This window comes from Cajanus cajan, chromosome 8 (genome assembly GCF_000230855.2).
Source record: "Cajanus cajan strain Asha chromosome 8, NIPB_CcT2T_4, whole genome shotgun sequence".
NCBI lineage: Eukaryota > Viridiplantae > Streptophyta > Magnoliopsida > Fabales > Fabaceae > Cajanus > Cajanus cajan.
Window position 1 is genome coordinate 13,857,574 of NC_138524.1, and position 72,089 is coordinate 13,929,662.

At 28.8% G+C, this 72,089-nt stretch overlaps 5 protein-coding genes across 6 annotated transcripts; 3 read left to right on the forward strand and 2 right to left on the reverse strand.

The window, feature by feature from the left end:
* The first annotated feature begins 2,495 nt into the window (after positions 1–2,495).
* LOC109805711 (receptor-like protein kinase HSL1) lies at positions 2,496–6,003 on the forward strand. Its single transcript, XM_029272874.2, has 2 exons — positions 2,496–5,190; positions 5,539–6,003. Exons 1-2 carry the CDS (start codon positions 2,622–2,624, stop codon positions 5,913–5,915), a joined length of 2,946 nt encoding a protein of 981 aa, XP_029128707.2. The 5' UTR covers positions 2,496–2,621; the 3' UTR covers positions 5,916–6,003.
* Positions 6,004–20,161: 14,158 nt separating this feature from the next.
* Positions 20,162–24,961, forward strand: LOC109806477 (NAC domain-containing protein 73). Its single transcript, XM_029272805.2, has 3 exons — positions 20,162–20,739; positions 21,033–21,225; positions 23,862–24,961. The coding sequence occupies exons 1-3, from the start codon at positions 20,623–20,625 to the stop codon at positions 24,404–24,406; spliced, it is 855 nt and encodes a 284-aa protein (XP_029128638.1). The 5' UTR covers positions 20,162–20,622; the 3' UTR covers positions 24,407–24,961.
* A 4,081-nt stretch (positions 24,962–29,042) lies between these two features.
* On the reverse strand, positions 29,043–32,574 carry LOC109805710 (GDSL esterase/lipase At1g29670). Its single transcript, XM_020367886.3, has 5 exons — positions 32,255–32,574; positions 31,971–32,095; positions 31,453–31,698; positions 30,023–30,266; positions 29,043–29,455 (listed from the first exon to the last, which is right to left on the reverse strand). The coding sequence occupies exons 1-5, from the start codon at positions 32,496–32,498 to the stop codon at positions 29,238–29,240; spliced, it is 1,077 nt and encodes a 358-aa protein (XP_020223475.1). The 5' UTR covers positions 32,499–32,574; the 3' UTR covers positions 29,043–29,237.
* A 6,589-nt stretch (positions 32,575–39,163) lies between these two features.
* LOC109806439 (zinc finger protein MAGPIE) lies at positions 39,164–42,297 on the reverse strand. The gene is made up of 3 exons (XM_020368847.3): positions 41,808–42,297; positions 41,128–41,524; positions 39,164–40,198 (listed from the first exon to the last, which is right to left on the reverse strand). The coding sequence occupies exons 1-3, from the start codon at positions 41,941–41,943 to the stop codon at positions 39,346–39,348; spliced, it is 1,386 nt and encodes a 461-aa protein (XP_020224436.1). The 5' UTR covers positions 41,944–42,297; the 3' UTR covers positions 39,164–39,345.
* Positions 42,298–63,578: 21,281 nt separating this feature from the next.
* On the forward strand, positions 63,579–68,429 carry LOC109805390 (phosphorelay protein). 2 transcript variants are annotated; one of them, XM_083062272.1, is made up of 4 exons: positions 63,579–64,233; positions 65,224–65,336; positions 66,069–66,173; positions 67,491–68,429. In XM_083062272.1, exons 1-4 carry the CDS (start codon positions 63,843–63,845, stop codon positions 68,187–68,189), a joined length of 1,308 nt encoding a protein of 435 aa, XP_082918398.1. In that variant the 5' UTR covers positions 63,579–63,842; the 3' UTR covers positions 68,190–68,429. The 2 variants fall into 2 exon arrangements, with proteins under 2 accessions (XP_082918398.1, XP_020223035.2); XM_020367446.3 differs by having other exon boundaries at positions 63,580–64,233; positions 67,503–68,429.
* The last annotated feature ends 3,660 nt before the right edge of the window (positions 68,430–72,089 follow it).

The following is a 72,089-nucleotide window of genomic DNA, read 5'->3' on the forward strand; positions in this document are numbered from 1 at the left end:
GAATTTAGAGGATTAATACATGATCATAAACAATCATAATAATATTTATAGAAAAATGTATAAGTGGAATTTTAATTAGATGGCTTACCTCTAAGAAAAATATGAGTTTTTCTTTTAAACCATTCACTATTTTTACTAATTTGTTGGCATTTAAACATATAATTTGGCATAAGTTTTAATAATTAAAAATTATATGGACTAAAAAGGAAAATGAATGAATTTATAGAGACCATAAAGATATTTTTAAAAGTTCATGTTGGAAATTAAATGCTATATTGGAATAGTTTTTGCCACGTTATTATAACACAAACAACATTAATAAAAAAATAAATGGCATGGAATAGAATGGAATAAAAAAAGAGAGTATATATATATAAAACTAAAACGGGTATTTTAAACTATAAATATTAAAAAGAAAAGTAAAATGAAATTTATATTTTAATATCTTTATGTATTTTTGTTATATATATATATATATATATATATATATATATATTAATTTACTAACATAAAAGATAAGTTCATTTCGTGATTCTATCATTGGTGTGAATCAAAAAGTTTTCACACATACTAAAATTAAACATATTTTTATTTATTAAATAGATCATTTTCATAATTTTTATATAAAACCTCTAAACATTATCTCAATGTAATGTTAGCGATGTTGATGCACATATATGTGCTTAAGATTTTAGTTCAATTTGTTGAACGTCCTAGGCTATTTAAAGAGATCCCTTTTTTTTGGATATTTTTACTTAAAAAATCTTTTAACGATAAAGGTAAATTTTTTTTGGTAAATCTTTATTAACCCTCAATTTGACAGCTAAAATTCTGAATTAAATTAGATATTATTAAACTTTGATTAACTTTCAGCATGTTATTAATTCTCTATTCAATAATCATGGAATATCATCCTTTATATACCATTTTTTCCGATAAAAAAAACAACGTTCAAGCTTCTTATAGTCAATTTATACATCACTTTGAAGTGAGTATAAAATTAATATACTCATATATTGACCTTGCGTCAAAACTCTCTGAAACATTTGGACCTTGTGTACTTGAGTTTTGACCAAATGTTGATTACTAACAGTAATATTGTGTCAGTCCAATTCACAACAGTAATATTATTTTATTTCAACAATCCATGCAACAAATATAAATATTAAAAATAAAAAAAATTATCCTTTTATTTTTCTTTTTCTTTCAAAACTTAATTTCTAAACATATTATTGAAGTACTGCACTTCAATTTTGTTGATTTTCAAGATAAATTTTTTAGGCATACCATAAGCTCCAATCCTTGTAGGTTACACTTTTCTTATATATATATATATATATATTTATTTATTTGGTCACTCTTTTAACAATTTTTTATTTAAATTTTTAAAATAATATTGATTACAAGCATTACATTTTAATTACATATTTATCTCCATTTAATATTAAATATTTTTATTTATTATAAATAAAAGAAACTAAGAAGTCATAAATAATTTTAATAAAATAAAGTTTAATTTTCATGTATAGTCTTCAATGAATACAAAATTACACATAACTTTTCCCATATTGAAAAGGTAAAAAACTTACCATTCATGTCAATTTATAATCAAATGAAAATGTAAAAACTCTTTATACTACAAGGTATAGAATATTTTCTCACATAAATAAATATCTTTACCCTATACTATACTATATAATCTTGTTGGTATTTCTAATAGTATAATTTTAAAAAATATTTATTTTTTAAAATTAAACAAATAAACAAAAATGAAGGAATTCTTCAGATAAAAATAACTACTAATTAGTCGTCCTTTAGATAATAATTATAACATCGCTCATTCCCTAGGTGAATGAACTCAAAAACTCCCTAACACCTTTTGTTCCCCCTCAAATAATTGAAGTTCAATTCTACTATAATTGCACTACCATCTTCGTCCTATCTTAATTCCTGGTCCAGTCAAACATACATAAATCAGACACTGCATTATTGAATGCAATTTATTACCAGACACACCCACAAGGCAAATAATTAACTATCCAAATTAACATATGTCAAACTTTAATCAAAAACACCCTACTAATAGTAAAAATTAAAACCAAGTGCATATCACTGATTCAATCAGATCAAAACTAATGTGAATTTAAATACATTGTACTTAAATTATTAATTGTAGTTAGTTTTACGTGTCTTAACCAAAATGTAACTCCATAACATTTTCTATCAACTTCTGCGTAACTCCTGGTAACATGTTCAGTGTTCACACTCCTTTAGTCATTCTTTAACTGAACCTCTTAGTAAAGTTGAACTAAAACCGTGAATCAGACACAGAAAAGAAGGAACAACGCAACAAGAATCGTGAACAGGTACCATTATTTGGAGGAGGGTGATGTTTACTCAAAGCGTTACCGTTATTGATCAGAACCCAAACATGCAGAAGAAAGGTGAAAATTCTCGTGTGCGACACTTTTCGAGTTTCGATCCGATTAAGATTTTCCAAATCCAAGACAGAAAGAGTTGGTGGGACCCACCTTCTTCCAAATATACTAACAGTCACAAATATACAAAGAAGTGAAACAAAACAAACGAACACTCCGAACAGAAGAAACACTATCATTACCATGATATTTGTGTTTGTTCTGTGGCTCTTTCTCTTTCTCTCTCCTCTCTCTCTCTCTCTAACCCAAGACGGCCTTTTCCTCCTTGAAGCCCGGCGCCGCCTCTCCGACCCGGAAAACGCCCTCTCCTCGTGGGACGCCTCCGCCGCCACCCCATGTCGGTGGCGCGGAGTCTCCTGCCACCCTCTCACCGCCGCCGTCGCCGCCGTCAACCTCTCAAACCTCGGCCTCTCCGGCCCCTTCCCCGCCGTGCTCTGCCGCCTCCCCTCCCTCTCCGCCCTCACTCTCTCCTTCAACCTCATCAACTCCACCCTCGCCGACGCCGCCGCATGCAGCCGCCTCCGCCACCTCGACCTCTCCCAAAACAACCTCGTCGGCCCCATTCCGCCGTCCCTCGCCGCCATCACCCCCCTCCGCCACATCGACCTCTCCGGCAACAACCTCACCGGCGACATTCCGGCGAGCCTTGGAGAACTCCCTCACCTCGAATCCCTCTTCATTGTGAGCAACCTTCTCAGCGGAACCATCCCCTCCTCTCTCGGAAACCTCGCTTCGCTTAAACACCTTCAACTCGCTTATAACCCTTTCTCGCCTAGTCGAATACCGAGTCAACTCGGCAACCTCACCGAACTCGAAACGCTCTTTCTCGCTGGCTGCAACCTTGTGGGACCCATTCCTGAGTCTCTCAGTAACCTCGTTGGCTTAACGAACCTCGACTTGTCGCAGAATAGCCTCACCGGTTTCGTTCCACGGTGGCTCACGCGCCTCAAGCGCGTGAACCAAATCGAGCTTTATAAAAACAACCTCTCTGGGGACTTGCCCGAAGGAATGTCGAACATGACGAGTTTGAAATTCTTCGACGCGTCGAGTAACGAGTTGACTGGGACGATTCCCGCCGAGTTGTGCGAGTTGCCACTCGCGTCGTTGAACTTATATGAGAACAAACTCGAAGGCTCTTTGCCGAGGGTTATTGCGCGTTCTCCCAATCTTTATGAACTCAAATTGTTTAGCAACAAACTCGTTGGGACGTTGCCGAGTGATTTGGGGAGTAACTCGCCGTTGAACCACATCGATGTTTCGTTTAACTCGTTTTCCGGGGAGATTCCGGCGAACCTCTGTCGGCGGGGGGAGTTTGAGGAGCTGCTCCTGATATACAATTCGTTTTCCGGGGAAATTCCGGCGAGTCTCGGGGGTTGCAAGAGTTTGAAGAGGGTTCGGTTGAGGAACAATAACCTCTCTGGAAGTGTTCCTGATGGGTTCTGGGGTTTGCCCCATTTGTATTTGCTTGAGCTTTTGGATAATTCTCTTTCTGGGCACATTTCCAAGGCTATTTCTGGTGCTTACAATTTGTCAAATTTGTTGCTTTCGAATAACCGGTTTTCTGGGTCGATTCCTAAGGAAATTGGGTTGTTGGATAGCCTTGTGGAGTTTGCTGCTAGTAATAATAATTTTTCGGGTTGGATTCCGGGGAGTATGAAGAAGTTGAGCCAGTTGGTTAATGTTGATCTTAGTTATAATCAGCTTTCTGGAGAGCTTTTTGGTGGAATTGGTGAATGGAGTAAGGTCACTGACATTAATCTGTCAAATAATAGGTTAAATGGAAGTGTTCCAAGTGAATTAGGAAGCTTGCCTTTGCTTAATTATCTTGATCTTTCTTGGAACAATTTCTCTGGGGAGATTCCGTTGCATTTGCAGAATTTGAAGCTTTCTGAGTTGAATTTGTCTTACAACCAGCTTTCTGGGGATATTCCTCCCCTTTATGCCAATGACAAGTATAAGACGAGTTTTATAGGGAATCCTGGCCTCTGTGGTCATCTTTTTGGGCTTTCTGATTGTTCTGGTAAGAGTAGGAATTGGAGGTATAAGTGGATTTTGGGGTCCATGTTTGTGTTTGCTGGAGTTGTGTTCATTATCGGGGTGGCATGGTTTTACTTTAGGTTCAAGAAGGTGAAGAAACCGAAGAAAAGGTTCAGCACTTCGAGGTGGAAGTCGTTTCACAAGCTTGGGTTTAGTGAGTTTGAGGTTGGTAAATTACTGAGTGAGGACAATGTGATAGGAAGTGGAGCATCTGGGAAGGTGTATAAGGTGGTGTTGAGCAATGGTGAGGTGGTGGCTGTGAAGAAATTGTGTGGAGCACCTAGGAATGTTGATGAAAGAGTTGGTTCGGGGAAAGATGAATTTGATGCAGAAGTTGAGACGCTGGGGAGGATTAGGCACAAGAATATTGTGAGGTTGTGGTGTTGCTGCAACAGTGGGGATCACAGGCTTTTGGTATATGAATACATGCCAAATGGGAGCTTGGCTAATTTGTTAAAGGATAGAAAGAAGAGCTTGTTGGATTGGCCAACCAGGCATAAAATTGCTCTTGATGCTGCTGAGGGGCTTTCTTATTTGCACCATGACTGTGTCCCTCCCATTGTTCATAGAGATGTCAAATCCAACAACATTTTGGTGGATGGGGAGTTTGTGGCAAAAGTTGCAGATTTTGGAGTTGCCAAAATGGTTACTGGACTCAGCCAAGGGACACAAACAATGTCTGGGATTGCAGGATCTTATGGCTACATTGCACCAGGTTTGTGAAATTAAGTTAAGAAGAGCATTCCAATTAAATTCTTAAATTAACAACATGGCACATGAAAGCTTAAACTGTGTGCATTAGTTCATGTTTGTGCTTTGCTTCTATTTGTCTCCATGGTACTATTTCATTGTTTCTGTCTAGATAGAAATGAAATTGACTTAGTTTACAAAGGTAAAACTACATCCAATAATCAAAATTGAAGTTTTACCTTGATAATATATGTATACAGGATTTCATTAAATGTTAATGTGTATTATTGAGGTAAAACTACAACAACTTTTTTCCTACAAACTTCTGCAATATGCATGTTTTTCTTAACATTTGCTACTTCATTGATTGCAGAATACGCTTATACTCTGAGGGTTAATGAGAAGTGTGATATATATAGCTTTGGCGTGGTCATTTTGGAGTTGGTAACTGGAAGACCCCCTATTGACCCAGAAGAGTATGGTGAGAATGATTTGGTGAAATGGGTTTCCTCTGCATTGGAACATGAAGGACTGGATCATGTGATTGATCCTACATTGGACTCCAAATACAGGGAAGAAATCAACAAGGTATTGAGTATAGGGCTTCATTGTACCACTTTCGTTCCAACAGCTCGCCCTACAATGAGAAAAGTGGTTAAAATGCTTCAGGAAGCAACTTCAGTTACCAAATGTAAGGGTGAAATACCATGTTACAATGAAGGCCCGTCTCATAGTATCAGTGAAGTGTAGTTAATAGTTAAATTGAACAATGTGCTCAGAAATGCTCAACTTTTTCTATTGCGTAGTGAGAAGGGTGAAACATTGAAGATATCAACAACTTAGTATCATAATACATAGTATAGGAGACTGACTAGAATCGCTTTTGTTTCGGGGGATAGTACTTAGATTTTGCAGCAATTGTAAGAAATCCTTGGGGGAGCTAAAAGGTTGTGTTATATACATTACATAGAGTAGTAACATGCCAAATTATTGAGTAACTTGTAATGTTTGGTAAGAAATTTTGTAACATGAGAAAGTTATTAATCAAAACGAAATGGTAAGGCGAAAACTTGTGAAATTTTAAATATGTTAAACTAAAAGAGTCGGTCTAAAAATAATTACACAAATTATTTTTGTAATGTTTTACTAATTTTTATCTAATGATTTTCAAGTAAATCTATAATCCATTCAATTCATAGATTAGTCAAAATTTAAAATGACTATCAAATACTAAAAATCATAAACAAAACAAAAAAGAAAAAGAAAAGTAAAATAGTATTAATGTTTAAGACAATCATTAAATTTAAATCGACTGAATTTTATAAAATTGACTCGTAAAATGAATATTATTTCTTATTTATATATTATTGTAATATTATCTTTAGTTAATATACATCTCTCCTTCTAATAAGAAGTGATTTAAAAATAATAAATTAATGTATTTCTATTATTTTTTTATTTTTATTTTTCTGCATACTAATTTGTTTTATTTATAAACTCTCGCTTTTATATATATATATATAGTGAAAAATTGCAATTTTCAGACAAATATATCTTATGAATAGTGATAAAGGATCATATTTTTTTAACTTTTGACTAAAATGTCACATCTTATAACTTTTGGTGAAAAAAGAATTTTTTTTTTAATGAAAGAATACATACTTTCATTTAAGGATATGACATTTTTCACTTACATATTTTCATGAATAAATGTATCTTTTCATGAAAAAACACTTGCTTTTATAAAAAAAAAATAATACAACTTTTCATATCTATACATTTTAATAAAAAGATACATGTATATTCATCTTTTAATACCTATACATTTTAATGGATAGATACATATATTCATGAAAAGAATCATTTTAAAAATCTTTCAGGCAGCTTTCTTGTTTTCACATATACATTTTATTAAGACTATTTCTCACCCCTCCAACTATCTCAAAATTGCCAACTCAAACAGTATACTACTTTCTCATACTCTCTCAATTTTTTTAATTTAATCTCTACTACCTCTTTTTCCTTATTTTTGCAATTTATAAAAATATATAAAGATATAAAACGCCCCTTTTTTCTATAAAATAACATAGGGGTAAGTGAAACGATCACATTGAGTATAATGTAACAAATTTGTTGAACACAAATTAATTGAACTTTACATATATTTGGGACAGAAAATAATAGCAAGTTTTACATAATTCAAAATAAATAGGTCATCGATGCATATATTTTGATAATTAAAAACACATATTCAACATTTTAATAATAGAAGACCAAGTTAGACTAGTTAAAAAAAACAATACAGAGCCAAAAATAATAATTTGGCCTTATAATCATTAACTTTTAATTCTAATTATCTATATGGTACCTATAACAAAATTTTCAAAATTTTCATACAAAATTTGAATGAGGTGTAAACATAAATGGTAAATTGCATTTCCCAAAAACGAAAAAAAAATGGTTTGCATGATTACAACAGCATATGTCGTTGGCATCAAGTTGTTGACTTGTTTCATAAGAAGTCTCAAGTCTAAAAATTCTTATCTATTAGGACTTCCATTCATATATTATTTATAGTTCAAAAATGTTTTTTCCCTTAAATTTAAGAAGAATTTATTTTTATTCTTTAAATTTAAAATAGTTATTTTTAATCTTTATAATTTTAAAAAAATCTTATTTTTGTTTATTAAGTTACTAATAATATATCTGAATATGATATATTGAGATAATTATACAACATTAATTGAATTTAATGTAATATTTTTACCAACTGAAATATCGGTAGATAAATTTTATGTAAAAGTATTTGATTGATTTCCTATTAAAATTTGATTAAAATGATTAAAATAAGATTTTTTGAAATTACAAGAACTAAAATAATAAATTCATATTTAACAAACTAAAAATCTTCAAAGAGAATGGTAATTAATTTTAGTCTTACTTAAAATCTTGCCTTATCCTAACTTAAATTTTATGTAACCAAAACAAATGATAAGAATCGAAAGAACAGTAAAAAATTGCGAAGAATTTAAAATTAGCTTTTTTCTTTTTACGATAACTAAAATGAGACAAAGACATATTTAGATGAATTAAAAAAATATATCTAAGTCTTTCTTTTTTATTTTATACATTATTAGTATTTTTTTTCCAAATGTTTAAATAATATTGTAATTTTTAAGTTTAAGATATAATCTCGATGTTAGTACGATAAGGAGGGAGGTAACATTAATTTGTTAATAACACCAGAGGACAAGCCCAAGGATTAAGATCGGGCTTATCTTTTTTCATATCGGGCTTTTAATTTCTGGGCCTATCTCTCTCTCTCTCTCTCTACAGAGGGGCCTATTTATCTTAAGGTTGGGCTTTTAATTTTTAACGGCGCAAAAATATAATTAACCACAAATATAATTATCAATTTTCTTAATGACAGAAAACAACTATGGTCAAATCTTTAATTAGCTAAACCACACGTGTACCAACCCCTTTTGATATTTAATTCGAATAATAGGAAATAAAATGTGGAGCCCCTAACAGCTATTCTCCTGCGATCTTAGGAGATCAAAAGGATGCATATATGGACTTAATAAGGCTTAAATGTGATTGTGTTATTTAGTATTTAGTATTTACACTAATCCTAATCGTTGAAGTGCTTTTAGGAATTAGAATAATGCATGAGTGCAAAAAGAAGGGAAATATTACGTCAAAATGAAATCCCAAGCGTGTAGTTTAGTGGTAGGAGTTAATTCACACTTAAGTAAGGTCAGAGTTCAAATCCTGTCATGTGTATGCAGCCGCATTAAATCTTGGAGCGAGCTATCCTACCCCTTAAGATGCCTCTAACGTAACGAGGAGATTAGTCACTGCTATCGACAGTGGATATTCCATGACGAAAAAAAGAGAGTCAAAATGCTAATAATTAATTACAATAGTATATACAACATTTATTATTATTATATAACTATCTTTCTATTATTTCATTTATTACATTTGAAACTTCTTTATTTTCTTTATTTCTCTTTTTATTGTAAAATTTGTTATATAAATAAGAGTTTTGAAAGAGAAATTGGGACACAATCGAAAAGGGTTGATGCTCGATAATACTGGCATGGTACTAATTAAATACGTTCACCCGTAGCCTGGAAGTTTATGCTTTTTAATGATTGTAGGGGGTTCTATAATTGGAAATAATAAGGACGTCAAATAATCACCAACTTTAACAATGACTGAAAAATTCAGTATTATTATATGAGTCCCTTATGTTAACTCTTGTTCATGGTACACGTTTGGTTGATACACTATATATAGCACGAAGCTAAAAGCTAATTAAGATAGGTTTAACTATTACTAGTATACATAATTTCTTAGGTATCTTGGTTACATCTCATGTTATAGATTCTAATTGAATAATGTACAACAAACACACATTAAATTAATTACTGATAGTTGAACTTTTAGGTAATTATATATCTACACTAATAAATAATTTTAGTAGTGTAATATATAATCAATTAATTTGAATCATAACATTAGCATGACATATTATTTGTCTAGATACATAATATTTATACTAACAATACTTTAAAATAAAATATATTAATGAAAACAAACTAAACGATTACTAAAGGTGTGTTTGGAAAAAAGTTACATTCAACTTAACTTACTTTTAATCGAATGAAACAAAAGAGTTACTTTTTTTTTTTGTGTATTGGAATGTGTAAAAATCCGATGAATGAATTTCAAATGATAAACCAAACACACACTAACACGGTTAGAAAAGTATCATTTTCCTACGAATTTTCCTGAAAAAAATATTCGCAGAAATTTTTTTACAAATTTTCCTGCAAATTATGGAGAACTTACACAGTGTCTCTCTCTAACTTGTTTTTATTGTTCCGTCTCCTCTCTCCGTCTTTGAAGTTTCTTTGTAAGTAATGAAAGCCTATGGCCCAATCATACTACCTGTTTATTATAACATCTTAGTAAATTCATTACTCTATGAAGCTTTTTTTTTTAGTCATTGAAACAGGACCAATTTTACTGATTTCTATTCCAAGAAACTATCTTTAATAAGTCAGTAATATACCTTCTAAATCTTCCAGATTTAGAAAGAAAGTAGCGCAAATCTTCAAGATTTTAAGACAAAAGAAAAGAAAAGAAAAGAACTATATCTGATCGGGTTTTTCTTGCTTTTGCCAGGCACCTACTAAAAATGTTTACGTGAATACCCTGCCGTCAAGCTTCTTCGAAGTTTTTCCTTTCATATGGAGAAGTATATTGAGCATTCCTCCCCATATTCATTGGATAATGATTGGGTTATGTTTTGCTTTTCTTAAAGTTCAGGCGGATAAATTAATTGCTCAATTCGGTCTTGACATTGGGAAACACTGGATCAACACTGCTGAACTTGGATAAAATATATGATAAATTCATTCTGGAAATTATTGATGCGACTTCGATAATAGTTTACTATACGCTGATTTGGTTGCTAGTCGGTTCACTAGATCCTATATATCAGATTATTGTTTTGCTAAAGTTAATTTTTGGACCATTGTATTACATTCCATCTTTGGCAGCCAAAGCATCCGGGCTTAGTGTGAGCTGTGGCTTCTTCAACCTTCCTCTGATTTGGTTTATAACATTAGCAGTTATGGTCCTATCCCTCGTCATTAATTTCCTTGTAACGTTGCTCATCTATTTTAACAAGTATTGTACGTGTGCGTGTGCAAGTGCAGGGAGACCCAAAATGCCTAAAATGGAAGAAACTTGACCTAAATTGGAGGAACCTCACGATATGGAACTTTTTCCTATTACTGTTAATGTAGAGTTATAGTTTAATTATTGTTTAAGATTATTTTTCGAATTAGTCCAGATTTATATTTAACAAACTTGATTTTAAGTTTGTTAAATTTGGAAGAACTTCAAGATATGGAAATTTTTCCACATTACTGTTACATGCTAATACAAATTCAACTTGTGTCTTAAATATAAATAGAGGTTTTGACTTAAAAATTGTGAAACATGATTTAAAAATACTAAATATTCTCTCAATCATATTTCTTAAAGATACATAATGTAAATAAAAAAAACTTCATTTTCATTTTTATTTTGAGGATTAATAAGTATTTCAATATTAAATTTTATTAAAAATAGATAGTTAAAATTTAATAATTTAAAAATGTTAATAATGGATAATATTTAATAATATAAAAATCATTTTTAAATATTTAATAATTAAAAAATAAATATTGATAAATTATACAACAATGGATAGATAAAAAAATAGGAGAAGAAGAAGAAGAAATAAATGAGAGAAATGAATGAAAAGAAAAAGAAAAAAAAAAGATAAAGAAGAAAGAGAAAGAGAAGTGAGAAAGAGAAAAAAAATGAGACAAAGAAGGAGAAGAGATAAATAAGAGATGAATAAAAAGAAGAAAAAAAAATGAGATAAAGAAGAAAATAAGAGAAAAACAAGAATGACAAGAGAGAAGGAGGGAAAAAAATATGAGAGAAGTAAAAAAGATGCAAGAAAAGTTTTGAAAGAGATTAAAAAAAAATAGAAATAGAAGAGCAAAAAGTCATGCGAAATGTCAAAGATTTTTGTGATATTGTTTGATGTAAATTATACTAACAAGTCTCATAAAATCTAATATTCAAAATAATTCAATGAAATCACTATAAATTTTAATATCAACGGATTTTTTTAAGAAAAAAAACTTAATTGAATACTACCAATTTTGATGGATTTTTAAAAAATTTCTAATTATTTTAATTGAATATCAATAGATTTTTATGGACTCTTAAAAAAATTTTAATTATCTTGATTGAATATCACATTACTTTTTTATATTAAAAAAAGTTTTGATTGAATACCACAAAACTTTTTTATAATAAAAAAGTCTTTTAAAATTCATTGAAATATTAATCCAATACACTCCTTTAAAAGAAATTTAATTGTCCTAATTAAATAGCACATGAATTTTTGATACTATAAAAGGTATTGATTGAATATCACAAGATTTTTTTTATTACAATTTTTTGAAATCTCAATCCAATGTATCTCCTAAGTTGTGATTGATTATCTAAATAAATAATAATTTATAATATATTGAATAATATTAAATTAAAAACAATATGATAGATCTAAGATTATTTAATTCAAAATTTTAATGATAAAAAACAAGACATGAAGTGTGTATTATATTAAAGCCAAGTAAATGAACAATAACTCAAGTTACTTGATTAGTGCTATGATAATTCTTAAATTAATAAATTCAAACCTTTTGAAGCAAAATATGCATAAAATTTACAAACTTTATATACGGACAATAAATATCCTAATAAAATAGATTATGCATATGAGTATAAAAATACTCTATCATGATATTTAACCTATAACCTTAATTAATTTATTTTTCATTGTGAAATAATTCTTTTGTTACATTGGATGGGATAATAATATAATATGACTACTCCCAGACATGTAATTCATATATAAATTCATAAATTAATCATTTATCATAATTTACATTAGAAACACAAACACTCATTATTCATAATATGAGATCGATGTAAATTATGTATAAATCTAAGAACATAAAACTTGTCTATGTTAGAAATCATAGTGATAACTCAAATAATGAATAATATAAGATACAATATTATAGTATGTCTGAGTAAAGTTTAAAAAGAATTGCGTACCCGAAATCATTGAATGATTCATTCTTGTTGGTCTTGAACAACGTGAGAGAAGACTGCTTTCTCCCTGGTAGAAGGTGAAAAGATAAAAGACAGAAAATGTATTTCTCCCTATAAGTAGAGACCAAGGACCTTTCAACGGGCTACCCAATAGTCCAACCCATCATGGACCATTCATCAGAAGCCCAATATACATTACCCATAAATTAATAACAATGTGCAATATAATTGATATTAGTGTTAGAAAAGAATGGCACAATCCAAGAGGGGGGGGTGAATTGGATTCTATGACCCTTTAAAAATTTCAGAGTATTTAGGATCTTTATTTCACTAAAACTTTTCTAAGACTGAATTTTCAATGAAGTTTCTTTAAAGATTTGTTATAGAAGAATGAATTTTATATGCTTTCTTGATTACAAAATAATGAGGTTCAAATGTAATGCTTTAATTCAGTTTAAACCAACAATATTCATGAACACATGCTAATTAAGAATCATCTTCTTTAATGTACAATCAAGATATTATTCAAAGTAAAAGATAAGGGTAGAAGAAGATTGCACAAGTATTTTATCCTGGTTCAACCACTCCACATGTGACCTACATCCAGTCCTTAATCAGAACCTGATCAAGATTTCTTCCACTATCTCAATGAAGAAGGTTTACAAGCATACCACACATGCATATACTTCAAAACTAAAGATAACCACTTTCTTGACCCCAAGAAAGCACTCCTTGTAGAAACCCACTATAAGAATCCTTACCACTTGAGAAACCCTTCTCAAGATTTTACAAGTATTCACAAGAATTAAGGAACGAATTCACCTGGAATTCAGAAGCAAATCTTAATCTTCCCCTTTCAAGAATGTGATGATGATGATGATCCTTTCTCAAAGTTTTTCACAAACGTTTTTTTTCTTGGATTCACAAAGAAAACTCTCCAAGATTGTCACAAAGACTCCACAAAAACGCTTTTCTAAATTTGATTCTCAATTCTAACTCTGTTCTGAAGTTTCAAAAAGTTCAAACTATTTATAAAAGTTTCAGACCCAGATAATCAATTATTTTAAAGAATAATCGATTATTTTGTTCTTCAGATTTTCTAGAAACCAACCAAGAACAATATAATCGATTATTTTGCTGGAAAATCGATTATTCCAGAGAGTTATTTCTGGGATAATCGATTATTTTGCAAATAATCGATTATTGCAGCAAGGCCTCCCATTTTTCCTATTGCTGGAATAATCGATTATATTTAATGATAATCGATTATTTTGAGTTAGTTTTCAAAACTTCGTTTTAAGTCTCAAAATAACTTTTTGGTTAAAACCCTATTTTGGTCCCTTATAATCTTTTTTTTGTTTCAATTTAGTCCCTCATTAATTTTTGGTCTCAATTTGGTCCTAAATTAATTAATTGGTTTCAATTTAGTCCTAAATTAATTAATTGGTTTCAATGTGGGACTTTCCGTCCAAATTGCTTTAACGGTGTTAACTTTTGGCCACGTGGACGCCACGTAGATGCATACGTGGCATCCACGTGGATGAGAATTTTTTTGAAAACACCTGGACGCAGAACGGCCCGTTCTGAAACTGGAACGGGCCGTTCTAGTTACAAAATTAAAACACCACCAATGAAGCAGAACGGGCCGTTCTGAAATCAGAACGGGCCGTTCTGCTTTCAAAACGGGCCGTTCTGGTTTCAGAACGGCCTGTTCCAGAACTGTGAATAAAATATTTTTTACTTAATTGTGTTTTTGATATTATAATTATGCAATTTTGATCTCTAAGGTTTTCATTGAGTAATTTCAGTCCTTAAAAGATTATAATTGTGTAATTTTAGTCTCACAATTGAACAATTTTAATCTCTCAAATATCATAATTGTGGAATTTTAGTCTTTCTCATTAAAAATTTAATAATTTTAAAATTTTAATATATATATATATATATATAATGTTTAAAACTATATAATTGTTTGTTTATTTAAATTAACGTATATTATTTTTTTTAATGTATCAAATGATATATATTTACTATTACTAAATAAATAAAATTTATATATTATTAGTATTTTAATATTACTGATAAATTAATATCAATAATATTTTTACCCTTTTTTATAAATAAACTAATAATTTGATAAATATAACTTAATATATATATATTAATATACTTTTACAAAAATATAAATATATAAGATCAGATATATATTTCTAATTAATATACTTATATTTTTGTAAAAGTATATTAATATATAACAAGTTATATTTATCAAATTATTAGTTTATCTATAAATATATTGATAATATTATTGATATAATATCAAAAATTATAATATACGTTAATTTGAATAGATAAATAATTATTTAATTTTAAAACATTATATATATATATATTAAAATTATTAATTTTTAATAGGAGAAACAAAAATCATACTATTATGATATTTGAGGGACTAAAATTGTTCAATTAAAATTGAAGGACCAAAATCGCGCAATTGCAATTCTTTAAGGACCAAAATTATGCAATTAAAATCTTGGAGATCACAAAACTGCACAATTGTAATACTTGAGGGATAAAAAATGCAATTAAACCAATATTCTTAATTAATTTTATTAAAAAATATAATAATTAATAAGATAAAAGGAATATCACTTTATAATTTTTTGCAACTTATTTAAGATTAAAGGAATAAAATGATAAAAATTAATAAGATAAACATAATAAAATAAAATATAAAAAAATATTAATATATTTATTTTATTGGATATAATAACATAATTAAAATATAATTAATAATATATATTTTATAAAATTATTAATATTTTATATATAAAAAAATAAAATAAAACCGGAACGGCCCGTTCTGAAACTGGAACGGGCCGTTCTGGTGCATTTTGGGTGTGTTAATTTTGCACTTGGAACGGGCCGTTCCGGATGCAAAATTAACACACTAAAAGTGCACCCAGAACGGCCCGTTCCGGTTTCAGAATGGGCTGTTCTGGGTCCAGGTGTTTTCAAAAAAATTCTCATCCACATGGATGCCACGTATGCATCTACGTGGCGTCCACGTGACCAAAAGTTAACACTGTTAAAGCAATTTGGACGGAAAGTCCCACATTGAAACCAATTAATTAATTTAGGACTAAATTGAAACCAATTAATTAATTTGGGACCAAATTGAGACCAAAAATTAATAAGGGACTAAATTGAAACAAAAAAAGATTATAAGGGACCAAAATAAGGTTTTAACCTAACTTTTTAGTCCCTTTAACTCATCATCATACACTCTCTAATCAGTTTAGATATAGATTTAGCTTATGCACACAACACACACAACAAATAAGCTCATTCAAAACAATTTATATACTAATCCCTATTACATAGCACTTTCTTTGACTTTGTTTTTGTCTTCTAAGTTGTTGTTGTTTGTTGTTGTCCTTGACACGCATTTTTTGATCATCAAAACTCTTTTAAGCTTCAGAGATAATCTTGATCTCATCAAGTTCAGGCTCTCCTAAGCTCAACAATTAGCATATAAATATAATTTATTAATTGTTAATCCATAATAATAATAATAAAATAAAGAATAATTATATAAATATAACATTCTCCCACTTGAATAACATTAATCAATAAATTAAATATACCAATTACAACACAAACACATATATCAATTAACAATATAAGAAATATAAACATGAACCACAAAGATAGTATCTGATAGGGATACATACCTTATGCTTATATTTCATATATAATGGATAATGAAAAACATAATAAATATGTGATCCCAAACATGGTCTAAGCAATTTTATATGCTAAAAGAGATGTAATAAAAATGACGTCATTGATAAATTTACATCTCATGAAAATCATAATAATAAAAATGTAAATTTTAGATTCCCACTAACCTAATACATCAAAAAACTTAACCACACTCATATGAGTTACATGATTTTGAAAAACTCCAATAGCTAAACATTTAGTCAATGAATCTGCTAACATATTTTCTATAACAATATGCTCAATTCGAGTATGAAAATCCAAAACTTTATCTCTAATAAACAAAATTTTTATATCAAAATGTTTTGAACGAGTAGAACTTCTATTGTTTTGAAAGAAATGCATAGCAGTAATATTGACGCAATATGTCACAAGTGGCCTAGAAATACTTTCAACAATATGAAAGCTAAAAATCAAATTTTTAAGCCACACAGTTTGACAAGTAACCTCATAACAAGAGACATACTCTGCCTCCATGGTAGAAGTAGTTGTAAGAGTGTGTTTAACACTCTTCCAAGAAATAACTCCTCTTGCCATCATAAAAAAATTGTAAGTAGATTTTTGGTCGTTAGGGCAAAAAGCAAAAATCAGAATCAGAATAAAAAATGAGCTGAAGTTGATTAGAATTCTTATAGGTCAACATATGATCCTTGGTTCCGTGCAAATATCTAAAGACCTTTTTAACGGCTTTCCAATGACCCAAACCTGGGTCGCTCAAGTATTTCCCTAAAGTATTAACAACAAAAACAATATTAGGACGAGTACAAACTTGAGTATACATCAAACTACTAACATCGAAAGCTTATGAGACCAAGTTTATGCTTTTTAATGATTGAAGGGGGTTCTATAATTGGAAATAATAAGGACGTCAAATAATCACCAACTTTAACAATGACTGAAAAATTCAGTATTATTATATGAGTCCCTTATGTTAACTCTTGTTCATGGTACACGTTTGGTTGATACACTATATATAGCACGAAGCTAAAAGCTAATTAAGATAGGTTTAACTATTACTAGTATACATAATTTCTTAGGTATCTTGGTTACATCTCATGTTATAGATTCTAATTGAATAATGTACAACAAACACACATTAAATTAATTACTGATAGTTGAACTTTTAGGGAATTATATATCTACACTAATAAATAATTTTAGTAGTGTAATATATAATCAATTAATTTGAATCATAACATTAGCATGACATATTATTTGTGTAGATACATAATATTTATACTAACAATACTTTAAAATAAAATATATTAATGAAAACAAACTAAACGATTACTAAAGATGTGTTTGGAAAAAAGTTACGTTCAACATAACTTGCTTTTAATCGAATGTGACAAAAGAGTTACTTTTCTTTTTGGTGCATTGAAATGTGTAAAAATTCGTTGAATGAATTTCAAATAATAAACCAAACACACACTAACATAGTTAGAAAAGTGTCATTTTCTTGTGAATTTTCCTGCAAAAAAATATTCGTAGAAATTTTTGGGAATTTATTTGCGAAAAATAATTTACAGATATTTCTTACAAATTTTGCTACAACTTTAATAATCATAGAATTTTTTTTTTTGCAGAAAATTTTCCTGCGAATTTTTTTCGCAGGAAAATTTTCTACGAATTTTAAAATTCGCAATATATTATCTATGAAGGTATTACCTGTAGATAAAATTTTACAAAAAAATATGTAAGAACAACGTATCTTGTGAATTTTTCATCAAAATTTATAGAAAAAATTGTATATAATAAGAAAAATTCTAGTAATGTAATCATTAGTAAATAGAACTTCTTGTTGTCGTGTGTTATATAAGAACTTGATATGTGTTATTTATAGAGATTTGTTTTTTTAGCTTGGACTTATTATTATTTGTAGTTGTAAATTGCAAAAATAAAAAATTGACGCAGATCAAATAGTATTTAATTACATTAATATCTTTTAATTAAATATGAAAAAAAATATTTTTTAAGTTTATAAATTAGTACAACTTTTAATTAAATTACTGTATTACACATTCAGTTATAATGTGCAATATTAGTCAATAACTAATAATTTAATAGTGAAATTACAGAATGAATGAAAAACATAAATATTTCGTCACTTTTTTCCTGCAATTTATGACTATTAAGTCATAACACTGCTGTTAAGATGAAGTAGAAGATCAGACTCTCATATGCATTCACACGGCAAAATCTGCCCCCTATTCAAAACACTTATCATTGCAAAGAAAATTACAATTCAACCAATTGACCAGAAATCTTTATTTATTTATTTATTTTTACAATCAAGTTGCATTTGTGTGTAGTAGTTGGACAGATTTAATTATAAAGAGTATAGATAAGATATAAGAAAAATAAGATTATCACCACATCTTATGCATATTTGGTAAAAGTTATTTTTGTAAGAAAAATTATTTTTCTTTTATAAAATTATCTCAATGGAATTCCTCCCAAAAAAAATAATCTCAATGAAAATTTAATTTTATAAGATTTTAAATATTAAATAAATTAATCTAAATGAATATTAAATCCATGCAAAATACTGAAATAGACTAAATGAGGGGTCACCAAAGTGGGCATAATTATTTTCACCTAGATATACAAATGCCTGAATATGGATCGTAACTCAACAACTGCCAGCACATAAACAAACGTAGGGACAGTACTTCCAATCTTAGGGAAACTCATTAATTTACAAAAATCTGTCTTGTTCATCTAGACAAATCAATTGTGTAGAATGAACTTGAGAAGTAAAGATCTTATTGGCGAAAAAAAAAATGTTGAAAATTATTGGAGACTGTTTTCCATTATTTTAATTATAATCTCTTGACACATGATCACGTTTGCTTTTATTGCCATATGGCAAAAGATAATGTACGCCTACAACCATTGTTGAGATTGAGAGCTAAGACTGTCGAAGTCACCTTACGACATGAAAGAGAGGAGACAATATTAATTAATATAACTGATAGACATTTATATATGTTTCTTAATTAAGTTATTCAGTATTTAAATCTTGATCTTGGAAGGAAATATATTATATTAAGTAAAAAATATTTATTTTAAATATGTTTATAGTCTTCTTAATAAAAATTAATTATTATTTATAATAGTATATACTTTTTATTAATACCATACTTTAAAAAAAAAAAAAAAGAGATAAGGGTTTCTTGGTATGCATGAAAAGTCTACGTGAAGGAATGGGATTATGGTTGGCTGAAAATTGTTCACCACAATTTAATTTCTTATTTAGTTTTTCTGGTATTTATATATTTTTTAACTTTATCTACACTCCAGGGTGACATTGGACCTAAATTCTTTGTGCTTATACATTAGGTTGCCCTAACCCCACTCAACTCTCTATCCATATTTTAATTATTTCTTTTCCAAATTTAAACCTGATTTATTTAAGAAACTCGTAAGAGGTAGCTTTAGTGAGAGTAAAAGGGACAAAAACAAAAGGGAAGGAAAAACCTACATTTATTCTTCTACAAGTTTTCGCATACACCATATACAAAGCAGAACCAAACTTGAGATCAAAGCAATCCCATTTTTTTATTCTTATATTTCCCTGTGCAACCAACCCTGTCTCTAATTGTTGATCTCATTCTCTATTTAGATTTTTGAGCATCTCTTTCTCACTTTCTCGTTAAGTGCAAGAAGGGTTTGTGGGAAGAACCAATATATTCATTCACTCATGCAAAAGTGAGGGAGAATTTAATTCCTTACCACTCCTTAACAAGTAGTGGCATGAGGGTATAGCAAGCTTTAGAAGAGACAAGTTTCCCTTTTGTCCCTTTTATTAATTATTACTACTTTAAATCCCTCTCTTGACTCAAACGTTTCTCTCTCGATCTCTTTTAGTTTTTGTTCCATTTTTTTTAATAGCAGAAGAAGAGGGATACAACAAGGAAAAGAGGGTCTCCATAAATGGAATGAAGAGTGTGGAAGAGAAGAGGAAAACATTAAGGAAATGACTCAGTGCAGTGATCTTGTAAACAATCGTCATAACATCATAGTGGAGGGACGAAAGGATAGTTTAATTAGAACTTGTCCTACGTGTGGCCATCATATCAAATGCCAAGAGCAGGTTCTTAATCACTATCTTTTTGCTAATTTTTTTATCAGAAAAAAATATAATAAAAATAACAAAGTTGGAACATGAAACTCTATATAGACTATAATTTCTCATTATGATGACGAATTTGACGATACTTTTTGTTAATTAATATATAGATGACATATATATATCATTAACCTTTTAATTACTTTTTTTAAGGTTGGAATTATGTACTTTTGTTAGTTAATTTTGATTCATTTTTTTTATTCTTTATGAAAGAAATATAAACAAATATATTTGTGGTGTTGATTAATCATTATTAGGGTGGTGGAATTCATGACTTACCTGGACTACCTGCTGGAGTGAAGTTTGATCCCACAGATCAAGAGATTCTTGAACATTTGGAAGCGAAGGTTCGTTCTGATATTCATAAGCTTCACCCTCTAATTGATGAGTTCATTCCTACTCTTGAAGGCGAAAATGGAATCTGCTATACTCATCCAGAGAAGTTGCCAGGTCAATTATAATATCCTCATCAATCTCTAAAATCTTCTCTATATATATATGAATAATTATCGAAGCACATTAATTCTTTTTTAACACATTTCTCAAGTTATGTCGAGTCTTAACCTTACAATCTTTGTCTGTTTTTTTTAGTAAAATATTTGTATTATTATTATATATTGACTTCAAACATTGTCTTATACTTCCTGAATAACACGGTCATCAGTAACCTGAAGAAATTAACACACCAGTCACCAGTATTGTTAAAGCGTTGAAGCAACGATTTTGTGGCAGATGTGACCATTTACATTTATTAAATTTAAGTTTAAATTATTTATATATTATCTTACCTATCCTTTGGAGTAAACCTTCATCCGACATGCATGCCATAGCGAAGGGTGATATTAAACCCTTCAACTAACCTTGCTATTACGTAGTACCTAGCCTCTTATCATCTGTTCTTTGTCTTAATTATACATGTTGTAAACATGTTCTTTTGTTAGATGATAAATTATTAGTGTTCAGCTTTTTTATTTTATTTTTATTTTTATTATTATATATGTATAATATTTTTAATCATTTTTCTATAAGTACTTATAAGGGAAGAAAATTTGAAAAAAAAAAAAAAAAAACTTTTTTGTTATAAGAAAAATTTCAGTTGTACGTAATTTAAAATTAAAAACATATTTTGAAGAAGTAAATATGAATGAATTTCTACAAATTAGTTTATGCATAATTTAAGTTATTTGTCTCAATAATTGTGTCATGGGAGAGTTACTATGGTATTCTTGTAATTTGGAATGTTTTCGTATAATCAATTTTTTAAATTAATAAAAATGATATAAAATGTGATTTTTTTCTTTTCACTTTCATTTTTTTCTTCTACATTAAGTGATGTGTACTTAACAAACACATGATTTATGTAATTAATTTACTATTTCTTTTCGTTAAATATTGGTCTAAGTGTTTTAAATTCTTTTATAAAAATTAAAATAATTTTGAAAAGAATACAATAAGATTTTATTTACTAAAGTTAAGGGATATTTTGTAAATTTTTTATTCAATTTTCTCCTTATAATTTGTACACAAGTATAAAAAAATTTAATTTATCATGACTTCACAATATATGAAAAAATATATTTACTAAATCCAAACATTTTGTATATATATTAAGAATTTTAAGAAAATACATATTGAAATGAAAAATATGAACATGATAGAAATCAAACAATTATAAATCAAATGGTCAAATATGTAAAAAAAAAATCAAAATTTCAAAACCCTTTAAATATATAAGATTATCGTAGAATTCCTTTTATGTTATTAGTATAAAGTATCTATTAACTTCGTCAATGACTAATCTTCCGTTGAAAAATTTAACTAATTATTATATACACAAAATTTAAATTTGAGACTTTTATTTAAAGAGATTGAATTTAATATCGTTAACATCAACAACTTGTTAGTAATTAATTTTAACTATTTAGAGAAATTTATTTTATTTTTTCTTTATATTTTATTTTCTTATAAGTATTTATGAAAAAATTTATCCAAATATGCTCTTATTCGAGCAATATACTTAAAAAGCATGCTGTTTTATTTCAATATCTCTATTTAAATATTATTTATTTTTAGTTCTTGGGTTAAAAAAAAAATATTTTTTCTCATCAATTATAAAGATTAAAAGTTTATATTTTTAAAAAAGAAAATAAATAAAATCTAATTAAAAATTAATTTTAAGGCCGACACTTTTAGTATCTATGAACATATTTAAGCATATAATTTTATTAGAGGAGTGTTAAAACTTGATATATATATATATATATATATATATATATATATATATATATATATATATATATATATATGTATATATATAACATGAAAAAATATTAGGTGATTGGACTATATACATGGTTTTCAATTATTCTATGCATGATATATAATAAATTATTATTATTATTATTATTATTATATTTTTGTAAATTAAAAAATTTAAATACATTTAAAGTAAAGATTGATAATGATAGATAGTTGATGGCCCTGAACTATATAATAATGTCCCTTAAACACTTTTTAAAATAATAATTTTTATATTAGTTAAAATTTAATAAAAAATTATAAAATTAGGATACAAACTCATTAAATAAGAAGTAAGATCTAATCAATTTATGCTTTTTTAATAAGTTATAATAAAAAAATGCGTTTAAAAAAGTATATTAAGAAAAGTAAGTATTTTCACTAAAAAAAAACTATTTTATAGTAACATATATTCTATATATAGTTACACAACATTTATCACTAAAAATTACTTTTACCTATAACATATGTTGATATATGTTAGTAAATATATTCTGACAATTGTTTAAAAATATAGGTATAAACAATAATGAGACACAATATAAATTATTAAATTTTATTTAAAATTAACATTAAAATTATGTATAAATATATATCAAAATAGATTTATATTTACATATAATATTTATAATAATTTTTTTATATATATATTATTATATGTAACATTTTATATAATGTTGTTATTTCATTATATATATATTTTTTTGTCAATGTTGTTATTTATTATGTTTTTTTTTTGTCATTTATATGGATCAACATCTAATAAATGTATTAAAATTTGACTTCAGGAGTTAGCAAAGATGGCCTGCTACGCCATTTCTTCCACAGGCCTTCCAAGGCATACACAACAGGAACAAGGAAAAGGAGAAAGGTGCACTCAGATGAAGATGGAAGTGAGACACGTTGGCACAAAACAGGTAAAACTAGGCCAGTCTACAACAGTTCCAAGTTGAAAGGGTACAAGAAAATTCTTGTGCTCTACACAAACTATGGAAAGCAAAGAAAGCCAGAGAAGACAAATTGGGTCATGCACCAATACCACCTTGGCTGTGATGAAGAGGAGAAAGAAGGGGAGTTAGTGGTTTCCAAAGTTTTCTACCAAACACAGCCTAGACAGTGTGGTTCCCTAATCAAAGACTCATCACTTCCTGGGAAACATATGAAGGGTCAAAGTGTGCATCAGGTGGTAAGTAACAACAAAAACAATAATGGGTTTGTTGAGTACTATCATTCAAATTTCATATCATTTGATCAAGGTGGCCAACATAGACCTACCACTGCTCAAGTAATTTCCCATTTTCCTGTCCATGAAGGTGCTCCTTTCATTCCTTGAATGAAGTGATGGAGAGTTATTACAAGATGAAAATATATTAAATATATACATAGAATTCATAATACTGAGGCATCACAATTATATATCATTGCAAAAATAAAGTAAGTTAATAACATATACTATAGTTAGGAAGGGAATGAAAAGGTGGGAAATAATAAGGAGAGAAATTGTGCTTCATTTGAAAGCTAATGCATAGATACTCATATTAAGGAAGAAAGAGACTGGGGAAGTAAAGAAGAAGATTTAGATATATATGTAACATTTTTCTTTCTTAATTTTCTTCCCTCTCTCTTTGTATTTTTTGAGGGTACGTAGTTTCTATATATGTCATGCTTTGTACAGTAGTGTCAAAGGCATCATGTCCTATGAATCAAGAAAGGCATCATGTCCTTGCTTGTGTAATTAAAGACTAACCATCAACCTGTACAAACATGACTTTTACCCTAAAGAGTCTTCAACTGCAGAATATTTTTGTGTTCTTTTTCCCTAACAGTTTTAATTTATTGTAAGCGTTATTATATATTTAATGCCTTCATAATATAAATTTGTCAGTAACTGAGTTATTTCTCCATTATAGATACAAAGTTAGCGTCTTTTAAAAATTTCTTTAACAAAAAAATACTCTTTAATTATATATTCTAAGTAAAAAATTTCTTAAAAACATTTTTACCTCCAAACAAACTTTATTATTAGACTCGAGTGTCTCAGCAGATTGAATTGTCCCTATTGCATTTTATTTTTTTAATAACATTTATTTACTTACGTTTGTTAAAATATTATTATATATTAAATAAATGGTTCATTTTATAATATATATTTTTTTAAAATGTTACTATAGATAGGATAATTTTTTTTTTATCTTAATATTATTCTTTATAATTTTTTCATAATCAAAGTTTCATATTGAGTAAAAAAAGTTACATAGATTATTTTGAATTTTTTTTTGTAAAATATTATGTCGACAAATAATATTTTTTATTTTAATATCATTCTTTGTCACGTAAAGAGTATAATTTTTCCTTTTCTAATTGTTTCCCATAATTAATGTTTCACATTATTATAACACGTATTATATATATATATATATATATATATATATATATATATATAATCATAGATTTATAATTAAGATAGATGGACTTAATTTGATATTTGATATATAATTAACGATAATTAATTAAAAATATACATACAGTTTCTTAAACATTTGTATTCATATAACCACTATCAAATCACTCTATCTTACTATCTCTTTCACTATTTTTTATTTAATTTATGTTCTTTTTCCATTTTTCATAAATCTCTAACCAATTGATCCTCAAAGAAAAAAGAGATCGGTTGTTCTGCCATATATGTGACGTGAAATTAGATCTCTGTTAGCGGGGAGCTATACATACTGTATTACTTTGAGAAATGATAATTATAAATATTAAATAATATGCTTGTTTTTAAGTCCTTGAAGACTTACCAATTTTCATTTTTAGTGTCTTAATAAATTTTATTTGATTTTAATCTTATAAAAGTTCCATACACCAAAGAAAAAGAAAAATACACCAAAACAAAAATCTTATAAAATTTTCTTTTATGAGAAAAAATTTTGATCACAAGGAAAAAAAAAATGTTACATGACCAAAAAGTTCATACACTAAAAATGAAAATTAAGAAAAGTTTATAAACTAAACATATTTAATCCTAATTATAAATATGAATTATACAATTCTCTCTTTGTCTTTATATATATACACATTACAAAAATGTTACATACAATGACAAATAAAAAATGTTATTATAAGTATATAATATGTAAATATAAATTTATTTGACATAAAATTACATATATTTCTAATGTTGATTTTGAAAGAGATTTGACAACATATATTATGTCATTATAGCTTATATCTACTCCTTTTTAATAATATGTCAACATATTATATATACAATGTAAGTAAAAATAATTTTTAGTAATAAATATTGTATCATCATAATGTGTATGTCACTATATGACAATCTTTTTTTGTAATGATGATATATATATATATGAGGGATTCACTTACTCTAAGAATAATTTTATTTAAACTTACTTCACTTAATTATAACTCATGTAGTACATCAAATTTCGATAATTCATTCACTGAATTAAATGTTCTAAATGCATGAATCAAGTTTGCAAATTTTTAAAAATTTAAAAATTATTTGATATATTACATTTCATTAATTAAAATCAATGTATAAAGTATTTTTATGATTATCGGTCAATTTAAATTAATAAAATAAAGTATTAAATAAATTTTTAAATTTTTATTTCACCATATGTTCCATCACCTACTCCCAAAAACAAAATAAAAAAAGGTTAAAATACTAATTTGGTCCCTTATAATATTTGTTTGTTTCAATTTAGTCTCACTTTAATTTTTGATTTCAATTTGGTCCTTAATAATTTAAATTATTGCAATGTTGGACTTCCGTCCAAATTATTTAATCAAAGTTAACTGTTGGCCACGTGGATGCCACGTAGATGCGTAGGTGGATGCCAAATTTCTTGAATATACTTGGAACCAGAATGGCCCGTTCTGAAACCAGAACGGCCCGTTAATTCTGGTTGCACATGTTGTGTGTTAATTTTGCATCTAGAACAAGCCATTTCAAATGCAAATTTAACACACCACGAGTGCAACAAAACGGGTCGTTCTGGTTTTAGAACGGGTTGTTCTAGATTCAGAACGACCCATTTCAGAACACCAACCACATACATACGTTCAACAAAATACTGCAATGTGATTCAAAAATTGAAAATAAAAATTCATAACATATCATAAATTCAAAGAAAGAAATATGGTTCAGAAACTGAAAACAAAAATTTAGAACATAACATATACTAAAAAAGTTCAAAGAAATTACTGAGAAGAAAAATCATCTGGATAACGCTGAAGGTGTCAATAATACATCTTATCCACCATATAACACTGAATGGCTGATAGGATATCAACATTATCTACCTGTACATGTGGTTGTGTGGTGAAATATTGGTCCTGTGTATCCTCTTCCTTTACTTAAGGTTGTACCTCCTCAAGAACATGTTGTTGTTGGTGTACATCGTCAATGACTTCAAGAGAAAACACCATGTCGTTTCATCCTTGACTGTATAGTGTCAATTTGGTAGTAAGTGGTTAACTCTAGTTTGACTAACAATGAAATAAAACCTGCTACCATTATCCTTAGTGATACACTACATTATCCTTAATGATATATTGTATAGCCCAAATGTTAAACGTTTAGCAATTGAAGTTATCAATCCCCATTAACAATATTACCAAATCCAGTGTTTTAAATACTTTGTACCTTGGGTATTTTTCTTTGCACGATTCACAACCGTGAACTATAATCATCGACCGTTTGTGTTTGGCATTCTGAAACCAGAACGGTCCGTTCTGGTTACACTATTGGTTTGTTAATTCTGCATCTGGAACGACCCGTTCCAGGTGCAAAATTAACACACCAAGAGTACAATCAGAACGGACCGTTCTGGTTCGAGGTGTATTCAAGAAATTTATCATCCACTTATGCATCTACGTGGCATCCATGTGGTCAACAGTTATCTCCTTTTAAATAATTTGGATGGAAGTCTGACATTGTACTAATTTAAATTATTAGGGACCAAATTAAAATAAAAAATTAAAATGAGACTAAATTGAAACAAACAAATATTATAAGGAATCAAATTAGTATTTTAACCTAAAAAAATTGTCTTGCTGACATCTACTGTGGAAGTACCCAATAATGACATTGGTAGTTAATCTCATCACTTCACATAAATCCCACATATGTATGATCGAGATGAATTTGGTATTACTGTCAGTATTTGTTTGATATCTCCACCTAAAACAATAATTTTTCCTAATATCTAAACTTGAAGAATTAGAGAATTGGAGAATATCTTTATAATGTGTTTGGATGGGAAATTTAAATTGAATAATTCATTTATTTGAAGAATTTCAAATTTTTTGAGGTAAAATACTTTGTTTGGATGAAAAATTTATAAGGAATTTGAAATTCAAGCATTTGTGAAATTTCTTGAAATAGTAGAATTTCAAATTCTCCCAAAAGAGTATGAATTTGAAATTTCTCATATTTTTTCTTCTTCTTATTTTACTTATATATTTTATCTTATCTCTTATCTCTTCATGTTTTTAATTATTGAATATTCAAAAATATATTTAAAATTATTTAATATTAAATTTTTAAAATTATTAAATATTTAAAAATTAGCTAATATTTATTTTTATAAAATTTAATTTAAAAATGTCAACATATAAATATAGTTTTAAAATCAATTTTACCATAGTAAAATCAAATTATCATATCCAACCTAACAATTTAAAATTTGAGAACTTTGAATTGATTTGTCCAAACAAAATATTTAAAAATGATAGAAATTGAAATCAAAGTAATTCAAATACCAAAAATTTAAAATTTCTTGAATTTGTAGAATTCTTCATCCAAACATACCATTAAGATTATATTGACAACTTCAAAATAATACTTATGAGTCGTTTGAACTTTATCTCATATAATTAATCTTGGTTTAGTAATTAACTCTACTAACGGGCTACCTTACTTTATAACGAAATATAGCCGATGAAAACAAGTATCTGTTAAAATAACATGTTTACAAGGCTACATTTTTTTGTGTGATATTATTCTTTGTATTGGAAAAAACTATTACATGTTTTGTTGTATTTAACTCCAACACTTATTCAGCTAAATACAAATTATTACGCATGATAAGAAATTAATATTAAGGAGACAATCGTGATTTGAATTGGATCATCATTTAGGATTGAACAAGGTGCTTGATATCCATTGGGTAAGTGACGGTCGGGTTAGAACCATTATATGAAATTAATGCAACGATTTGGTTGACAGCTTCTGTGGGATGGAATTGATCCCAAAATATGTGATGAGTTCTATCCTGGCATGGTGCTTCATTAGGATTACACAATCCAAACCTCCCTGTTTTGCAACAAGAAACATTTCCAACAGTGAACCCACCTGAAATGTAGACTAGGGTTATATTCTGTGCACCCAAATTAAATAGTAAGACATGACTGTTTGAGGGTTAAATAAGTTTTAGATGTGTCATGATCTAATTAAAATTGGTTTCAATAAGTACATTTTTAAAAAAAATATTAATAATATCCTTTCTAATATTCTCTTTTAAATATTTTCTTCTTTATTTATTGACCAAAATTTATTGAAAACCATAAATTTTGTAAGATTTGTAGTGTCTTTCTTGATTTAGTAAGATTTATTATTTATGATTTTCAACTAATATAATATTAGAGAGTTAACAAGAAAGTATTTAAGGGTGAATAATATACTAGCATTTTTCACAAAAAATAATGATTTTAATTCTTGTATTTATGAAATGTGACAAGTTTTGTTCTTGGCCATACTTTGAACAATGAAGAAAATACAAGAAGCAAAACCATAATTTTAAAATGTAGAGGCTAAAATTAATTTTAATTAACCAAAATTTAGGACTAAACATATGTACTCTACCTTTGTTTTAATCAACATAGAATGTGAAATGAAGTGTAAGAAAATCGAAATGCATACCAAGGGACTTGCTAAGGATGCTGGCTGCGCTGTTTATAAAGATGAATTTGGAATCAACAGAGAACTTGTTATTGAATTCGTCAACCATAGATTTAAGGTTGGCATTGAACAAGGACACAGCACCATTTATCTCTTCAACACAAAATCCATTTGTTTTATATGTTGAGATTGCATTTGGAGTGCAACCTAAAAGAGCCGTCCCAACAAACACCATTTTTCTTGCTCCAACGTCGTTATGTAGTGCCTGCTCCAAAAACCATCTTATATAATTGTATCTTATATCGAATCTGTTTGATATAAGATATAAATATTTTAAATAGATTTGTAGTAATTCATGTATATAAATCATTTTAGGATGTTCAAATGGTTTGCTTAATTTGTTGGAGCCAGATTTCAACACTACCAATCATATGTAGATTTATAAATCAAAGTAAATTTTGTCGGGTTGATGCTTTTATTTTCTCAAAGTTAATTTGCATGGAACAATATATTTTTGAATATTAATTATCTATTAATATTATTGGATAAATGCGCGTGAGAATTAATTAAAACACCACGACTGACATATTTTTTAACTTTCTAAGTCCTAGGCCTATTAGGATTAAACCCAAAAGTTTTTATTTGACAAGCCCTGAAAATGTAAGAGAGACCAGATAAGGAAATAAATATGATGAACGAGGTGAATTATGAAAATTAGTAAATATCAACAAATATAAGATGAGTGTAAAAGTCACTTGTTAAAACCCACCCTATTATTTTTTTAGATTGATTAATTAGTTTTTGACTACTAAAAAATTTACATATTATTTTAAATGCGGTCCCTTATTTTTAATTTTTAAAATATATTTTATTTGTAATATATCAAATCCTTATACTATTTTTCCTCCTGATTTAATCTTTCTAAACATAAAAAAAAAAAAAAAAATTATTGCGATATTTCCAAGGACAAAATACAGAAAGCATGATATTTAGCTAGATACAAATATTATGATATTCAAAGAAATTGAATGAAAAACAAAAATTACAGAAATATAAAGTTTTTGGTAGGTACAAGAAAATAATCTGATAAAAAAAATGTTGTATGCAAAATTAGTTTGAAAGAACAAAGAATATGAAACTAAATGAGAAAATACAATTTTCTAAAAACTAAAAACTTAATTAAACCAATTACTTTATGCAACTAACACAGTTGTAATGTTTTTAAAGACTGGGCCAGACTTCGTCTTGTATTTGGTTCAAGTCTTCGTTTACACCACATCCCGTGTACACGTCGTCCACATGGGACATTATAGTTTATCTTTTTCATTTTTTATTTGCAGAAGACATTAATTTATATACATAATACATATAATGAGTAATGTAATAAACAAATTAAAGCCAGCTAAATAAATATTGGTAGTGCTTTTATGAAAAAGAAAATTGTAAATTACCTGCATATGTTGAGATAACTGGAGAATAAGGTTGTCGGCATATTGCTGAGGGGTATAGTTACGACTTGTTGGGTAATACTCGGGAAGAAAGTAATTATTTATGTAATCATTGTTTCCAATGTTCACATAATACAAGCACTTGTTAAGGTGCTGTTTAGCTTTCTCAACACCTCCAAGTTTGGTAGCAATTCTCGAAAATATGACTCTGTGGTTTCTCATCTGTAATCCCAAATTAACATTGGCACCCTGCATTGTGTAACACTAATTTAGTGGCATGCATGACCATTTAAACAATCCTCTATACCAAGACCCAGTTAAAGATAGAGAGATCAACAAAGAAATTAAGATATATAAAGGGTATATATATTTGATTTATGATCACAAGGGTTTTTGATATACTCTAATAGATTAAAACTTATTAAAAAATGCAAAATTTTATAATATGAAATTTTAAAAGTTTAGTAACAAAATATACAACTTAGTGAAATTCAGGAAATTAATCATGAAACAAACGATACCATACGTGTGCCGGTCTCAGGTCGAATACCAGCTGCTCCAGAAGCATAGTTCACACCCTTTAGTATGTCTGAGCCACCAGTGTTTGCAAAGGGTGGGATGAAACTCTCAAATCCCAGAAGCTGAGCTGCAATAGTTAAAACCTAACTAGTGAGCAAAATAAAAACTGTGGGGGGTTAGAAAATAGACATGCATCATGCATGAAGGGCTCAACAAAGTATAAGATTACTTTTTGCATTATTTTTTTGTGACCAAATAAGGGTGAATTAAACATGGAAAAGGTTACCAATTAGGTCAACAGCTGTTCGTCCATTGGTAAATCTTCCGGTTGGGCCTAATGGGAAGTCAATGCCATATGGTTTGTAATTGCACTTTGTAAATGTTTGAAGATTGTTGTTATTTCCATTGTCACATAGAGAGTCTCCAAATATAAAAATACAAGGCACTTGCGATTCTCCATGGACACATTGTTGCATGCAGTTTGCAGCTAATAGAAGAAGTGATAGAACCAACCATGGCTTAGAAGCCATCTCAATCTATGTAAAAAATTAAAGCTAATGATGAGTCAAATAAAAGAAATTGGGTTGTGAGTTGTGTGTGGCAAGTGCAAGATGCATGTATATATATAGGGTGGGGTATACTTAGGTCGGTCCTAAATTTTTGTCTTCCAAAAAATTAGAAATACTTTTATTTTCTCTTTACATTTGAAATTATTAATTTATTTTTCTAAAATTATGTATAGATTCTTTTCAAAATTATGGTCATGATTTTGTTGAGAAATAAAAACATCATATCTATCTTTGATTAATTTTTATTGATTAACCTGTTTCTATACTAATTTTATTCTAATATTTTATAGTAAAAACATTGATGTCCCATTTATCATGACCGGGCTAAAGGCCGCCATTGGTGGGTGACAAAGTTGTGTGTCCATGTTTGAACATTTTTTATAATAAAGTAAGACATGAACAATATTGAAGATTTGAAGGTGGAAGAGTTTGACAAGATTTATCTTTTCTTGTAAAGAAAAGAAAGTAACATGGTTGCTAATTAAAATAATAAATAAACTAAGATCACGAGTTTGGCAAGTTTGTTAGTAACAAAAATATAAGATCTAAAGAATTATGAACACATATATTTCAACTTTGTACCAATGAGCACGAATTCCTATAAGAGATGAGTCCATTGGTTCCTGTTTTTGCATTTTGCTTCATTCGTCTTATTGACAAGTGAACGCGCCAAGCAAGGATAGCTGCTTTTGTTTGTTTCTTCTATTTAACAATTGATATATCATGATTTCATTACGAATCAATTCAAGAATTTTCTGCTCCTCCAAACTATTAAAAAAATCATTCTGTTTAAAACATGACACATCTATAGCAAATTATTTATTTATTTTTCTTAATGTTTTCAGTCATATATTCATCGAATTGCTTGTTTTATGTTTCCATGTATATATATCCCTCTATATAATTAATATGGGATATGTATCTGTATATAAACCGCTTGTAAGATAATTCTAAGATAGTAATTGATATTGATATTAATTTGGGTATTATATGAGTTTAAATTTAATGAGAAGAATAGAAACATACGTTAACAATCGATTAATTTAGAGGGAAATGATGAAACGAAAACTAATAATGTATATTTACAGTTGAGTTGACCACATACATTAGTGAAAAATCAGTTTTTTAGTCAACGTTTTCTCGTTGATTATAAAAATATTTGACGTAAAAAATATGCGTGATATTTTTGAAATTAATCTAAAACTTTTTACGTCAGACCAAAGGGAGTCAGACGTAAAAACTAAAATCTACGTCGGATATGAAGTACAGTCCGACGTAGATTTCAATTTTTACGATGGACCCCTTTTGGCCTGACGTAAAAAAGTTGTTTTATTCTCCCTAGTACTTTCGTCTTTTTCGTGGGCGCAAGTGTTTTTCCATTGTTTTCCTCTAGGGTTTTCCTCTAGTGATTTCCAGCAACGGTGATATGAGACCTTTGGGTATTTTTCGATCACGGTGAGCGGTAGCAACAACGGTGAGCGGCGACGACAATGACGGCGAAACCCATTTTTGATTCTAAACCTATCTCTCCGATTGGGTTGAAGCATTTAGGCGTTTTCATGGATTGAGGTTAGTGTGCTTTTATGTGTGTATTGATATTTTTGTGTAAAAATGTTGTTTTATTCCTGCACGTAAGTGTTTTAACACTGTTTTCCTCTCCAGCGATATCCGGAGACAGCGGTGCGAGACCTTTGGGCGTTTTCCGTTCACAATGCACGGCGGCAAGACCCATTTTTTATTTTGGACCTATCTCTCCGATTAGATTGAAGCATTTGGATATTTTTTAGACATGTTCACGGATTGAGGTTATTTTTTTGTTTGTCTAATAACCATTTTACATCAAACGTGGAGGATGTCTGACGTAATTTTACGTCGGCTAAAATACCCAACGTAAATTTACGTCTTTCACATTGATGTCGGACTTTTTTTGGACGTAAAAAATCCAAAATAACAGACATAAAATATCTCTTTTGTACTAGTGATAGTCTTTCATATAATTAAAATCAAATTATGCAACATTCCTTCACCTGATTATTTATAAATTTAAATAAAAATATATATTTATATTTTATCAATTAATTAATTTGAGTATATATATATATATAAATTAAGATCTATTTAAGTTTAAAATCTCGCACAAAATCAACATTAAATATAATTATTAAAAAGATAAGATTTTGTGCGAAATTTTAAACTTAAATACATTTTAATATATATATATATATATTATCAATTAATTTAAATAATAAAATATAATGTTATTACTAATTAGAATATTCAAATCAACATTGATTTGAATTATTAAAATCAAATTATGCGATATATTTTCTTTTATTATGTTGTAAAGTTAAATAAGAATATATATATATATATTATTAATTAATTAAAATATTTAAATCAAAATTAATTTAAATTATTAAAATAAAACTATTCAAGATTTTTTCATTTGATTATAAATAAAAAATATATTTGTGTTATCAATTGATTTGAATCATTATATATTTGTGTTATTAATTATAATTTAGGAAGAAACTTTTTGGGAGATGCATTTGCTTAAATTAAATCTCACGAGATTTCTTGATTTTAATTTAAACTAATATTTTAATTTGTATGATGCACAAGATAATTATTTATTTTAAATAAATATATTTATAATAAATAATATTTTGATTATATTTTTATTATTATTACAATTTATAATAAATAAATAATTTTGAATATATAAATTATATTTTAAGTTTATGATAAATAATTTGTATTAGATATGTGACATCTACTCAATATATTATAATAATTTAATATATAAAATTGAATAAAAAGGAATCCATAATTACTAAAAGTAACGTAGTTCGACAAGAGGATATCAATTATACTAACTAGAAACAATAACCAAATTAAAGGTCAAATGAAATTAATAACAATGAAACTAACAACTATTCTAAACATAACAAAATGGAATCAAATCCTAATTAAGTTTTGACGTCATATTCTATCAAAGTAAGAACTCAAAGGCGAGATCTAAGCTATGTCACCGACACCATCAACATCATGTTGAATCTCATCTATAATAACATTCATATAAACAAACACAAGAAACAAGGAGTAAGAAATATATTTCACTCTGTCTCATGACCTAGAATATAGTCGGATAGTCAAACACACAACAATACAATAAGACAACTAGAACACAACAACATAAAATAGTATCATAATTTTATCATATAATTATAACATGGTACATCACAAATGCTAATAGAATATATTTCATCACAAGACATTAATAACTCACTACACAGTCGCTTAATGCAATAGACACGAATTGCAAAATGCTCATGCATGTAGCATCAGTAAAATCAAATTGTGGTGTATTGTCATAAGACAACACACAGAGTGACCTAGGAGATCATATTGGGTCACACTCTTATCGCATTCTACATTAGGAGGAAATACATCAGGGACTTGTTGAAACAATTATGTTGCAAAAGTTCCTCCTCATGCACACAAATAGGTGTGACCGAGGATTCTCAAACCCAACCATCTCCAAGGACATGATGAATTCCCTAACTTTTACACAAGGGGGTCTTCCTTGACAACATATTAGGTGGGGTACAATATGTAATATGTTGTATGAGATTGACCAAATTTGGGATTTCCCCCTTCATACAACATATGTAACAAAAAAGAGATTGGGTCAATCTCATTATCCAACATATACCTTGTGCTTAAAGCGAGACTATTCATTCTCCCCCATTACTTCCATGGATGCTAGATAAAATATGTGAATCTTTAGGATGATCTTCCACGAGCTCTAGTTCTCTGATCAATTCTTTAAAGTGTAAGTCTATGAGGGAGAGAATTATGAGAGCGTAATGTGAAACAGACTCAACTCCCCCTTTTAAAACATAACTCAAATAATTCCCTCAATTAATAAAATAAAACGTTTAATCATACCACACACATCAATAATTAAAACATTTATACATCATTAATCAACCCCATTTAATTATAAAATAAATAAATATTATCACACACATATCAATAATTAAAACATCTATTAAAACCAACCCATTTAATTATAAAATAAATAAATATTATTAATAGAAAAAACTTAAGGTGTTATGACATACATTTTTTTTTGTTATTGATTATTGGTAATTATTTTAAAAAAAATATTGAAAATGATATAAGAGATAAGAGGTTTTAAAAATTGGCTAAATTATATTTTTGTTCTTTATCTTATTTTTTAAATTTATTTTAGTTCTTTATTTGTTAAAATAATCATTTTAATCTTTTAATTTTTTTATTTGGATCAATTTAGTCCTGTTAAAAAATGATTATTTTTAATTTTGTAACACGATTTTGAATCAATTTTTGATATTGAATTAAGACATGAAACTTATATTATTATATTCACCTATATAAAAACTATAAAATTCAATTGGTGTTTGAATCGAAGAGAGGTTTAATCATATATAGTGAAATCACATAAAAAAAAATATATCACACAAATAATTAGAAAATGATATGAAATTAGATTTTAAAATTTTTTCAATTGCTTTTTAGACTTATGTTTATGCGATTTTTACCATAGTAGCTAACCTTAATTTTAAGTTTATAACCACAACTATATAAGCGAATACAAAAAAGTAAAAAACTATTATTATTACTATAATTTTTTTTATTATATTATTATATTATTTTATAATATATTATAGATTTACTAATTGATGATAGTTTAAATTATTCTACTTATTAATTTAACGAGGTAACTCAACATGATCCAAATTAGCCTATTGGACTTAGTGGGCTAGATCAAAAAGGCTTGATTCTATTTAGGCCATTTTTTAGCGTCTAGTTTGATTTTATTTTTGTGTTATTCGAGTCAACCCATTAGATCGAACTTAAATTGACAATTCTAATTTCATCTCTTGAGATTAACTTCTATAAAGATAAAGTAATACTTTTAATTGTAATTTCATGTCCAAAGTAGGATCAAACTCTGATCCCTGATTAACAATTTTTGGCAAGTTTATAAATTACTACATAATTAAATTTTAACCTATGTAGAGATATGAAAATTCAAACCGAGAGTCTCATGAGAGAAGCAATTCCACGAATATTAGCAACTCTCATCACACATGTAACTCTCCCATCCTCCTCCTCTCCTCTCTCTCCAACACTGATGAAGAAGGGCATAGTTGTTTAGACTCACTTTTTCAGATTTCCAAAAATGTGTTTAAATTTAAAATATTTATTACATTGCTTATTATTTAAATTAATGTAAATAATCTATTTCTACTTTTATTTTAATTTGAACTATGTAATTAAAAAATATTTTTATATCAATTATTTTATAATTGATAGGTAAAATATAAAATGACATTTTTGCACGGTAAATTTACTAATAATATTAAATATTTATAATATCATTCAATTAATTTAAAGATTATGAAGTGTATGATAAAATTAATTAATTATTAATTATTATAATCATTAAAAAAAATTGTCATATAGTAATACACATTCTATAATGATACAATATGTGTTATTAAAAACTACTTTTACTTATACAACAAATATAATATATGTTAATATATTTTTAAAAAATATGAATATAAATTATAGTGACATACAAAATATATTATTAAATATAATTTAAAATTAATATTAAAATTATATATAACTATATATATATCAAATAAATATATATTTACATATATTATATCTATAATAACACTTATAATAACACTTTTATATTTGTGATTATATGTAATATTTTTTATAATAAATATATCCTCTATAATATTTCTTATAATGAATATATCCTCTTAAAGCCTTAGAATAATTTCAGTAAAAAATCTTCACTGATAATATATCAAATTTAAACTCTACGAGACCAATAATGAAAAAGACATCAGATAACCTTAACGCACTTTCCGCTGATCAGTGCGTGGAAAGAAGAGAAGGGGTTGGGAACCAAGAAAATGCGAGTGAAATGAAGAGTAGAACTTAAAATAATAAACAGAAAAGTTTAATATGCCTCGATCTTCTTAGCTCCATTTTTCTGCATGCTTAGAAAATTTAACCAATCTCGTCATACTACAAATATGCATAGCAGGGTGAATGAAAAGGGCACTAATTTATTTTAATCTAAAGGCTAAAAGGCTATTTGTACTAGAATGATGCTTTTTTTGTCACGGAAATTCTCCTTTAAGCCCATTTTGACAAAGACAACAACAACAACAACAGAGATGAAACTGTGCAATAATGGACTCCAAAGCTAGCTTGTCCTTTGCTTTGCCCCCACTACTCCACAACCGTCCCCTCTTTTATCAAAAATTAAAGCCACCATTTTTAAAAGGGATCAGCTTTCAGCATTCAAAAGAATATTCATGGATCTCTCTCCTTTCAAACCTTCAATAGTTTTCGAACACCAAACTTTTTAGCCTTCATCAAGCACTCAGTTCCCACCTTTTCCTCTCTGCAAAGTTTCCAGATACTAAATTCTGTTCCTCCATAATATATATATATATATATATATATATATATATATCCACCTTTGCCTTTATTGTTATTTTTCCCTTTCACATAGAGATCAAAGTAAATAAAGGGAAAAAAATTTAAACTTCACAACAAAATATCAACTTAGATTTTTTTCACACTCCCATTTTACACTTAATTTACACATTTCTTTTTTTCCTTTTCTTCATCACATTACTTCTCAGATTTATTACACTCTGTCATCCTTCCAAAGTGTATATTCTCAAATGAGTGTGGGAAAAAACCATTTTTCATTGAATCTGTATCATCAAATCAAATCCACCCGTTGGTTGATGAATGTTGGCAAATGGTTTTGCACACCAACACCAAGGAAGTCCCTAGTTTGCCCCCCTCCACTTTCTTCATTCAGAATGTGTCTACGTTTGAGAGGGTGCATTTGTGACATGTCACATGCAGAGTTATCTGCCTCGCTCAGCACAAAACTTGAACCGTACATGCCACTAAACTTGTTATTATTCCCATCTTGACCTTGGCTGTTACCACATTTCAAACCTAAGCTCCCAAGCCATGAAGGGTCACTCGAGGTTGCTCCAATTTGAGCAGCTTTCTGCAACAAAGCTGTGGCTGACATGTTTGAGGATGTTTGGTGGGGTTGGTGTTGGGAACTATACAAGGAAGGAACACTTGTGTTGTTGTTGCATAGAGGAAGTGAAGTGGTGCTAGTTGTTAGCTCTTGGCTAGTATTGGAAAGCTTAGTTCCAAACACCCAACTTAGCTGATAGTTATTAGAAGGTGGAAGATTTGAGCATTGGACAAGTGAGTTGCCACCATATATTGTTCCTGAGCTTGTGGCAGAACCAAGTTGATGATGAATCTCACGCAAATTGCTGTTGACCATTGTTTCTTGAGCCTGAGAAGATGTTTGACCCATCCAAAGGGGTAGCCCCCTAGATGTTTGGTTACTTGTTTCGTCAGTGTTTGAAACTGGCTTGAAAATTGAGGGAAAATGGGTAGCCATGTTATGGCCTAGGGATGTTCCCATAACGTTGTAACCAATGTTACCCCCTAACGAGGTGTTCATGTCTGATACTGCATTTACCCTAGCTGTTTCTTCTGCCAAGGCATCACAGAAGGCCCTGTGAGTGATGAAGCTATCCCTCCTGCTCAACCAAAATTAATGTTAAATCATAAGCACAATAGTAACAATAATCTAATTAAAAAGACATACAATTTTTATTTTATTTTTATCGATCAGAATTCCAATGATGGCTACAAACTTCAAAACTAAAATTTTGTATTTATATTAATTCAACTCTACCACTATTTCTCAACGAAAAATTATAAGCAAAACTCGGGTAATTAATATTGTGATTTATAGGAATAAAATCTTGCTCCTCCATTTTGGTGCATTGGAACTCGTGTCAACGTAAAACTCGCTTTAAATATATGTTTGGTTTCATTATTTTTAACCAATCAAATGTTATTTGCTTCGTGGTAGCAAATAGTTATTTTTCGATTTTAATGCATTATTCGTACTAATGTGAAGACAAACACCTCCAACAATAGCTCGACAAAAGTCCAAACGTGAGTAACATGATAACATGACTGAGACATATTATGACTTGTACTAACTAGCCTGTAGGGTTATAACCTCAAACTATATATTGCCAAGAAAAAACTGAATTAATAATCACATAAGGTAACTAAGATAATTCCAAACCAAGAACTTTTGTCGTTTAGGGCTAATGTTACCAAAAGGCTTATCAAAAACTTGTGTGGCTTCTTTCAACTCCTTTGTTTGAACTAAGCCTCATCAATATTATTCCTGAAAGCCAAATAGACTTGGCATAAACCCAGAGAGAGATATGTTTTTGGACCACTATAAATCTGTTTGAATATAGTCTAGAAATATTTTTGAAAGTTTGTCGATAGTAAAGTTGTTAAAAGTCCTTTTAAACATATATTAAAGCATGCTCATGTATAGTCGTGTTACCACTTTTACAAAACAAGAAAGAAAAAAAAAACTTGTTATTCCTATATAAGATTGGTAACAGGGTTATGTCATGATTCAGATGGATAGGTTAGTTACCTTGAAAAGATAGTTCCACAGTCACATTTGTATTCTCTGGTACCACAGGTTTTGGAGTGGGCTTTCCAATCTGACTGCACAGCATAACGCTTTGAGCACTTCTCACACTTCCACTTCTTTTCTCCGTGCTTTCTGCAAAAGTGCTTCTTTATCCCAGTTAAGTCTCCAAGAGCCCTTGAAGGGTCGTGGTGGACACAACTCTTCTCAGGACACACATAAACCCTCTTTTTTGCTTCCTTCCCCGTTCTCTGCTTAAGCTTCCAAGGAAGGTTGTGTCCACGTCGATGGAGTTGAAGATTTTGATCCCTTTGGAAACCCTTCCCACAAGTTTCACACAAGAATCTGTTGGTAGCCATGAGGGTCTTTGGTGATAAGGCTATGACTTCAGCTTCAGGATCTGTGCAAAGAGAAAGATTCCCATGATAAATCATTTGTGTAACTCTTTTCTTTTGATGAGAAAGCAAATTAGCTTTGAATATACCTACGATGATAAAGCTTGTATGAAAGAGATCGAGCATGTCTGAATACAGGTTTAGAAACACTTTTAAAAACTATTTTACTTAGAAAAAAATTCTTTATTTTAAGTAATGAAGCTGTAAAAAAATGTTTCTAAGTTTATATCCAAATAGATTGATGATGATGAGAAAATAGTGAAGCTGGTATGAAAGAAACAAGCATGCCTGGGTTTCCTGGGAGGTTCCTCTTCCTCTTCAAAACATGATGAGGAGGATTGTTATTATTTGATGCAGCAGAAGAAGCAGTTAGGTTCTGATGGAAAGCATGTGTGATTTCTCCTTCATCCATCTTTCTTAGCATCTTCAAACTGTTTCTCAGTACTTTGACTCAATTTACAATAAGAAACTCACACAAAGAGTTCAGTGAGGGAAGAAGTATATTAGTGGCTGAATTAGGAGAAAACCCAAGAGAATGGGCAGCTAGACTTGTTAATTATATATGCCTCCAACCCTAAACAGCACAAACTGATATATGCAAGATGGGATCCCCTCTCTCTTGTGTTTGAATTGATTTAATCTACTTTTTAGGTGGAATGAAAAATAAATAAAAGAAAAACAAGATGCTGTTGGAGGCGGTGAAAAGTTAAAGAGGAAAGAGAGATATAGAGTGAGAGAGATAAAGGAGGGGGCAAAGAAAGAGAGAAGAAGTGAAGGAAAGGTGTGTATGATGACACATGATGAGGTCGATCAGAAGAAAGTTAATGTCCATTTGGAATGATTATCCCATAATTGTTGTTGTATTATTATTTATTTTTTAATCGTTTCTCATCCAATAACTTTTTCTGGTAGTTTGTTTATTTTATAGAGTAAGAAATCATGTCTTTCCTGTATGTGTGCATCGGAAGATAAGTATATACTTATGAATAGTAATGCTCAATTTGCTAGAAAGCAGAAAGAAATTGAAGCAACAACATATATGGTATTTCATCGCTTTAGTTGTGTATATGTAGCCATCAAAGCACCCCCATCCAAATCATTCCAGATTTTATGTTATACAAATTTTCTTTTTTGTAAAGGCATCTTTTAGCTTTTCTTTTTACAACACAGCACTAAAACAAATGTCATTTACTAACAATTTAGAATTAGATCAACCATATTTTTAATTTGTCTTATAAAATTCAAAGTATTATTATAATATTATAAGTTTATATAATTAATGTAGTAAGATATATTATACTACCAAATTGTTTTATAGGTATGGAATATTGGCACATCCAATTTTATTATATATAATGCATAAATCTAAATAGTTTAATTTTCTGTCAAGACAATCATAAAATTGGAAATTTTTATCTGGTAATAATAGATAACAATTATTTATAATGTTATAATGTGTAAATTTTAGCATTATGTAGTTAAACAATATATTTAATGAGTTTATATGAAACTACAAGATATATTTTATAGTATATATTTCAAAATAAATAATATCAATATAAATATATAGTATAATGTATTAGTAAAATCTTATTAATTAAATTAAAAAATATTATTCGTATATAATTATTAGAAAAGGCATCAATTTAAGAAAATAGAAAACATCAAAATATAGTAGGATGATGTGAAATATAATCCAATTTAATTTCCAACAAAATACGCTAATAAGTATAATTCTAAAAGGTGAATCTATCAAAAATGATTTGGAGTCAAGTCATGTTAATAAGACATGACACGTGATATATACCCTTAAAATAATTAATAATGTAAATATTTGGGAGTTTGAAAGAAACATTATTTTTTTCTTCTCATAACTTGATTGACCTCGCAATTTTTTGTTTCATATAAGCAATTTTCTTTTTCTTTTTGTACACAAAAAAAAAATAATGCAAATTAATTTCTTTATATATCTCACCATATTTGAACTGAAATGGGAAAAAAGTGTAATCAGGCACTACCATCTAATTAAGGATCTATTATTTTGTTATTCATTCGATGAAATTTACACACTTCACAAAGTAAAATGCACAATTTCAAGCCCCTTTCTCTCAGAGCCAAAATTTCTTCTTCAACCTAGAATTTTCGTGAGTTTTTAGACTAACTGATTAAATATACGGCTAGCTTATGTTATATGTCCAAATTGATATATATTTAGTATACACGTTTGTCATACTTGTTTGCATATATATAAAAGGTTACATAATCATGCCTCTATAAAACTGGTTTCTCGAAAAGCATTATTTCAGCAGATTTGGTCATGCAGCTGCTAGATATTAATATGACAGCTTGAATTACCCTCACTACTGCAGCTATTTAACTCCAATGCAAGTTTTGTTTCTCTCCTCAAGAGAAAATCATTGTGTTTCATGTGTGTGATGAGTGTGACTTGGAAAGACAAGCCTACCCAATCACAACACCTTTCTTTAACGTTGATGTTCCACAAAAGGCAAAATATACACGATCATGAGTCTTTTGAACCTAGTCAAACCGAAAGTGAATGTCATTTATCGATGAAGATTGATATAGATATCAAAATATTTGTAAAATGTCATTGCTAAACATATGGTGCTTTTTTTTTTTTTTATGTATCAAAATTATAATGAAAATAATTAAGATCAAATTTTGAATATTATTTTAACTCTTTACTATTAAACCGATTCTAGCTGTTCAATATTCTAAACTTACCACTATAAAAATTGGAAGTTGAAATGGGTAGCTACATGTTCATTGTTTTGAACTCTTCTTAAAAAACAGCCATGCACGTGTGTCCATGCACTATCAAACTGTCAATTAATTGAAGGTAAAATCCAAAGAAAACGACGGAAAAAAACACAGAAAAGGGAATAATCGTCCATATGACATGACCATGTCTCACATGGACTGAATTCCTAGCTTATTAATGTTTTTTAATTTACATCAAACTAACATATATAGTTGTACATTTCTAGGTTCTTAACTCTTATTAGTGTTGGTATTCTATCTCGATTACAAGTATTTTATCATTAACTATTGCTATCATCACATCATTCTGTGATGTAACCAAGCAGTGAAGCATAATTTTAATTAACTTCTTAACATGAACTGAAGGTCACGAAGTTGATTTATCAATTTTTTAGCTGCAGATCGATATATATAGCCAACCAACCTTATTACCTTTTTTTGTTGTAAATTTTTGGATGGTAGATATTTTACTTTAGAGCTTTTTCTGAGCATCTTTAACGTACACTTTCTTTTTCTTTTAAATAAAGTTTTTTTTTTATACATCTTTTAAATAAAGGTTTAACTTAGCTGGAAATGTTTTAACCTTGGGACTAATGTAATGGTTTAAACCGGAAAAACGATTTTTTTTCCTAGTAATAATATATATATTTAAATAAAGCTGCATCTACCTTTTTAATTCATTTATTAATGAGGTATATAGTCCTATAAGATTATCAGAGGAGGGTATGAATGAAACAAAAGTCTTCCCCACTATCGTCAACCATTCCACCACAAAAGGAAGAAAAAAGGAGGAAGAATAGTTGCTTACCCTCAACGCTATGCTCTTTTTCTTTCCCTTTAGGATACAAGTATTTAAATTTATTTGAAATGCATTTCCAGAATATGCCATCATTTAATAAGAAATTTAATTTAATTTACTAAATTTAATATTTTACGTATTATTTAACTCATTGAGTAATAGAACAACGTATCAATTAATGATCATATATGATTTTTATATTTATATATATTCCATTAAGATAATGCTGTAATTATATTTACTAGAATCGCATGGTTGTGATATAACACATAAAATGATAATGTGTATGTGGTTTTTCAAAATATATTTGAATTTAGTTTTGATGATCAGATTTCATATTTTTGTTTATAGTTTTTTTTTCTTAGTAGATTTTTAATTCCTTAAAAAGTAGTCTATGTTACTACCTCGCGGTGACTTTACATGTATCTGATTTTCATGAAATTGCATATAACATGATAAATTTAGATAATATTATAATAAATTATTAACAATTGGTAACTAAAGATAATTATTTTAAAATATAATTTATGAAACTAATGATTTTTTTTCTAAACATTAATTACATTTAATCGTATTTACGTATACTATATACTAATTAAAATTATATAACATATTTTAGTTTATATTGTTGTTAAGAGTTTTCACACTTGATGTATAGTGTTGGAGTTAATACTAGGTGGTCCAAAATAGGGGGAAAAAAGAATACGAAGTTACTATAAAAACTAAGGGAGACAGCCAGCTGACAAAGGCAGTGAATTTTTGGAAGTTTGAGCAGTCGTCTCCTTGTGGGCTGACTTTTCCAATTAATTTTCCAAATCCTTAATCATAATCTAATGATGTTTCTCTTTTCTAACATTGTTTAATATAAATCTTTGGAGTTTTGTTGTTGAACTGTGGTGGCACTAGAATATTCTCTACCCCTCCAACACTTCACCCAAAGACTCCAACTTTCAAGGCCTCGTGAGATTCCTATTCAAATATTGCACAGGGTCCCCCCACAACCCATTCTCTCTCTCTTTCTCGCTTATCATAGTTAATTAGAAATTAGAAATAGTAGCCATTTGAAAACAAGAGATTTAGGAAAAGCAAACTGTTGTCAACAAGGCTATGTTCGTTTCTTACTTTGTCCTTCTTGAAAAACCAAGTATTGGAATTGATTGTGAAATCTAATTAAGGGCATCTTTACATGTATATATATAAGGAATTCACTTCCAAATTAGAATTATATTAATTAATGAAAAAGTTACTCTTTGTTATATTATTAGTTTTGTTGGACATAGAGATAGTATTGATACATATTTATGATTTAGTTCAAATATGCTCTAAGTAAAGAAAAAGTATTTCCCTACCAATTTGAATTGCATGTAATTAATTAGATGTAACTTACATTTTGTCATCTTTTTATCCACAAAAACATAGTTTATATGAAATTATGCAGTTTTATTTCTAGGTTGCTTCAATATTTATTAAATCAAGTTATAACATCCCTATGCTATTATGAATGTCACACAATTAAAACATTCAAAATCAAATGCATAAACATAAGGTTAATTATATAGAATTAGTAGCTAAAAAGGGTAGTCTTGTAAAGTGCAAAAATTCAACGAGATATAATTAAATTGGAATAATTTTCCAATACTGTTAGATCTAGGATTCCAGCACAGGAACTCACATGCCTGTGCTTATCAAAAGCTGGAGAATATGTGTCTCGCTCTCTTTTTTTTTATGTTACTCAAATAATAATTCTTTTCTTTAATATTCTTCCGTTTCCTTTATTTTATATTTTAATTTTAGGTCATTTTCTATACACATGACAAGATGGTAGAAGATCTTATTGCGTTTTAGCAAAACCAACTTTACAGGGGAAAATAAGGCAACACATGAATATTCTTTTGGATTTGCAAATTTGTACTTCACTTTTCGAGAGATATGCTTGGTTTCTTTATAGTGCATAATTGCATCAATATGTTTCTTCATTAGAATAACAATGTAAAAGATCAAAGTTTCATAATTTTGTTTTTCATTTTCAAACCTACTATTCTTCTAAATATACTTCATTGTTTATCAATTATAATTTTTTTTTAATTGGCTTTCAATTCAAATTATATACGTGACACAAAGTTAACTCTTCTTTAAGTATTTAATATAACTACATATTCAAGATTTAAACTTAAAATTATTAATAATTAATATTAAAATAATTTCATGCCAATTAATCTATATGTGCTTAGTAATCAATAATAATTTTATATTTATAAGTCTCTATCTTAAAAGTTATTTATTTATATAATTTAATGAAAGTGGCGTGAATGTTTTCATTATATTATGAATCAATAATAAATTCATGACAAAAGGAAGGGTGCTAAAAAAAATTTCAACAAATTTTTTTTTTTAAATAAGTACAAGATGTAGTCCTTCAAGTTAAGAATTTGTGTTCTTCCTCAACTCTCACAATCTGATATTACTCCACAATCAGGTGGGATACTTTGAATGAAACTCTAACATTCAAGTTAGAGGTATTCAAACAAGTGGATTAAGTATAGATTTAGTAAAAGTATCTTATGATTGTGTAATGATCTTATTTATATAGTATAGTGTTATGTTACATTTCTTTAATTGACATATTAATGTATTTCATTGGTCATTTAATGACAATGATAAGTAGAGGTAAATGTTACTCTTTTATTCTTGTTAATGGTCAAATAATTACCTAAAGGAGCTTCTGGATAGGTTTTTGGTCCTTTTAAGAAACATATTAATCTTATCCATATACAAGCCTTTCTAGAATAATTCGAGGACATTATAGCTATTGGAAAAGGAGATTGCTTTGAGGCACAAGTGTGTCTTGAGTAGCAAATGAGACCGAAAGCATGTTTCTTTTATATATACAACTATATATTTCTTCATGTCAGGATGACAAGTACAAAAACGCATACACTCATAATAGAGAATAGAAAGTGAAAATTGAGTAAAAAAACCTTATTATCACGCTTATATATTACACATGACTACATTTCTCTTATTAATGAGCAGTAATACAAACATGTATGTATAAAATAAATTGAAAAATAATACAAACATATAACAACGACAAACTAAGGTATACAGATAATACATACAAACTATACCATCAAAATATACTATCAGACAATACCATGATACATGTATAAACTAAACTTTCATATTATATACAAACTAAACATGTAGACTATATATACAAATGATACATGCATACTATACATTTGAATTATAATATTCAACATTTCCTTTTAATCGAATATTGTTCCAATGACACAACTCCTAACATCTCTCTTAACTCCTTTAATCTATTTGCTTTCAATGCTTTAGTAAAAACAATTGCAACTTGTAACTTAATACAATAATAGACCAACTTTAATTTTCCTTTACTCACTTAGTCTCTTAAGAAATGAAACCTACTCTCTATATGCCTGCTTCTTCCATGGCAATGCTTAGCCAATCTTATAGATGACTTGTTATCAACAAACAACTATACTAGTTTCTTGTACTTAATCTTCAACTCTTCAAGCAGTAATTTCAACCATAAAATATGATATGTTGCGTGTGAAGAAGCTATATACTATGCCTCACAAGAAGATAGAGCACCACATTTTGCTTCTTTGAACACCAAGAAATTGGTGCATTCAGAAATAAAACAAGTAACCAAAAGTACTTTTTCTACCCACTTTATCTTCACACTAGTGAAAATGCTTCAAATTTTGTCACACACTACTCCTTTATCTTAGGAAATAACAAACCAAACTCTTATGTTCCCTTCAGGTACCTCAGAATATGTTTGGTCGTAGCTATGTGTGAGACTCTTAGATGACTCACGAACCTGCCAATCAACCCAACTGCAAAACTAATAATATCAAGCCTACTATTACACAGAAATCTTAGCAATCCCACAATTTGCTTATACAATGTGCCATCAATACACTTCTGTTTCTCCTTTTACCAACTTCATATTTGTCTCAACTAGGATCACTACTTCATCGCAATTCTCCATTTCAAACCTTTTCAGCACCTCCTGGATATATTTTTTCTAATGAAGAAAAACATCCTTGTTGGCATAAATATTAACCTCTAAACCAAGGAAGTAATTGAGAATTTCCAAGTTAGTCATCTCAAATTTTGACTCCATTCTCCCCTTGAATTCCTCAATTTCAAAGTTATTATTGCTTGTAACAAGAAGGTCATCTAAATACAAACATACCATAATCAAATCAACATCATTTTTCATCTTCACATATATCTCAAACTCCACTAAACATTTTGAGAACCTATGTTGGTGCAAAAAAGCATTTATTCTCTTGTTCCAAGCCTAAAGTGCTTGTTTCAAGCCATACAAGGCTTTTCTCAACTTGTATAATGTATGTTCTCTTCCCTTCAACTCAAATACTAGTGGTTGTAACACATACACCTCTTCCTCTAGTGAACTGTTAAGAAATATATTTCACATCTAATTGAAACAAAGGCCAACCTCTAGAGCTAGAAATAGCAATTACTAGCCTAATAGTTTCAATTCTTGCAACGGGAGCAAATACCTCAATGTAGTCTACTCCAACCTTTTGATGAAAGTCTCTAGCAATTAGTCTTGCCTTATGCTTTGCAATTGAACCATCTACTTTCAACTTTAGCTTAAACACCAACTTCACATTAATTGGTTGCTTTGTAGTTGGAGGATCTACAAGCTCCCATGATTCCTCTCTATATGATTAATTTCTTCATTTATAACACCATTCCATTTTTCTTGTTTAAGAGTTTGCTCCCAATTTTTTGGTTCTAAGTTTGCCATGAAAACCAAATTCACTAGCTCGCCATCATATGAAATGACATCGTTTGGAAACAATTCATGATCTACAAGTTTGCTTAATGAAAATCCCCGCCTCTATGATCTTCTCTTTTATTGTTGCACACTAAGAACTAAAGTATTAGGTTCAACTTGTTCATCCCCTTCAAGTTCAAGTTAAACATTGGTGCCTAAATCTGATTTATTCTCCCAACTAAATGATGTTGTCTCATCCACAATAATATCCTGACTAATAACAACCTTCCTTTAACTTGGATTGTACAACTTGTATGCTTTTATTGAGTGATACCCAATTAACATAAGTAGGGGTGAGCATAAAACTGAGACCTGAACCGAACCCGAAAAATCCGATAAAAAATATTACTTTTGGGTGGGTTCGAGCGAGTTTTATGGGTAAATCGGGTTAAAATTTTGATTTCATATGAGTTATATTGGGCAGGTTCGGTTTTGAATTTTTAAACCCGCTAAAAATCAAAACCCAACCGAAAATGAGATAAGTTTAGATTTTTATTTTTTTTGTATAACTAAACAACAATGGTCCAAACTCAAAAGTCTTTATTTCAAGTATAATATAGCCATTAATTTGTAACTTATTTTTTTTCCTTTTTCTCATAACCTAGATATTTCTTTTGTCTTCTCCTTCCTCATTTAACTTCTCAACACACTAGTCCATTTTTAGAGTTTTCTTTTTGTTTCTTTCTTTGTCGTCTTTCTTTTCCATCTTCCTATCTCCATTTTGAGTACAACTTGTGCGGCTATGATTTCTTATGAATTTTGTAATCTATCTTTAGATTTCTTTTGCATGTAACAACTATGGATTTTGTTATCTTTTATTTTTGCTTCTTTAGTTTGTGAATATTTCATCTACGAATCTACTTACACCATCTATTGTCATCTTTATTCTATTTTTGTACTATTTTAAAAATATTTTTTTGACCATTTTAAGCTACAACTTCATTAAGATAACTTGGTCTACAAAAAACCTTAAACCCGATTGTACCCACCTGCTCAAAACCGAATCTGTTTCAACCCGAACCACCTCAAATCGAAAGCTTAGTCGGTCGAATATAGGTCACATTTTTTCAAAGTCGATTTACAACGGGTTGAATATTTTTCACCCGAACCCGACCGAACCCACCCATTGCCCACCCCTAAACATAAGTGTTTCACTCTTATCATTCGGTTTCTCCTCTTTTGATCTAGAATGTGCCTGTAACATAGGGAACCTAAAATTATTAGATGATTAACACTTGGTTTATGCCTACTTCATGTTTTGCCCTCATTCTCCTTGAAGGACATTTGTTCAACACATATGCTATAATAGATATTACCTCTCCCCAATAGATATTAGGCATTCCCTTTCCTTTCAACAGACACCTTGCCATGTTAAATAAAGTTTTATTCCTACTTTTAGCCAATCCATTATGTTGAAAGGTATATAGGGAGCAATCACCTCATGTTCAATACCCTTCCTCTAACAAAAATCATGAAACTCCTTAGAGTTATATTCTCCACCTCCATCAATTCTTAGAATTTTCAATTTATGGTCACTTATGGTCACTTTGCCTCTCAACCAGTGAACAAAATTTCACAAATATAGAAAACACATTAGTCTTTTCTTTAATCAAATACAACCACACCTTTCTAGTGTATTCGTCCACAAAAGTCATGAAATATTTGTTACCTCCTAATGATGGAGTTTCAATCAAGCCACATACATCTGAATGAACCATTTCTAATGATTGTCTTCCACGAAAATGTGTAAAAGACTTGAAAGTTTTCCTCAATTGCTTACAAACAAGACACCTTTCACAAACTTGTTCTAGTGGTTTAATGGAAGACATCCCAATCACCATTTGCTTCGTTCCAAGTTGATTTAGACTTTTAAAATTCAAATGCCCAAATCTATAATGTCATAGCCACCTCTCATCCTTAATATTTGTGACTAACAGTCACTACACCTATATTGCATTCAAATACACTTTGAAGGTTCTATTCTTGGACAAAGGAGTCTTTAACACCAATATTTACTTTGAATCAAATATCTCTATGTGATTTTCCTTTGTACTCATTGTGAAGTCCTTCTCTAGCAACTATTCCAAACTGAGTAAATTGATTTTCATTGATGTACATACAAAACATTAATCACATATGCATATTTTCCATCCTTCATCTTGATCATAACCTGTCTCATTCCCTCTGCTATAATGGTACTATTATCTGTAAACTTCACCTTACCCCTACGCTTGCATCAAAATCAAGTAGGCAATCTCCATGTCTTGTCATATGATTTGAACAACCTATGTCAAGATACCAAGATTTAGAGTTATCACCATTAGAGTCTATGGTTACCATCAACAACACTTTATTAAAATCTGACCCTTCGTCTTGAACACGATATTCTTCACCATCAGATTTTTCCTTTCCCTCTTTACCACTTTTGCATTCTTTTGCATTCTTTTGCAAAATGCCCTCACTTTTGGCAATTGTAATGCTGGATTTTCTTCTTCTCAAACTTATTATTTTCCCAAGTATTAGAACTACCTATCGTCTGTTTGAAGACTTGGCTTGATCATGTTTAGTTAGACATTGATCTTGACCATTTGATCATGAGTCACCAATTCCACAACTTTTGCCACCTTTTCCTTTCTTGTTCCAACCACCTGTACCTTTCTTTTTGTAGTTGGTTTAAGCCAGTAATATTTATTCTTGAATATTTAATTTCACCATTCCTCCTCTTATTTAGTCTCTATTCATGAGCTTTAAGGGAATTTCGCAACTCCTCTACCTTCATCATCTCAAGATCTTTGCATTCCTTGATTGCCACCATAAATGATCAAAATGAGGAGTCAAAGTTCTTAGCACTTTGATTACAATTTGTTGATCTAAAAACTTTTCATTACAAGATTTCATCTAATTAGCGAGGACTTGTATTCGATTGAAATAATCAGTTATGGTCTCTTGACCATTTATAAACAACAACTCATATTGTCTTCAAAGAGATTGAAGCTTCACCTTATTAGCACCTCCATAAGCTTGGTGTAGAATATCTCAAGCTTCTTTTGTCGAATTAGTTGAGCAAATTTTCACAAAATTTGTAGAATCCACACAATGATGGATCAAGAAAAGAGCTATATAGTCTTTCTTCTTCGGCTCTCTGTAAGTTGCCTATTGTGCCTTTATAGCACATTATTTCACTTCTTGATCAATTTCATTTTTCACTTCTTGATCAATTTCATTTTTCACAATTTCCAATCCTTCTTGGAAACCAAAAAGGACATCATCTTCACACACCACTAATTGAAATTGTGACGCCCAAATTATATAATAATAATTATATCTAATATTTTTGCAATTTTATCATTAACAATATATATATATATATATATATATATATATATTTTTAATGAAGATAAAGATAAAGAAAAAGAATATTTTGTGAATTTATTACATGACATATCAATTTAAAATATTTACAATAATGTATTATTTTACACAATATTTCTTTATTTCACTTCTATTATAATATTTACATTGATAGTGAGAATAAATTTACAATAACAAATAAAATTATAATAGATTCATCAAATAGCCTCCCCATTCCAATTCCTTCCAAAGAAGACAGCAACAATAACCACTGCAAAATGATCTGTAATCCCAAGTAGATCCATCTATTTTATAATATATTTAATTTTAAAAACAAAGAAAAGAGAGGAGTGAGAACAATATCCAATAAATACAATAATTCAAAAGAATATACAGAATTATTTATAATCAGTATTAAACATATATATATATATATGCAAAATATATATACAGATCATATATTAGATTTTTATGATACAATAAAATTCGAATTATATTTGTAGTGACTAATCAGGATAAATGAGCATCATCATAATATCAACCAATAAAAGGATATTTCACCTTAACCAACAATAGGATATTTCACCTTCATTTCTTACTCATTTAAATCCCCAAGGTCAAACCTCCAGCTACAAATAATTCAAACTTTATCTTCTATGGCCATAGAACAATATTTATCTTCATAAATACGTGAAAAAAATAACAAGACGAGTCCAAGATATCACAATTATATCATAGTTGATTATAAATATATTTACAATAAATATATTTACGTAAAAAGAATATATTAAGAGTACCAATGATATAAATAAATATGACAATCATTATAAAATAATTAAACAATATAAAATATGAACATCTTAATAATTATTATAGATAAAAATAATCATAAGTTGAGCAAATAAATGAGGTTAGGGACACCCACTAAATAAATATACTTAAAAAAATAACATAAAAAAATAACTATAATAGTATATAAAATTTTAAAGAGATAAGGTTCTCCTCCCCTTACCTTAGAATGTAGACTTATCAAGAGTTAGTTGTGTAAAAATTTTACTATTCTCTTTCTGCTCACTAAAATATTTATAACGAAAGTTCTAGATCTTCATTGTACCTGATTTTGGTGCCCTTAGAAAGATAACATCCAAGACTACGACTTTTATGAAGATCATAAAATCCAACTCTGTCAATATAATACTCTGCCAATATAATACTTGTACTAGCAAAACTACAGCTAAGACATTCCCTGCATGGATCAGCAAAAAAAAAAAAAACGCACCAAAGTATAAAGCCTTAAAAATACCTTAAAACACTTCCAAACCATTATTTAAGTTTCTTCCTACAATCCTAAACCAAACAACTTACCTATTTAGCACAGAGAACTTAGAAACTAAAATAAAATCCTCATACAGCCTAACCCATAAAAAAATCAATAGGTAAGCATCAAATTTAATAAATCATATAATAAGATTTAAAAGTAATAAAGGAAATATAAATTAATTCCAGTAAAGGTGGTAGTGCCTCCTAGTTAGGAATAATTTATAATTTCTAAATCATGTAATAAAAAAAATAACAAAGATGCACACTTTAGCCTTTTATTAAGAATATGTAAAACTCCAATTCTCAACATCCTCCTTGGATTCGATCGCTGCAACTATAAACTTCTTCTACCAAACAAGCATAGTAAATTCATAACTCACGGCCGATTGGATCGACCTGCTCTAATACCACTTAATGTAACGCCTGATTTATATAATAAATATTATATAAGAAAATATATAATTATTATTATATAAATCAGGTGTTACAGAAATGTCTACCATAAAAAATAGGTAAGTTGGTAGGGAAAGCCCCATAAGAATCAGCCATGATTCATTCTTCCAACACCACACATTAAAGTAGAAGCATCCACATATGGATAATAGAAACTCACAAAAAAGAGTTTCCCGCACAACACAATGTTTTGTAATCTAGTGGATTTCACATACACCACCCATAGGTCCCTCATAATCAACAAGCTTTTAATTCCAATTTGTTGGCAATGACATGCACATAAAAACACACACACACATGCACACTCATAATAAATAATAGAGAGTGAAAACTGAGTAAAAAACTTTATTATCACACTTGTGTATTACATATGACTACTCAGCTCTCTTAATGAATAGTAATACAAACTTGTATTGATAAAGTATATTGATAGATGATATAAACATATAACATTAAAAAACTAAAGCGTACAAATGATATCTACATACTACATTATACATCAGACAATGCATATACACACTAAACTTTCAGACTATAAATACATAGACTATACATTCAAATGATACATATAGGCTATACATTTAAATTAATATTCAACACTTTAAACCCCTTCATGTTGAAATCCCCTTCGATAATTCCACTACAAAAATTATAGCGAGCACAAGTGCTTTCGACTTTCGAAACCTATGATTAGCGCCCAAACCATCGCGGAATTTCACCTAGCTGTTGCTCAAACTCTCTGTATTAGTTCACTTTTCGGGAGATATGCTTGGTTTCCTTATAAAGCATAATTGCGTATGTATGTTTCTTCAATAGAATAACAATGTAACATATCAAAGTTTCATAATTTCATTTTTCATTTTCAAACATACTATACTAATTGAATGATTATATAAAAACAAATATTTGCATTATCAATATATAATGTACGTTAACAAATGTTTAAAAAATTCGTCAAAAACAACTCCTTATTAATCATGCAATGTGTTGGGAAATTCAATTTCAAGTTATATATATTAATTCACTTTGTTGGCATGCAGTTGTTTATTTCATTAACCATTATTATAAGGAAATTGGTTGAAGATATAAAACAGAATTTTTTATATTAAAATGAGCATTTTATTATATCATAAATATAAAAAATATTTAACATACTTTTTAAGGATTTTTTAACTAACTAGTTTCTTAAGTATATTAGATAAGGAATCAATAATATTTTTTTTTTCGAAATTCACATTAGAAATTATACTAAATTATATTAAGAATATTTTTTAATAACAAAATATTTTTATTCTTTCATAAGTACTTTCACGGCACTGGTTGGAAAAAAAAAAAAAAAAACAGATATTCCACGTTAATTAAAATTTTAAGTACTTTAAAAGTATCTGTACGTTAATCTACAAAATAATCTTTTGTATCCTTTTCATGTGTAATGTTGTATTCTTTGAAATTATTTTATTAGTCCAACTCATTAAATTAATTTATTTTTACTAGGTTGATTTTTATAAAAATAAAATGATATATTTAGTCATAATTTATATTTACGACGAATTCCTATTTTTACAAAAAATATTTAAGACGACGATCAAACCATCTCAATTATTAGTTAATGAATACAAATACCATATCATTAATTTAAACTCACAACTTTTGATGAATGAAAGACTACCCTAATAGATATGAGTGAATATCGTTATATTTAAGTTACATAAATTTACAGATCAAATAAGTTACATAAAATTATTTTTTGTAAGCTAACAAAACAGATTGAATGCATAATAATTAAGGAAGTGTGCTTTCCTAATTTAATGGACTTAATTAATTACTACCTTTTAGTCTTAATTATAAATAACATAAGATAAATTATTAAGATAAAAAATAATTAATATAATTGCTTGTAATGAATTATATTAATTCAAGTTTTAATTTATTTTAAATATTTTTTTTTATTTTAAGTGGTTGTTGTATTTAATGTTAATAATAATTAATAAGTAAATACATAGAAAATAAAGTTAATAATAAATGAAAGGTCTAAAACAAGTTAATATTAAATAACTTTAAAAATTAAGATTATTGTTTATAAATAAAATTAAAAAAGTCTAATATATTACTTATAATTAAAACTAAAAATATTATTATTTTTTAATTCAGTGCGTTTTATGACACTTGCCAAATACGTTTGATGCTAATATATTATTAATTATAAACAGTTTAGTGCTTATTTACGCTATTTTTTTTGCTCATCCGCATCCTGGCATCTACGACGAGAAGTAAGTATTGTTCTTTAGTCGTACTACAGCTACACAAATATCAGATATTTAGATACTATATCTGATTGATTTAGGACACTTTAAAATTTTAAAAAACGATTTTATAATATAATTGTTCGAACTTTTTCAGAAGTTATTTATTTAATAATAGATTTTTTTGGATTAATTTTAACTTTTATTGATTGGTGTAATTGTTTTATAAAATGGAATGAATAGTTTAACAATTAATTTTGTTATAACCCCGTGTAATTTTTTAATGATTAAAATACCTTTTATCTCTATAATTCCACTTATTTTATCTTTTAATTTGTAGTTATATTTTTTAGTTTATGCACTCATCTTTTTTTTTTCTTTACTTTTTAAAGTTTCTACCATTAATTTGCGTGTGTAACATCATTTTTATATGAATGAGATAGACTTATTAAATTTATGTGACAATAATTTATTTGGTTTAAATTACTTAATGGTGTGAGAGAAAAACACAAATGAACCTTTTCATTATAAGTTTTTTCACTATAGTAAAAGAATGACTAGAATGAAAATTTTTCTCGCTAGTATCATGGGCACATCAAGAATTAATGAAAGATATATTTTTTTTTCTTTTAAATCATTAAATAATATATCATTATCTGTCAAATCAAATAAATTACTATCCCAAGTTTAATAAACACACATCACTAACATGTGCAAATTAATGATAAAGACTTAAAAAGACAAAATGATAAATACAAAAGCTAAAAATGGTCAATTTTAAATTATAGGAACAATAAAAAATAAGATAAATATAATTATAGAGAAAAAAGGGTATTTTATCCATTTTGTGATCATTATAGGTTTTGAGATCGAATCATCATGTGTGCCTGATGAGTTAATGCCTCATAGTAGAGCCAAGAAACGTACAGCTGCTCATGATTGGTAAAAATTAAAATTATTGTTAATTATATATAAGATTAGAATATCCCCACGACTCTTAACATTTTGATTTAATATTTTTTCCATCATGCCTAGTTAAAGAGAGGGAGCATGGAATATCTTAATTGTAACATATATAAGTATACTTTTGTAAATAACGAGAATTTTTTAGTTTATAATAATATAATAAAATTGAAGTTAAGTTTGTAACTCAATTTAGAACAAATTAGATGGTTCAAATTTAATGAGAATAATTTTTTTTCATAAAAAATTTAGATCAATTAAGTCACGAGAGCACATCAAGATCAGAATAGGCCTTAAAGCTCTAAGAGCTTATAGAAATATTTATAGATTATCTATTAACAAGGTCCTCACATCGATAAAAATCGAACTCATGTCTTTTTTAAAATATGAATTTGTTTCTTGTTAACTACATTGACCTTTGTTGACGGATTTTAGAAGGATCTATATATTTGTAAAATATAAAAAAATTTATTATTGTGAATTATGGTATTTAAGTTCTTGTTATAGGTCCAATTAATTTTACAGTTAATTGTTGTATATAAAAAGTTTTATAAACAATTTTATGATTTTTTTCTCAAAAAAATAATTAATAATATTGTTTATTTAAACATTTTTAATTTAAAAAAATAAAAATAATTATATTCTTATTTATAAAAAAAAATAATAACAACAACAATAACAATATCTTTTAACACCTTAATACACACATTCCTCTACGGATGAGGATAAATCTGGAAGGATCATGGTCTCGTGATTTTTTTAAAACTAATCAAAAATGCTTTAAAAATAAATTTTTTGACTCCTTTAAAATTTATTAAAAATATATTATAAATTGATAAATAAAAATTATTAAGTTAGTTTATACTAAAAAAGAAAGAAAAAAAATTATGTAGGATTGATATATCACATCATAGTAAAAAAAATATTAATAATAATGAACTATTCATTATATTAAAATATTTATATATAAATATTAAAAAAAAAATATTGACCCCTCATGATAAATTTCTAGCTCCACCCCTTAATTCCTCCTACATTCACATATTATTCAGCTAAGGAATTAATTCATGTCCAACACTAACTATAGCATTCAGAACATAGTGGATAAATAAGAATAAAATACGAGATTAGTTAGCATATTTTATATTTGATTGAAAAGCAAATACAAAAAGTATATCACGCATTATTCTCTCTAGCTCTCTCCCTCTCTCTCTCTCTGGTGTATTGAATGCTAGGTCGTGAATTGGATATGTATGATTGATAACTTTATGGTCAACATAATGGAAAAGCACATAGTGTTTTACGGGGATAAAATTAAAACAAAGTCGCTATCACTTATGGTTAGATTTCTATCAACAAGAAATACAAGCCTGATTCTATGCAAATTAAATCTTCTTTATACATGCCCCACCATTTCTTTTCTTCTACATTAATTCTTCACTAAAGATAATTATTTTTTAGTCGATTAAAATTATTGTGAATAACAAATTTCTTTTTACTAAATATTTAATATAATTATATACTTAAGACTCGAACTTGAGATAACTTTCTATCCATTGATCAACGTACTTGTTAATTATCACTAAATTTAATAGGAGATAAATAATTAATCTACTTAACAAGAATGAATTATATAGAGGATAGGATTGTGACATTGGATATATGTCTCAGAACGCGCTTAGAGTCTGAAGAGGCAAGCACTGTGTTTTTATGGATATGGAATTGACCACCACTATAACCCTAATCAACCAATTATGATATTGCCATGCATGAAACATAATATTAATTAAAGGATTCACTTTCTTAGCTGGGCCTGGCAAAGCAAAACTAAAGCACTCCCTTGCACTAGGACTTCTTCTTCTTTTTTTTTTTCCTCAATTAAGGTGAATCAAGGCTTAATTAGTGATTAATTATATTCACTTTATAGAGGTGGTAGGGACCATGTATATATATGTAAAGAGAGTGCAAGAGAGAGAGAGCAAATAATGCCCAAACCAGAAATTTTTTAATCATGAAAATTTATGTCAAGTTGTATTATATAGTAAACAAGGTCACTATCTGTGTTCTTTGTGTGTTTTCCGGGAAGGTCACAATCAAGAATTATATGAGCATTAGTGAAGATCCACTATGGAAAAAAGAACAAAGTTTAATACAAGAACAAATCAACAGGGGATTGTCCTTTATTAAATCCTTGAATTATTGGAAAATTTGGATGAGGAAAGGAGCAAAATGACAGATTTTTCAAAAACGCCCTCCTTGTACCAATGAAATTGTACGTAAATAACATTGGTCCCCAATGAAATAAAAGTGAATATATAAAAGTGATCTTTGTTATCTACCTTGCTGTCTATATAAATTGATGGTGGCTTTTCAAATAATTAGTAGGACACAATTTCTTTTTCGAAGAAAGCAAAAGAGTGCACAGAAAATTAAGAGGTATGTAGTGTTTGTTGAAAAATAAATACTTGCATAATGAATATTATAGTAACATATTTGACTCTACGGAAATGCTAATTATTCTTCTCATTAATATTTGAATCAATGCAATACCTTGTGGTAATTGAAATATAAAGACGAGATACTAATTTAGGTGAGTTAAAAAAATATTTTAAAATAGTTAATATTGATCAGATTTAATTAAAGTTTTTGAATTCATAAATAATTGAACTTAACCATCCAAATAAAATAAAGATTAAAGTAATAATTATTCATACTCAAAAATTGGACTTATTTTAGTTCATCTTTAATTTTTATTACTGATGTACGAAAAATCTTATTTGAAAGTGTGATTTGTAACTTTTTTTTGTATAATGTACCTTATTATAAATCTAGATGAACCGAATAATTTTTAAATAGTTGAGTGTATAAAACAAAACACAAGAACTGAAAAAAATAATAATAAATTAGATAAAATTTTATTTGAACCAATTAAATGATTCAAAGTCCAATAAATTTTTACCTGTAAAAATTATCCATTAAAATCGAGATCCTTTTAAACAAAAATGCCTCTAAACCAATAAACCATTTGATCAAGTTTAAATCTAAATAATAAATATGTGATTATATTAATTTAGACTATAACAACCCAAAATTGACTTAGTGGGATCATTGATCACTCCTAACAATATCCATGAAACAACTGTTATATGTAAATCAACCACTAACACTATCATTACAGAACTAGGAGGACTGCGTATCAACTATAAAGATGATTGGGACATTTTGAAGAGAACTTTATCCATATTTATCTGCAACAAATTAATAATTAAAGTCTTTCTGATAAGCTTGGATAGTTGATCTTGTTATGTACACTCAAAACACAGACTTGGTTTGAATTTTGGTGAAGTCACAACACAACAACTAACCCATTCCCATGGCTTTCCTACTGGCATGAAAAACATGTGGACTTTGAAACATTTATAAAACATATCAGAGTATTTTATTCTTATAACCCACATGCAGATCAATAATTCTTTGAGGAGTAGAGTAAGTATTACCAAGGAGTAAGGACCCACCCTAATAAGTAACTAGCTTGATTCCCACCAAGAAAGTCACTTGCAAATTGTTTCAAAATGAGGATTTTGTTGAAACAATCAAGAGGAAATGAACAATTTTGTCCCTAAAATTATCACTCGCTATCACTTTATTCTCTAAATTTAACGAAATTTTAAAAGAAAAATCATCAAAACTATAATTTGTCACAATTTAATTTTTCTACTAATTCAAATCTGTTTTCTTTAATGAAAGTACTCGTAAAGCACAATAATGTCAAATGTGAAGTGTGTCACATGATATATATTGCCTCATATATATATATATATATATATATATATATATATATTATTTTGTATTATTTCGTCATTGATATTTTATATGATGTTGACTTATTTTCATTTGTCTAATATTTTTATTTATCAAATTATTAAACTATTAAAGTTATTTTAAATAAATAAATATTAAACATCAATGTTAATTAAATTAAATTCATTCAAATGAATATTTTATTTGACAAGCTATTCAATTCATACATGTTATTGAATTATTCAATCAACAAAGAAGCATTAACATAACTAAAAAAATAAATTAAGTACACAATGAAAACTAATTCCGTGTTAAAACAAAAACCAACTTCTTATAATTTTATGTTAAGAAAAGTAGTTATTGTTGCTTGTTGTGATTGAATAGATTTTGCCCTATTTGTAACCCTTGTTAATTTGTTACTCGCACAATTCATTTGTTTTTCTTTTTCACAAAGGGTTGCAAATGATTTTATCAGTTTGGGCTTGAGGCCCACATATAAGCCCATGAGTAACAACAGAGTGAGCCTCATCATTGGACCCAAAATAACAACGAAAGTGATGGTTGATGATATATACACCTCCATTTTTTTATACATACACCCCCTTTTTAAAAAAAAATATTAAATTCTTAAATTATCTTTAATATTATTTGGAATAAAAAAAATATTCTGAAAAGTGTTTTTCAAAGATTGATGATATATACACCTCCTTTTCAAAAAAAATAATTAAAATTTTAAAATATTTTTAATTTTTTTTTTTAATTTTACATTCACAATATTTAATTTAGTACTTTTTTTTACAGATCTTTCTTTTTTTTTCTTTTTTCTTTTTTCAATTTTTACATGCACCCCGTTATCTTTCTTTCATCCCACCTATTTTGGTAGCATGTAAAAATTAAAGCAGAAAAAAAAAAAGTGTGTGAAAAAAAAAGAAAAAAGTAGAAAATTGAAAGTTAAAAGTATAAAATTAAAAAATATGTATAATATTTTATAATTTTTTAAAAAAAATAAAGAAGGTGTACTTATAAAAAAAAATAGGAGGTGTATATATCATGAGCTTCCGGAAAAGAACTTTCCGTCAGAATAATTACGGAAAATACTTTCCGTAATACTAAAATTACTATTCCGGAAATAACTTTCTGTCAAAATAATTATGGAAAATACTTTCCGTAACACTAAAATTACTATTGCGAAATTTTTTTTCCAGAATATTAACAGTGTGTGTATTTGTTACCATAATTCCGGAAAGAACTTTCCGCAATAATAATTTTAGTGTTATGGAAAGTACTTTTCATAATTATTCCGATGGAAAGTTATTTTTGAAATAATAATTTTAATATTCTAAAAAGAACTTTTCATAATTATGAACAAATACACCTCCGAAAAAACTTTCTAGAATAATTTTTTTTTATTCTAAATAATATTACGGATAATTTAGGAATTTATTTTATTTTTTTTTAAAAAGGGGGTGTATGTATATAAAAATGGAAGTGTATATAATATATATCATCAGCCGAAAGTGAATAGTGCCAAATTCTCTTCTTCCCTGCCAAGTATAACCGAAACGCGCGTCGATGCTGTTCGTGTTTAAAATCCGAAACGACGTCGCTTAGGGCGACCTTAGTTTCACACTCCTTCTGCACCTTCTCCCGCACATTCAACTTGTCTAAACCCTAAATCACCGTTCATCAAACCCTAACCACCCGATTTCAATTCCGACAATCCTTCACCGGAAATCAATGTCCAATTGAAGCCCCGAGAAACAGTTATGGACGTGAAGGCGTTGGCGAAATCAAAGAGAAGCCACACGCAGCACCACAGCAAAAAGGCTCACCACAGCCACAAGCCCAAAGCCCCATCATCGTCTTCGGGCCCAAATGACGCTGCGAAGGGCCCATTGGGGAAGCAGCAAGTGAACGAGGAGAAGAAGAAGAAGAAGAGCCACGGGTCTCGGTCTCAGGGTTCTTCTGCGCTTCCCGCGAATTGGGATCGCTACGAGGAAGAGGAAGATGAATTGGAATCTGAAATTGCGAGCAGAACCGTCGATGTTGTATTGCCTAAAAGTAAAGGTGCCGATTATCGCCACCTTGTTGCGGAGGCTCAGTCCCATGCGGAGACGAGCCTAGAGGAGTTCCCTGCTTTCGATGATCTTGTTCCGGGTATGCGTTTTGCGCGATTCATCACTGTTCGTAATTGGGTCAAATTTTAGTATATGCCTGGAATGTGGTTTTTGAAGGGAAAGAAAACATGAGAGATTCTTTTATTTTTACTGTTTCTAATAAATGTTTTTAATTTAATAGTTTTTAAATAAAATGCTAATAGATTAAATATTGTTATTTTTTCATAAATAGGATCTAATTTTCTAAATTTTGAAAAAGATTAATTTTCATTGTTAAAAATTTGTAATTTATTCATGAGATGATGTGTATGGTTGGTAGATAATCATGTTGAAGTTAGATGCTTGGTTCTCAAATCTATGGGCATGTTTAGATAAGTTTTTCCATGAGTACTTCTAGAAGAGACAAATGGAATGACAAATTGAAATAAGCTTAATAAGATTTTAGTGAAGTTAATAGGAGAGTTTCTACAAATTAGCTTATGAAGAAGCTTATTTCACTTTTCTTTCCGTGAAGTGTATTTAGAGAAGTTTATCCAAATTGACTCTCCAGGAGAATGATTATTGGAAAAAGTTAATTCCTTAGATAAATCTCATATCTCGTGCCATTAATCTTTTGGGGTTCACCCAGATAAAGATTTGTATACACTTAATTAACTAGAAATGATGTTAAGCATGATCTTGGTTTTTGTTTTTGTTTTTTTTTTTCTCAGTAGGATAGATTACAATGAGGGTAACAACGATAGGACCTAAGACTTTATGCACATTATTTCAATCCTCACCACTAGGCCAATTCTGATGACTTATGATTTTGGTTATTATAAAAGTTAAGAAATATTCTTATTTATTTATTTATGTTTTTGGATAGGGAACAATTGTACTTATTATCTTTACACTGTCAATTTATTCTAATTAAATTCATTTAAAAATAAAAGAATTGTTATTTTTTCCCCTAAAATCCAACTGCCAAACATTTGGGGAGTGTTTGGTGTTCTTTTATGATTAAAATTATTTATGTGATATTATTTTACAGGGGAGTTTGGTGTGGGATTGAGCTCTATGCTTGGGGTCAGAGGAGAGGGCATCGTCTCATGGGTTGGAGATGATAATTTTGTTGTAGAGGATAAGACAAGTGGAAATCAGGAGGTAATTATTCAGTCCCTTAACTAATGTTGATATGATTACAAGTTGATGCACATGTTTAGTAATTATTTGTGAATCTAGTAAAGATAGATCTGATCTTAGGATTTTACTAGTCATTATAGTGTGAGCTTGGGCATCTTTAGTAAATTAACATCGAGAATCAATGAGGTCAGCTTCAACTGCGTTTCTGTTGCATGTAACCTTAAAAATTGCTTATTAGTAAGTAGTCGTTATACCTGAAGTGCTGTTATAGTATTTTTCTACTGGCGTCCAATTGTATTATAACACTATATTTGTTTGAAATTTCTATTGCTTTATTGATGAATTAACATCTCTGAAGTTAGCATTAAACATATGGGATGCAATATATTGGCCATAAGCTGTTCCAATTTGTTTGGCACGTATTCCTTAGGGTAAAATTTTGAAACGAAAGTTTCTTTATGCTTGCCACACAACTGTAAGATGTTGAAAGTTACAATCTGCATTTGAGTATAAGACACTTTTTATAGTTTTATTTTTCCGAACAATTTATTTTCCGCAAAAGATTGTTATTTGGAATTAGATTTCTTCTATGTAAAATAATTGTAGAATTGTTGTTGATCTTTGTGATTTCTCCAGCATTCTTATCGTGACCTGCCTTTGCAACGTTATTATATCTCGATTATTTTGCTGCATGTTATGATCCAACATCATTTACTATTTGCCTTACTTACCTTGAATTGTGTTTTCATGCAGACGTCATTTTTGTCCTTGAATTTGCATGCTCTAGCTGAAAATCTTGCCAAAGTTGACTTATCAAAGAGATTATTCATCGAGTCTGACCTATTACCCCCTGAGTTGGTATGTTTACTCTCTAAATTGTTCTTGAAAATTGTGTGGTCGGCTTTCTTTTTGTAATTGTAAACATCATAGCAATATAGCATTAACGATAGGTTGTCTTTCAAAAAAAAAAATTTCATCTGGTTTATTTACTTAATTTCATATTTCTCTTTTCCCCTCCAAGGTTTGGGCAGACGCTGGGCCCAGAGTGCAGCATAGTTATTTTACAATTTTACTCGGTTTTAAATTTGACCTAACATGACCAATATTGGCTCACATAAGTGATAGCGGCTTATGTCCCTCGACTAAGATGTCCAAAGTTTGAATCCTGGTGTTGAGTATAAAATAGACTTTGTTAGGAGGGGAATACCTACTTTGTGTGTGCTCATAGTCCTTGACAGAGATTAGACTGCTTCCAACAATACATATTTCATACCAATATTATGGTTAAAAAAAAAAATTACCTAACATGCATTTTTTTTCAGGATTTTTTCTGTTTTAAACTAAGGATTTTATTTTTACCATCTAATTGAAGTTACATTATCAAACCATGCACGATGTTATAACGTAATAAAAGGGTTTGAAAAAGCTTATTCTTGTGTGTCCACTAAATGTGCAACACTATTTCCCTGCATGTGGGAATTAAATAATTTGAATCCCTTGTATGTTTACTGATCCTACGAGCAGAACCTACTTTTAAAGAGAAACACATAGGGACTCCAAGAGTTCTTGCTCTGTAGCATTATATACCCCAGTTAGTTTCCCAAGTGACTTCAGCTATAGCATTAACAATTTAGTTAAAGCGGGAATTTGGAAATACCGAAATAGTGATGGCGAAAATAGTTAATGTGGCATACATTCCATGACACAAAGCAAGCTGTTAAGAAATTTTCTTGTTGTACAACACTTTTTGTTTCTATGCATCACGGAAAGACAAACAGGTAAATTGAGCCACCTGTTGATAGGGCCTGCCAGAGCCATAATGCACAACATTTCCATATCATCTATATACTGAAACATAGCCATATATGCTTTATATCAATTGTGACATTGAATTCGTGCATGCATGGGCTATGATCATACAGTGCTATAGAATATAGTAATGAAAGCAATAATCACAAGTTTTTGGAAACTGGTGAAAGTTTCTGAACTTCAGCAATGTTCTTCACTAAGAAATTACCAGCATGGGTATCCTGTTATTTGACATGGAATTTTAAGTTAGAGTGATAGAATCATATTATATTTCCAATTATATGCCCTGTGAAATCCAATAATAAGTTACTAGATGAAATTCACTTATATATCGTCTGCAAATCTGTATTTGCTCCATTAATGCAGTTTAACATGCAGTGTGCGGAAGAGTTGGCAGTGGACAGCAATGAAGAACACAAGGAGCTGGAAACTAAAGAAGACAGTGAACTAGACAATAGGATCTCTAAAGAATTAAATTTAGATGATCTTGCTGCAGACCAGTTTGCATCATCTAGTTCCAGCAGCAGTAGCCATGCCACTTCTACGTTCCCCTTGTCCAACGACTTTTACATTCCTGTGAACTCTGTCAATGCTGAATTTCAGCAAATTAGCAGTTCTGGTAAAAATAAAGCATTTTTTCTAAGCTCAGAAGCTGATTTACATTCTAATGAAGATACAAGACAGAAACAGAACTCAACATTTGAGGCCACTGCTGCTGAAAAAGAACTGGATATGCTTCTAGATTCACTTAGTGAGACTAAGATTCTAGATTCTCCTGGCTTTAAGTCCAATACCGCGATTCCGGTTTCACTGGGAGTCTCTTCAGTGTATCCCCCTCAGAATTCGAAGAAAGATTCAGTTTCATCAAAAATTGCATCAGTTACTGCTAGTCTAGATGATGCACTTAACGACTTGCTAGAGAAAACATCCACTTTGATGAATCCAAATGTTTTATCAAGGCCACATGAAGAAAAGCCTGTCCATCACAGCATGCAATCTTCTTCACATTCTGGAAGCAAACCCAAAGTGGCAGATGATTTTGATTCATGGTTTGATACACTTTGATTTGACAAGTCTTGTAATTCTTGCTAATGTGTAGCATAATGGGTTCATTACTGCTTATACGAGAGTGACCTTGTATTTTTCCACCAGATTCTGGATGAAAAGTGACCTTTTTCGAGAAGCAGGTCTGATGCGATAAATTGCCCCCGTTTGGTAGAGGTTAAACAATGAATACAGTTAAAACATTATACCATTGTGTACAGAATTATGCTTACAAAACAATTCCAACTTATTCATTTTTAATCAGTGTTATTGAATGGCGGGACTATGGTGGGATTTTCTTAGGCCACCATAGAAAGGTGGTGTGGTGGGTTTTGCATGACTTCCACGGTGGTGTGGTCGCAAAACCTGAAGCGGTTATGGTGTCTAAGAATGTCATGGTGGGAATGTGCTGCAAATTTGTCACAGGGAAAGGTATAAGGGTATTAGGTCATGTGACCTAATCCAAGTCTAGTGCGAAAAGGATTTAAAACCCTAAAAAATTTAAAAGATTAAATGGGTCATTTGACCCAATATAAACCCAACCTAGTAAAATTATGAAAAGCCTTTTTTAAAAAAAAAAAAAAGAAAGAAAGAAATGGGTTGGATTGAGTTTAGTTGCATAACTTGACTCAACAGAACAAAAACTTAAAAATAGCTAATCTATAGGGACTAAATATAGTTGTGCAACACTCTTTAAAATCTTCTTTGCGAGTTCCTCCATACATAACCAACTTTTTGAGTTAACACATAAAATTTTGATTATTTGCTCGTTTTTCACTTGAAGTATTAAGTATGAACTTTACTTTTAACCTATTCACAATGACATATACATGTGACATAAAAGATAAATTTTGATATAAAATTTTTCTCAATTATATTTTGTTAATATTTTGCTAATATTATTGTTGAAATTCACAATGTAGAGTGATTATTTTACAAACACATAATAAATATTTCTTACTTTTACAATAATTTGCGCATTTGGTAAGAAAAAAAAATTGATGTCGACCTTAAAAATGTCAGCATAATACATTAAAGTTCATGCATTAAATCTTAAGAGACATTAGATAGGAGAAAGTAAAGATCTCGTAATAGGCCAATAAAACAAGTCAACCTACTTGATGTAGGGACAATTGGATGATTCAAATCCAAACAATAAAAAATGACACACAAAAACGATTCCAAAAAACGTGAAAATAAAATATGAAATCAAAGTCGAACACAAAAAAAAGTTTTAATTAAAACTTAGAAACTCAACAAAGTACCCAACATACTTTGACCCAAAAATACAAATATTAAAACCAACATTTCAATCCATCAAACTTCAATAACATTCACTTCAACAACTTCAACCTTGTCAGGAATATGGTAAGGTTCAAGTACCTTGGCTTTATTTGGAGCAGCTTGAGTTGGTGGAAGATTTTCATTAGTCATCGTTGGGACAACATCAAAGGTTGACATAGATAAACTCGGAGTAGAGACATTTTGAGATCTTACGAGACACAATGGAACAAAAACCTTTAAATTATCAACATATGCTTCCCACACTTCCATTAACTCAACAATAATGGTCTAGGCCATTTGAGTTTAGCGGGAACTAGAGTTAAGACATTTTGTTTGGTTGGCACCGTTCTCAAAAGACTTTAACATCCTAGTTTCCCAAGTTTCCTCTAGATCTTCAAGTGTGGATTGGAGATGATCGTGCCCCATTTGAAAACTAGTCACAATCTTAACAAAACTAAACATAATTCTCTTAAACTTTTAATTCATTGATTTCCATGGTCATTTGTTTGTATACATGGTCAACCTCATCTTGATCTTTTTCCAAAAGAGAAATCTAAGTTGACTAATTTGCCTTCTTCTTCGAGTACTTCTCCTCTAACTGACAATGCATTTCCTCAATGACATTATGTTGGTATAAGAGAAGTAAAATCCATAGAAATTGGCCACAACAAATCAGTCCAAGGTTAATGGAAGGGACAACACTAGTAGGAAAAGTGCTATAGCTCGAAATGTCCCTAGAAATTTGTGTTCACTTTTTGTGTCTTTCAAACAGATGATTTCGGATGACCGCAAGGAATACATCTATCCAACTCAACTCAAGATTGTTCGTGTATGTGTAGAGTAACAACTTAGGAAGAATTTGAGGTAGATTACTTCTTAGAAGCCTCCACAGTTTTGGAAACTTGACAATTATTTTGAAGAAGGATCTGTTTTATTTATGTAAAAGTAAGCAAATGAATCAAAATGTGTAAAAGTTGAGTAAGGGAAAGTGGAGATAAAAAGGATACGATCTTAGGGTGAGGTAAGGAAAGTTTGATAATGAAAAACAACAAAATGAGGAAAAAAATGAAATTGAAAATGACACAAACAAAAATGATATACATGGTGGATTTTGCTAGAAGACATGGACGTTGTCAAAGGTCATGGACAATGATAGAATTGTGAGAAAAGCTTGTCGAAAATGCTTGGAGCATCGCCGACGTTGTTTGGAGAAAGTTGATGATAGGCTTTGGAAAATAAAAAATGAGAGCATGTAAAAGTCAAATAGAGAACTATGAATGTTTGAAAATACCTTTTTCATCAATTATAGATTGAACTGGTATAAATGTCTTCTTTTACATTAGTTAAACCTATAATCCGTCGATATAAAAGGGAGGATTCTCCATTAGTTCCTTTTTATTAAATCGGTTATTTAATAATTGATATAAAATATTATTTTTATACTAATATATATTCAAGACTTGAACTTCATATTTTTATAGAACAATCTCGTGCAATAGAAGTGTTCATCATATTAAATTTTTTAGATGAATATAACAAATCAAATTGATTGGTTTGGATTAATTTGATTATCAACTATTTTTACTTCAAATTCACACCAAATCAATTATAATTAGTCTGGGTATCATTTTTTTTTCTTTTTTTTAACTTGAATCAATCTAATCATTATTTTTTTTTTTTAAGTAGGTATATTTTAAACTTAGAGCTTAATTTTTGTTTCAAATTTTGTATTTCCTTTCTTTAACATGTGTATTTTAAATATCTCATGAACTTGTCTATTCTTTCAAATGTCTTAATTTGGTTTAACATGTGTATTTTTCTTATATTTTAAGTATAATATTAATAATATATAAAGTGATAAGTATAGAGAAATTAAATATTTAAATAAAATAAATAATTAGTTATTAAAAAATGAAATATTTTTACCTTACATCAATATAAAATTAAATATTTATATAAAATAGATTATTACCTCTGAAAATAAAAATTTAAAATCATATATTAATTTATTTTTATCATATCTTAATGATTAAAACCAAATCAACCCGCTTTTTCTTAGTCTATTTGGTTCGGTTCATATTGACCCAAAAATTTATAAATTTAAAATAAACAAATACAATCAAATATAATTGATTGAAGTTTTGGATTCTATGATGAAAAAATAATTAAAAAAAAAAAATCTCATTACAAATAGTTAGTAATTTTTTTTATAAAAAAAGTTATTAATAAAATTAATAAATATTTTATATTAATTAGAGGAGTCGAGACATTTCTTGTCTCTAATAATTATACATAGATAAATATTAGAAGTGGTAGAAGATATAATTTTTTTTATATATTCAAGAGTATAAATTTACCAAAAAATAAAGATGAAAAGGGTGATTACTAAAATATATCCATTTTATAATAAATATAAATAATATAATTAAAAATATATAATTAGATCAAAATTAATTTTTATTTTAATTTCAAACTAAGCCGTGAACAACTCTACCGTACAATTGTTCTACGCACTCGGTAATCTTATGTATTCTAACAATATATTACTTATATTTATAAGAGTTATGAATTACATAAAAACGCGTAAAATCATCAACCTTATCATAATATCATGTACTCGATGATCAAAAAAATAAA

Excerpts from the sequence above, each read along its gene's own strand:
- LOC109805390 (XM_083062272.1), top strand. The coding sequence starts at position 63,843 with ATGGACGTGAAGGCGTTGGCGAAATCAAAGAGAAGCCACACGCAGCAC. Across the intron at positions 64,234-65,223 it reads TTTCGATGATCTTGTTCCGG|GGGAGTTTGGTGTGGGATTG; the intron begins GTATGCGTTTTG and ends ATTATTTTACAG. Across the intron at positions 66,174-67,490 it reads ACCTATTACCCCCTGAGTTG|TTTAACATGCAGTGTGCGGA; the intron begins GTATGTTTACTC and ends CCATTAATGCAG.
- LOC109805711 (XM_029272874.2), top strand. The coding sequence starts at position 2,622 with ATGATATTTGTGTTTGTTCTGTGGCTCTTTCTCTTTCTCTCTCCTCTC. Across the intron at positions 5,191-5,538 it reads TTATGGCTACATTGCACCAG|AATACGCTTATACTCTGAGG; the intron begins GTTTGTGAAATT and ends CATTGATTGCAG.
- LOC109806439 (XM_020368847.3), bottom strand. The coding sequence starts at position 41,943 with ATGCTAAGAAAGATGGATGAAGGAGAAATCACACATGCTTTCCATCAG. Across the intron at positions 41,525-41,807 it reads GAACCTCCCAGGAAACCCAG|ATCCTGAAGCTGAAGTCATA; the intron begins GCATGCTTGTTT and ends CTCTTTGCACAG. Across the intron at positions 40,199-41,127 it reads TGTGGAACTATCTTTTCAAG|GAGGGATAGCTTCATCACTC; the intron begins GTAACTAACCTA and ends TTGGTTGAGCAG.
- LOC109806477 (XM_029272805.2), top strand. The coding sequence starts at position 20,623 with ATGACTCAGTGCAGTGATCTTGTAAACAATCGTCATAACATCATAGTG. Across the intron at positions 20,740-21,032 it reads ATATCAAATGCCAAGAGCAG|GGTGGTGGAATTCATGACTT; the intron begins GTTCTTAATCAC and ends AATCATTATTAG. Across the intron at positions 21,226-23,861 it reads TCATCCAGAGAAGTTGCCAG|GAGTTAGCAAAGATGGCCTG; the intron begins GTCAATTATAAT and ends ATTTGACTTCAG.
- LOC109805710 (XM_020367886.3), bottom strand. The coding sequence starts at position 32,498 with ATGGCTTCTAAGCCATGGTTGGTTCTATCACTTCTTCTATTAGCTGCA. Across the intron at positions 32,096-32,254 it reads AACAGCTGTTGACCTAATTG|CTCAGCTTCTGGGATTTGAG; the intron begins GTAACCTTTTCC and ends TAACTATTGCAG. Across the intron at positions 29,456-30,022 it reads CATCCTTAGCAAGTCCCTTG|GTGGGTTCACTGTTGGAAAT; the intron begins GTATGCATTTCG and ends TCTACATTTCAG.